This window comes from Equus quagga, chromosome 20 (genome assembly GCF_021613505.1).
Source record: "Equus quagga isolate Etosha38 chromosome 20, UCLA_HA_Equagga_1.0, whole genome shotgun sequence".
Taxonomy (NCBI): Eukaryota; Metazoa; Chordata; class Mammalia; order Perissodactyla; family Equidae; genus Equus; species Equus quagga.
In genome coordinates this window covers 20,814,551-20,884,685 of record NC_060286.1, presented here as the reverse complement: position 1 = coordinate 20,884,685, position 70,135 = coordinate 20,814,551, and the positions used below count along the sequence as shown (strand labels likewise).

Here is a 70,135-nt window from a genome sequence, read left to right as displayed (position 1 = left end):
GCACCTCCAACCTCTTCCTCCTGCACAGAGAAGAACAGAGAGGACCACCATTCGTGCAGAAACTGTGGGTCATCCTTCCAGCCTGCTTCCTTTCCCTAACCTCCACATCTCATCGACGCTGCATCTTAAATATGGCACATGTCCATCCACTTCTTCTCATTGCCACTAGCACCTCCTGCCTGATCTCCCACGTCCGGCCTTGCCCTCCAGCTCCATTCTCTGTGCTTGTCACTCTGAGTTAAGACCCATCAATGGCACCCCATCACCCTCAGGACAGAATCCAAATGGCTTAGCAGGCTTTCAAGGTCCTTTTGGATCTGGCCTCTTCCTGCCTTTGGGGACCCCTGCTCCTTGCACCACCCCCTACTCTGTGGGCTCCAGTCAGCCTCGCCAAAGATGGCACCACTCACAGGCTGTTCCCTTGGCCTAAAAAGACTATTTCCTTTCTTATCCTAGCTAATGGCCAACTCCCAGTCATCCCTCAGGCCTCCGTGGAGTCTCTTCTCCCTGCAGAGAGCTCTCCCCGGCTGCCCGGGGCTGGCTTAGCTGCCCCTCTCCATGTGCCTCTCCAGCACCATGCATCAAGCTGTGAAGACTTTGTCCACCGTTTTTAATCGCTTGACTGCCTCTCTGTGTATCACCCAGGCTTCTAGAAGCTGCAATGTGTCAGAACCTTGCTTCCCTTGCTATCACTGCATGCTTGAAACCTGGAACAGAATGTGTTGCATAAATATGTTGACTGTCACTGGATCAAGACCTGACTAATTGGGTGCGGCCCAGGGCTTCAGCAATGCCCGCACCTTGAGGAAGGGCAAGGGCTCTGAGCTTCAGGGTAAGAAGCTGACAGAAGTGAGAGCAACTAGAAAGTGAAAGTAAAGCTGGGGGCGGGGGGCAGGAAAGAACCCCAGAGGGTGCAGTCTGGGGAGGAGAGGCCGGGCCAAGAGTTCATTCAACCCAGTCTAGCAAGGGAGCTGGCGGCTGGTGCAGGACGTTAGGGTAGGCGGGGAGCTGTGGGCAGGGAGAGCGAATGAAAAAGAGAGAAAATGTGTTTTGTAATTAGTCATTGCCCCCTGGGGTGAGGCTGGGAGTTTTCACCGGAGGTGGGTAGACCAGATTTGCAAAATGACAAACAGGGGCTAACCACCGGCTGGGGCCACAGTGGGGCTTCCGGCCCTGGTGGTAGAAGCTGAGCTTTCTAGTTTTTTCTCTGTCCCGCCCCACTGCATTCAAGATTCTGCCAAATAGTGGAAATGGGAGGGGAAGGCCTCTGAGGAAGGCCTTCCCCAGGGGCCAAAGCTGCTTTTCCTGACTTCTCAGCTGGCTTCTGCCTCTCCCTGTGTTCTTAGCATGGGGAATGGGGACACGGTGGCGCTTGCCCCTTGGAAGGCTCAGCAAATGATCTTCTCTCCAAAATTTTGACGGATTTGCCCCGTGGAGGTTTTTGGGAAACATGAAAACATTGCAGAGATGGGGATCTGGACAGAAGTCAGCATCCCTGCCCTCCTGCTAAAGAAAGTCGCAAAGGGATTGGAGACATTTCCGTGTCAAGGGGATGCCTCATTCCGCACTCAGGAAAGTGGACATCAACTGTTTCCCCACAGACACTCCTGGAGATACTGGAATCATGTTAGTACAATGAGACCCCTGCCCCACATATACACTTTGGGCTCCACTCCTTTGTTTTCTAGAGCAGTGGCTTTCAAACTTTTAAAACCATGACCCATCTCAACCCATTACTCAGACGAGCGTTTACGTACATACACTGAAACAAAAGCTTTACAAAACTCTATGTTCTTTTGTACCGTATATAACCTATGCTTATATTTTCATTCCATTTCTTTTTTAAAAAAAATTCTGGGCACATCCACTAAATTGATTTCATGACCCACTAATGGGTCTCACCCACAATTGGAAAGAACACTGTCCTGGGGGAGTTGATTCTTCACTGCTGGGTCTTCAACTCCTGACAGCTGGAATTTGGCCCCAATTTTCCTGATAAGTTCCTCCCTCTACGTTGTCCCTACTAATGTGCCATACACCAGACCTATAGTCCTAAACGTCACCATCATCATCAGGTTAACACATCTGTTCCGATCCGACTTCCTCTGATCCCCCTGGACCCTCGGGGATCTCCAGGACAGGTACAAGGACCCTCTTACTGGCAGACTGTCTGAGAGAAAGACAACATCCCAGGAGGCCCACCAGCTTCATATCCGGTGGCTGCTTTGGACTTTGGGAATACCACAAGAATCAAATACTTAACTGAAGCAACTTAAACAATAAGGGGTTAATAAAATCACACAGCAGGAAGCCCAGAGCTAGGCGCTTCCGGAGTTGGTTAATTAAATGATCACATGGCCTTCTGTTTATTTCCCGGTTGCCGTCCGCCAACCTTTGGAAATGTCTTTCTCTACCTTAGTCTCAGTGTGACAAGAGCGCTATGTGGAGGGGCTCTGTGGGTAGCAGGAGAAGGGAAGGGTGGGGCCCACATTTCAGCTGGCTGGGTAAGTGAGTGAGTCACTGGGTGGCTGGGCCCCTTCAGCCCCATGTAAGGACAGGCTGCAGCCGCCCACTGCCCGCCCGTATTGCGTCTGGACAGAAATGGGCATGTCTGCTTTGCAGTGGGCCCCACCTCATGCTCGGATAACCCTGTGAATCAGGAAGGCCAGAGATGCTTATCATCCCTTCTCTCCCCAAGAGTCACAGGCCCCAAAACGGGAAATGACTTCTGGCCTCACCTACAGATCCAGGCCCCAGCTGAGCAGAGAAGCCAGCGTCCTGTCTCCAGCTTGGTCCTGGATTCCCTGGAGCTGGAAGGGCCAATCAGGAGTGAAAGAAGCTCTCCAGTTCCGCCTTGTACTTTGGGCTTTTTCTGGGTCCCATCTCCAGACACCCAGACCCCTCCTGCTGGTTCCTTCTGCCCACACTGCCCCGTTGTCTGCTGTTTTCCCAGGGAGAGCTGGGAGGCAGGGCTGGGGCAGGTGCAGCAGTGGTGGAGTTACCCCCCCCCCCCCCGGTGTCTAGGCCTTTGGTAGCATCTGATACCCTAGACCTGGCCATGATGGACGTCTTGTAGCATCTGGGACTGTGTGTGAGCTGGAAGGAACCTGGAAGCAACCTCTGTTTCATGGATGTGGACACTCAGGCCCAAGACGGGTAGTGACTTGCCCAAGTCCACATAGCTAGTTAGCAGCAGAGGGGTCTCCTGCCCTCCAAGCCCACTCTGGCTGGTTCCACCCCCTACCCTGTGAACCCCGGCCCAGGCCTAGGCAGCAATGCTGCAGTGTGGCACTGCCGGCCCCAGGCTCCCTGCCAGTGGGGGAAGTGCCCTGTGTCCCCACCCCAAGCTGGTCTGCCTGTCTCCTGCTAGACATAGCAAAAGGATGGAGTGGGTATCCACACCGCGGGCCCTAAGATGATAAATACTAACCCTTCGGAAGGAAGTCTTCCCTTCAGCAAAGGGGAGCAGGGCTTGGCTGGCCCTGGGAAGAATTTGCTACAGGAGCTGGTGCTAGGGAGGGTGTCTTGCCGGTGTGTATGGGAGCTCTGCCTGTGACAGGGAGGGAGGGCCCCCTGGGGATGTGCTGGTGCACGTGTGCAGGAAGAGGACGGGTGGTGTAGACATCCAGGGAGTACTGGACTGAGAGTTGGAATACAGGGTTCTCTCTGCCTGTGTCAGCCCTGTGACCTTGGAACTTAACCTCCCAGAACCTCAGTTTTCCCAGTTACAAAATGGGGATGCTAAGAATCTCCTTCACAGGGTTGTTTAGGAAATCCAAACTAATATGTGTGAGTGTCTCCCAGGATAAAGCAGGAGGGCTGCTCTGGGGTGGGGGAGGGAGGAGGTGTGCTGTCACTGGGAGTGTCAGCAGCGAGGGGTCTGGCAAAGGGCAGGGCTGGCAGAGCCGCTCTGAGCCCCTTACCTGCGACTTCCTTCCTTGTTTCCTTGGCTGCCCAAGGCGGCACTGAATCAGGTCACCACTTGTGTTCCCTTGCAGTAGCTGTCATGCAAACAGCTCCTGCCCGGCTCCCAATCCAGGTCACTGGCTCCCACACCCCCTCCCCCGCCGCCAAGGAGAAGGCCTTGCAGTGCTTTTGCCTTGAGTGCTGTTCCTTAGCCCCTGGCCGCATGCCTGACACTGCGCCGACCGCTTTAAGGAGAAATAACAGGCCGCCTTCGCAGCGTGCAACAGGCAGCCTGCCTCACGAGGTTCTCTCTGTCAGGGAGACACGGTCACTCCCACTTTCTAAGTGAGGAAACTGAGGCTCGGAAGAGGCAGGTGTCCTCAATCAAGGTCACTCAGCTGTAGTGCAGAGCCAAGGTGGTGAGCTAGATCTGTCTGATTCCAGAGCCCGTGCTCTCATCCCCGAGGCCCTGGGTTTAGAGGACAGAGGGCGTGGGCGGGAGCTGGGGCTACCAGGGGAGGGAAGGTGAGGGGGAGGGGAGGGGAGGGGCTGCGACTGTGGGAGAGGGGAGGGGAAAGGCCTGCAGTGTGATGGGGAAGCACACGCATACACACACAACACATACACAGATAGACAACACACATAGATATACACCTAGGCACACACACAGATAGAACACAGACACATACAACACACACACAGCACGCACAGAGATATACAACACAAACACAGACAACACACAGATACGCAACACACACAGAGATACACAACACATGGATACACAACACACACAGGGAAAGACAACACACACAGATGTACAACACACACACATAGATAACATTCACACATATATCCAATACCTAGACAAACACACACACAGATAGACAACACCCAGACACACACAGATATACAACACACATGACACAGGCTGACACTGACAGACATATACAGACCCACAGGACAGGTAGACACATAAAAGACACACACACACAAACTCAGCCACACACGAAAGACATACACAGACCCAGTGACACTCAGACTCATATGCACAGACACTCACACGACAGCACTCACTCAGGCACGAACACACACTCAGACACAGAGACACAGATAGATCCCCTTGCCCGCAGACACCCACACAAACATCCTGGAGGGAAGGCAAGGGGAAGCCACGGCTGCCTCATTTCCCGGCCTCCTCCTCTGAGGCGGAGGGAAAAGCCTTCCCCAGAAGTGCTGAGTCAGCAGTGGGTGACAAATGAGCCTCCGGGGCGGCCAGCTCAGGCACGAGCACTTAGCATGCGGAGGGCGTCCCTGCCAGCGCCAGCCCGGCCGCCGGCGAGGGGGCGGGGAGCTGCCAAAGCTGCCCGCTCAGGGGGAGGCCCCGGGGAGGAAGTGACTCACTTTGACTTTGCAAACGCTGGACTTTGTGGCCCAAGGTCACGCAGCAGCCACTGCCAGCCAGCTTCCTGCAGGGAGGAGGGTGGGCTCGGCCATGCTGGGCTAGCGGGCCAGGCCTGGGAGGGGCTGAATGCAGGTGGGACAGAGGCAGGGGGCTGGCCCATCCCACTGTGTCTGGGCTCTGAAGACAGACAGTGGGAACGTGAGCTCTGAGGGTCGTCTCAGAAATGCCCGGGCTGGCTGAGTCCAGGTGGGCGGGTGGGGTGATCCTTGAGGCCCTTCATAACCCCTCTCCTCCACTCTTTAACTCCTCCACTGGAATCTAGGGAAAGGGGACATCACAGCACGCCTGGGTGGCCGCAGCCCCTGGCTTGGCTCTGCTGCCCTCCTGTCCCTCTCAGTTATTCTTCAGGAAGCAGCCAGCGAGATCCTTTCAAGACATCAATCACCATTTCCTCTAATGGCTTCCCGCAGCACTTAGAATAAATTCAGTGCCTTATTGTGTGTCATATCTTCCAAATGGGCCGCTCTTGACCGTGAAAGGAGGAACTATACAAGAATGACACCAGGACAACATGCGTGAGCTGGGGCTGTCCCGGGCACACGGCCCTACTTTGGGCTTGTCCCCACCCCCATCTTTGCATGGCTGCCCTAATATCAGTGTAAATGTCACCTCCTCCGAGAGGGCGTCCCTGAGACCATTCTGCTGCCAGCCATTCTCCATGCAGTTGCTGTGCTTTCATTCCTTCTTGGCATTTACCGCTATCTGGGTTTATCTTTTATATCTGTTTAATTCTTTTTTGTCTGTCCACCCCCTTCCCTCCTTCTTGACAGCAAAGATGTCCTCTGTTGTGTGTGACCCTGCTGTGTCCCCAGTACCTAGGATAGCATCTGAGACCTAGAGGTGCTCAGTTAATGTGTGGGTGCACGGACCAGGGGCAGGCCTGGGGGGGAACACACGGCTTCAAAAACACCTCTCCTCGGGGAGACAGGGGCAAGGAGAGGGACACGCGTGCGTGGCAGTGTTTGTGTGCAGGCCCTTGGACAGCAGCTACAGAAGTGGCCACCGCCCCTGAAACCAGGCGGAAGGCTTTGGAGGAATCCAGACCTGGCCGAGAATTCCCGATCCCTTGGTCGCTAGTTCTGCGTCTTTAGGCCAGTGATTTACTGTCTAGAAAATGGGAAGGAACCCAACCTCTCTCCCAGGGTCACTGACGGCTCTGGGTCCCCTCCCAGATGTCTCTTCCTTTCTAGACCAGCTCCTAAGGCACCCTTGCCTCTGCCGGGGAGTCCAGAGGTGCAGAATCCTTTCTCTAGGAGAATCTCGGAGGTGCCAGCCACGTTTCCACTCCAGTCCTGCTAGACCCCGTGCCTCAGTTTCCTGCCAGGTAGAGAGGGATTGAGCTGGGCTTCCCTAGTCCAAAGGTGACCTCTGGGAACATCTGGCAAAATAGAAATACTATAAAGTGTTTGTCTCCTGGCCCTGTGGCTTAGGTGGCCTCTGAGCCTGGAGGACATTTTTTGCTTTTGTTTTTCACTCCTGTGCTGCCCCAGAGTGAGGCCAGCGAGATAACCATCATGATGGTGCTTCGGAAAGTCACCCTGCCAGAGGAATAAGGGTTTACTTATGGGGCTGTGGGGCACAGAAAGCTGCCCAGTCCCCTTTCTCCCAACGCCCAGAAGCCCCCAGGGGCCAGTCTTTCTGACCACCCAACCCCGCTCCATCTCTGTGAGCTGGTGCTGCAGCCCCTGGCCCGGCTGTTCCTGCTTTGGTGGAGAAAACAGAAAGTGAAAGTGGCCCCATGGAGGAGGCAGCCCTGGGGAGCACGCGGCCTGCTGGCTGCCTGCAGAGGGACCCCGGTAAGGAAGGGCGGCCTCTCACCCGCCAGGCCTCCTGCCCTGAGCTGCCCTGTGCCTGGGGCTCCTTCCTGCCGCAGCCCTGGGCAGAGCCTGCTGACCAGGGAGCGAGAGGGTGACCTGAGGCCACTGTTCCCCAGTCTTCTGTCCTGACTCAACCTCCCGTGTGGGCGAGCGGAGGGGAGGGATGGCCTGGCAGCTAGGGGTTGTCCCTGTGGGCTGGGTCAGAAGCCAGAGTAGCTGGCTCCCAGGTCAAGATGCTCCCTCAGCCAAGGCTTCCCTCTGCGGGCTCTCAGCGGGGCTTCCCAAGGGCGTCACTGGGAGGCCCAAGGTAGGGGTGTGGGCGGAGAAAAGTGAAAGGAACAAGACAATAGCATCATCAACCTCAAGTGCTAACCACGGGCCAGGCCCCATGCCAGGTGCCTCAGCCACTTGGTAGAACTCCGGGTGCCTCAGAATCACAGCCTGTGAAAAATACCCATGTCACTGGCCCGTCCCTATCCATCCATTTATTCAACAAATATTTTCTGAGTGCCCTCTGTGCACCAGGCACTGTTCTACACACAGGGGACGCAGCCACGGAAACAGATCTAAAAACATCCCAGTCCTCGTGGGGCTTGTATTCTAGAGGAGGAAAAGCAGTCAACAACCCAAAGAAATGAGTGAAATAGTTTGTAAAATGGTGTTTTGTGCTATGGGGAAAAATAAAGAAGGCAAGGAGAATGGGGGTGCTGGGGTGGGGATGGGTTTGTAATTTTAAGTAGAGAGGGTGGGGAAAGCCTTGCTAAGAAGGTGGCACTGATTCTGATTAGTAAATGTCTTTAATCCGCACCAAGTCAGCGATGCAGGTACAATTCTTATCATTCCTGTGAAGGACAAGGAAGTCAAGCTCCAAGGACAAGTCCAAGGTCAGACGGCTGGGAGTGCAAGAACTGAAACTTGAGCTCAGGCTCTGTCTGTGCTTGTCACCACCACATGATCGCGGGCAGGGAGAGAAAGAGACGGTAGACTGGAAGGGGAAAAGGAAATAAGGGCGTACGGGGGCCTCACAATGGTGGCCATCTGTTTTCCAAACTGAAAATCAGGACACGATCTGAAAAGATTTTCCTGTTGCTCGTAATGAGAGTGGCTGTCTGGGAGAAGCGGGTTGGACGCTGGCCTGAAGGGTGGGATTTCTGAGACATTCCAGTGGCTTGTGGGGCCCATGAGGCAGTCCAGGGGTAGGGCATTACCATGGCAACCCCAGCCTGGCCTCAGGGCCAAGAGCCTGGTGCAGGGCCACATGGCAGAGAAGCTGTGCTGGACATGGACCCGAGACTCTGCGGGCCAAGGAGGCAGAGGAGACGGTGGAAAGGCAGAGGGGTGTGGCCTGCAGCCCTTGTTCTGGGCCAACTGGGAGGGTGGGCTGGCGGGTCCCAGGAAGCCCCCTGGCAGGAGTCTGAGAGGCGTGTGTGGGTGAGCACCCAGGCTTTCCTGTTAGACAAGTGTGGGTTTGAATCCTCCTGCTCTCTGGCCCTGGGCAATCACACGACTGTGAGGAGCTCGTTTCTCCACGTGTGGAACGGGGATAACTCATCTCATAGGACAGTAGCAAAGATGGTCACATACTGACATAACGCATGAATTGGGCTCGGCAGACTGCAGACTCAGTACATCATGACTGCTGTTTCCCTCCACCCAGTAGGGCCTTGGGGGCGTGCCAGGGTGGTGAGCCGGGTGGAATGGGAAGAAGTGGGAAGCCTGGGAAACGGATGACCCAGTCAGCCAGGGCAGTTGCAGGTTCCCAGCCAAGCCCTGCACGTGGGCTGGGGCTTGGTCAGCAACAATAGAACAATACCTTCCCAGACAGCCCAGCCCATGGCGCGAGCCCTTCCCGCGGCTCCCACCGCTCTGCAGCAGCCGGGCCTTTCCACTCACGCACCCCTGCCCTGGCATCCTGGGGGCTCCGGGACCCACAGCACCCTCTGCTTAGGTGGGCAGCAAGGTGCCCCCAAGGTGGAACAGAGGTACTCCTATTGCTACCGTCGGGAGACACAGGTCTTTCTGCCCAGCTGCCTGAGCCTTTGAGTCAACTCATCGCTGCCCCCATTGTTGCTTCTGGAAGATTGAACTTAAAGAACGGAAAGAACCAGAAGGAAATTCAAAGGTTTTTGCATCTCCTACTCCCCTCCTTTCATGGGCTGAGCTGCACCCCACTGGCCATGGCCATGGCAGAGTCAAGGACGGCTGGAGTCCACCCAGCTTTTACCCATAGTTCACTGTGTGACCTTAGGCATCCTCTCTGGGCCTCCTTTCCTTCATTTGCACAGTGAGGGGTTTCGACTAGATCATCTCTAAAGTCTAGCCATGACGTCTGAATGACTGCCCTCATCGATTCTTTCATCCATGCGTTCATTCATTCTCAGCACCTCTCACTTCCAAACACGGTGCATTTTCTGTCGGGTTGCTCATTGTCCGTCTCCCTCCGCGCCAGCCCCACGAGGGCAGGGATTTTGTCTGCTTAGTTCACTTCTGTCTCCCTGCCACCTACAAGAGGGCAGGAACTTGCGTCTGACTGTGTCGTGGAAGGGAGCAGAAGACTGCACGCTCAGACAGGGCGACGGGGGAGCCCCGTGAGAGCACTGTTTCTAAAGATGTAACAAGGTGAGGAGAACTAACCAGGGATGGCGAAGCAGCCCAGGGCTCACGACAGGGGAGGGGTGGGCCTGAGAGAGTGTGGCCGAGCTGAGCTGTAGGAGAGGACGGTAGGACGGGGGCTGTGGCCTTCGGTAGAGGGAAGCAGCCACTGCCAACCCATGGTCCAGCAGGGAAGGGAGTGGAGGATAAAGACCCGCATCACTTTCTCCTCCCACCTCTACCTCTTGCTGCATCATCCGCTTGGCTGCATCCAACCAGAAGCCAGAGAGCAAGAGAGCTCTGTGACACAGTCCTTAGAGGTCAGGCTCCGGGGCACAGAAAGGGTGGAAAAGGGTGGACCGTGCATCTGGCAGGGGAGATGTGGCACATTCAGCACATCACGCAGTAGGCATCTGCTGAGCACTGGCTGTGCGTCAGAGTGTGTACACTGGAGACAAACACGTGACATGAAAGTCTGTAGAGCAAAGTCTCTGCCCTCCAGGCAGCACCAACAACCTCGGCTGGACCTTGAAGGGCTTTATCTGGGGGTCTCCCATCTATAGCTCATCTGGGGGCAGCAAGTGGATAAATCAGTCTGATTTGCAAAATTACACTGAAAAATGGAAATAAAGGAGAGCTATTGAGAGGAGGCTGGGGTGAGGCGAGGGGCCGTGTCGGCGGAGGGTCTGGAGGGTCTGGCTGATGGGAACTGGTTGCAGAACCATCAACCAGCCCTCAGGAAGGTGACCTTGAACTTGTGGTCCAGGCTTCAGAGTTTATGGGTTCACATTCTGCTCCTTCACTCATTTGCTGTGTAATCTTGGGCCTGTTCCTTGATACCCCGATTCTGTCTCATCTCTAAATATGGAGGGGTAAATAGGACATAGGAATTTTGTGAGGATTAAACAAGAATCTGTGCGAAGGGTTTGGCACGGAGTCTGGGCACATGGCGAACACTATTATTATAATCAGAGACCAGGCCCCCCCATTCCATTTCTCACCAAGGAGGGATCTCCACCCCCTCTCCGGCTCCATTTAGTTCCGAATGTTTTAGTCATTCTATGCCTGGCGTTCTGCCAAGGCTCTGACAAAGACAGGGTTTCTGCTCATTCATCCTAATGCAAGTTCCTGCGTTTATGATAATAGGGAAAAAATGTATGAAAGGGCTCGCTGCCTGTGGAGGGGAAATCTGCTTAGAATTGAAAATCTGAGTCCTTCCTTGGCCCAGCTCTCCCTCCCGGCGCTTTGGCAAAGGCTGCAGGAGGGAGGGCGGCTGGGAGGAAGAGGAGGGGGAGGAAGGGGTGGGGGAGGAAGAGCTGGCCAAAGAGGACAGAAGGGCGGTGGGGGGCAGGGGCGAGGCCCTGGCTCGCCTGGGTGAACCGGCTTCGGGGTGGCTGGGCAAGCCTGCCAAAAAGGCAGAGTGAAAAGGCCAGGCCCCGTGTGGCGCTGCCCACGGTTGCCATGGCGACACCAGCTGCTGCCTGCGCCCGGCGGCGCTTGCTGGCTCTTTCCGCGGGGCCTCGTCTGCCACCACATGGTTACCCAGCTTGCTGAGGAGGAAAAATCTGACGGGTCGCCTTGGCCCAGCGTGTCACCAGCCAGGGCCACCGTGTTCTAGGCACCGTGCTGTGCTCTGCAGGGGCACAGGGTCCAGGGAGGCGCGCTGGAACCTCTGGAACCACACGCTACATCCAGTCCAGCGTGGAGGGAGGGGCTGCCAGGAGGCCAGATAGGCCTGGCCTCGGATGGGACAGGTTGTCGGAGGCCTGTGGGCCTTTGGGGGGTATTGGCGAGACGAGATTGGTTTGTTAAAGATGGCTGTGCCTACAGAGGGCCAGTGGAGGGTGGATGAGGTGGTGGGACCGAGGGGCTAGGGGGAGGGTTAGGCAGCAGGCCAGGAGAGGGACAATGGGCTGACCCAGGGCACCGGTAGGAGGTGGGGAGGAGATCAACGCTATTAAAGAGGTAGAAGTGACTGCATCTGGTGCTTTGTTGGAAGAAGCTGGCGCACTGGAGGCGTCTAAGACGCCTCCCAGGGCAGCAGGTAGGTGGCGCTGTGCTCCCCAAGGCAGAAAATAGCGACTTGACCATCTGAGAAGAGGACTCCCCTGTACCATTCTTGTCCAGCTTCTCCCCAGCCCAGAGCCTACCACGGACTTGGATCATGGTGGGGATGCCCAAGTTTGATGAATGAATAAGTGAAAAGGGGAGAGATAAGAAAGCGTGTGAAACAAATAAGAGAGAGAGCTGTGCTCTACCCAAATACATACCATCCCCTAGAAGAACCCCACCGAGGAGCCCCTTGCCAGACAAAGCCACTCGCAGACATGCCTCTTACTGAACTTTGCCACCTAGAAGCATGATTGTTTTGTTTTTTCGGTCATCTTAGCATCTAAATCGGGTATCACAAATTTACCGCAGTTCTATTTTGCTTTTACTCACTGCAGAGTTCCTTTGACAAACCGTGTCAGGGTGGAGCCCTGTTAACTGCACCATAAAACACTTGTACCCGTGAGGGTGTGGGTTTGCAGGCGCCCCCTCCTTTGAAGTCAGTGGATCCACCGGATGGGTATTTAATGCGGAGAATGCGGAAGTGCTGACCTCATGCAGGAATCTGCAGCTCTCCTCTATGGGGCTGACTGCCCGGGGCTTCTCAAGGGCTCAGTGGACCCAGAGCTTCACAGGGACTCAGCTGCCTGTGTCATTTCTCTGGGGAACTAGTCGGCCAAGGGTACCCTTCACTGGCTCCTTCCACCTTCCTTCCAGAACATCTTGATACCTGGTGATAAGATGGAGGTGGGGGTGAGGGGAGCTGGTGCAGGTGGAGGCCTGCCCTGTGCTCACGATCCACAGACCGCCCCCCACCTCCTTCTCTAAAGACCACCTCACTCGAACTCTGCTCCCAAGACCCAGCTTTAGTTTTGGCCGCACCCTTTCCACCAGCTGTAGCTGTTTTGTTGTTTCCTTGTTTATGATCCAATGTTAGTTGTGCGCGTGTAAGGTCCTTGAAGTGGGGAATTCGGCCGTATTGTTCACTACTAAAGTTTCAGTCCCTGGGAGAGTTTCTGGCTATCGAGAAGCACTGGGTTTTTGCTAAAGGAATTAATAGGTGAATGAGCGAGCAGATAAACCTTGAGAACTGGTCAGTTTTTCTTAAATGCATCCCTCCTCTGATGGGGTTCAGGAGGCCTGGGGGTGGTTCTCATGTCCATCTCTCTCTCCAGCCCCGAGGAGGGCTGGATTCCATATACCCGTGTAGATGGGACAAGGGCAAGAGTGTTATTTATCATCCGACAAATATTCCCTGTGGTGCCAGGCCCAGTGTGGGACGCAACAGGTACAGCAGCGGGCAAGACAAACTGGGTCCCCATTGTCATGGAGCTTACCTGTTAGTGTAGTAGACGACAGTAACATAAATGAATAGAATGAGTGAGTAAATACACGATAAGTGATATACATGAAATGAAAACAAAGGCCTATAACAGACAGTAAAAAAAGGAATCTAATTTCGATAGGGCAGTCAGGGGAGGCCTTTCTGAGAAAGTGACATTCTAGCTGAAGCCTGAAGGTTGAGAAGGAGCCAGGCATGTAAAGAGCTAATGGAATGATGCTCCAGGGAGAAGGACCAGCAAGTGCAAAGGCCCTGAGGCAGAGAAAAGCTTGGCATGCTCCTGGGAGGTCAGTGATCAGGGAGGTGGGGCAGAACCCTGTGTTGAAGGGCCTTGTAGCCCATGGTGAGAAGTTTGTTTTTGATTCGAAGTGCTTTGACAACCATCGTAAGATCTCCACGGGTGAATGACAGGATCTGACCCATGACCCCGCTTTTGGGTGGAGAGTGAATTGGGGGTGGGGTGGAAAGCAGGATCCGGAAGTAGAGGGCACAGTTAGGAGGTGGGAGGTAAGGGGCACTTACGCAGGTTAGGGTGGTAGCCATAAGGATGGAGAACTGTGGGTGGAAATGAGGCCTGGCTGGGGGTGGGGCTGAGAGACCTGTTGGGGTGGGGAGGCAGTGGGGCGAGTCTCTGGGCCGCCCAGGTTTCTGGCCTGAGGAATCCAATAAACCTGGTAAACAATGCGATGTCCAGCCGCTGTCCAAGACAGACCTGGTATTTATTGGCCAAGTGAGGACCTTTCCTCCAGAGCCTGCAGGGCTGGCCCGTAAAGGGTTCCTCTCCTGCTCATTAAATGAAGAGCCCTGTGTGAATGGCGCCCCTCCTGCAGGGGTCTTTGGGACGTGATGTCCCAGGAGCAGAGCTTGGGAGGCATTACTGTCCACCAGGGCAGCATGGTTTTCAATCATCTGGTTCCTTCCGTGGCTGTCCTCCAATTCTCGTATTGGAAAGTGCACCTGGACCCAGTCGTCCACAAGACAGGGCTCTGCCTTTGAAAGGCCTTCCTGCAGAAAGGGCCCACGAGGGCAGAACCAGGTGATGACAGGCACAGGTATGGAGGGCCCAGCTCAACACAAGGAAGAGCTTGCTAATCATCAGAGCTTTCTCACAGAGATGAGCCTCCCATCACTAGATGTATTCAAGCAGAGGCTGGCAGGAGGCTGGGGCATCCCCGACCTGGGAGCCAGTGGACATAGAGACTGAACTCCTGTGGTTGTGAAGACCCCATCCTCGGCTTCCCTGCCTCTCAGGAGGACAGCAGCGGCCTCCCATGGCCTGCACAAAAACCCCTCTGCTGGCCGGCTGAAGACAGCGGCTCAGTCACAGCTAAGCCTGCCCTGCTTGCTCTGGGTTTAACAGCCTGTTTCCTCCCACCCATGGCCAGGGGAAGAGCAAACCCCGGCGTGGGCGGGGCAGCGAGGCGGATGCTGCGCAGGCCTGTCCAAGGGCTCTCGGCTTTTCAGGAAAGGGCGTCCTCCAGTCTGTGGGGCTGCTGGAGCCGGCTGAGCTCCCCGACACTCCTCCACTCGCAGGCTGGCCTCTTGTAGGGACTCCTCGAGGGCGTCCTGGGTGTGAGGAAGGGCTCTCCTGACCAAGCCATCCGGGCAGCCCCAGCTCCTGCCCCTCCTCCCCGCAGCCTCAGCAGAAGAGCAGCAGTGCCCCTAGATGGAGAGAAATCGCCACCTGGGAGTCTTCGGGGACAGGGGCCCACAGAGGCCAAGACACAGGCTGCTTGGCCCCGGCTGTGGCTGCTTCCAGAAGGCATTGAACTCTGGCAGGCAAGATTGCTTTGCTCCAGAGCTGGTCTCAGCTGCTGCAGTGACCCCCCAACCCCACCCCAACCCAGGTGCTGGCCGGGGGAGAGCTGGCCTCTAGTGCAACTCTGGGACCGGAGAACCCAGCCCCTAGGGGAGGCAGCCCCGGGTGATGGGGCCGCCACTCCTATCTGGGGGACCTCTGATGACTTTAGTTCTTACTTTGCAGCTCTGGAAAATAGGGATATAAGAATACCTACTTCCTGTGAGGATGGAATGGAATGAGATGATGGACAGGACAGGCCTAGCACAGTCCTAACACATAGTAGGTGCTTGATACTGAGTTTTCTCCTGGAATTGTCTTTTTCCTCCGTGCTCCCACTCCCTTATCATCTGTAGGAGTAGAACTGCTCCCCAGTGAGGGAGGTGTGCCTGTCGGGAGAACAAGATCCTTCTTGGTGTGAAGGAGCCCTGCCTTTGCTGATAAGACTGCAAAATTCTATTTTGTCCAAAAAAATAATAATAGAGAAGGCAGGAGGGAGGGTCAGCGGTTGAGCTGTGGGCCCACTGGAGCTGCCCAGAGGGTGCCATGGAGCGGGAGGGCCTGGGGGGGGGGTGGGCTCCCTACCTCCCTTGGCTGTGGCCCCACCCCTGGGCACAGGGTCTGGGAAGGGGACCCTGGGTGTGGATTCGCATTCCAGACTTCCCGGATTAGAGGTCCAGTTGAGAGCTGGGGGTGGGGAGGGGGGCGGGGGGGGGGGGGTCACCCTGGGGTGGGGGGGGGGGTGAGGAGGGGCTGGAGGCTGGCTTGCTCTTCCAGCCAGCTGACCCTGTTATTTTTAGCTCTGGAATGCTCCTCCCAAGCCCCCTTCAGTTCTGTTTATCCTGCTTTTGTGTCCCCATTCCTCTCCAGGAAACTCTGCTGCTGGAGAGGATAAGTGAGGGGAGGGAGAGGAGATTAGGGGTGCCAAGAAGAAGGGGAGAAATTGGCTGGGAGCTGCTGCCTTCCCCACCCCCACTCTAGCTGGGCGGAGGCTGCATTTCCTGGGTTTGGGGCCACTGATGAGACCTCCACTGTGCTTGTCAGCACTCCTGCCCCAGCCCAGGCCTTGGGTAGCCCCATCCTCTTGCCTTCCCTTTACTGACCTCAGGTGAGGTCGCACCTAGGATGAGGTGGGCAGGAATGGTCAGTTTCAGGGCTGACTCTTGTTTCAGGGGTGTATCACTCACTGGCTCGTCTCTCTTCCCCCCGCCCCTAAAATGCAGGGTTGCTGGTCTGCACTGATGCTGGGGAGTGGGGACACCTTTAGTGCTAGGCCAGCCTGCTGGCTGCCTGAGGAGGGGAGCTTCCAGACTACGCACCTCCTGCCAGCCTCCTAGTCACAGACCCCAGACGTCAGGGCAGGTAGAGGGGAGGGGTAGCAGCTGGAGGTGGGGAGGAGGGAGAGAAGAGGGGAGTGGAATCCTGAAGCTTATGGTGATGGCTTCCTATCTAAGGTGGGCGTGCTGTCTCTTCTGGTCCTTTCCTTTAAGCCTTCCAGTAGGAAAAGCCCATGAGCCCCCGTGGAGGTCCTGGGCATCGCCTGGAGGTGGCACTCAGGGAGAGAGGCCTCAGTGGTCAGCAGTGAGCCTTCGTAGTCCTGGTGCTGAGGAGTGTCAGGAACATTCTGGCCACTGGCTACGGTCAGTGAGTCAGTCAACAAATGGCTACGCTCTGGGCCTAGCAGCAGCCTTGGAGAAGCATCTGTAGAAGTAGGGGTGAGCATGTCCCGGCCAGTCCTGGGCAAAGGCGGTTGGGGGGGGGGGCGGCCATCTAGGGCAACCACTGTCCCCTGGGCATGGGACTAATACCACTTAGGGGCGGAGAAGAGGCAGCTGCCTTATCCCAGGAAAGGCACTGACCTTTAGAGCAGGAGACAGAAATAGCCCAGGAAAGGACAGAACCCATGAGGGAGAGGTGTCCAGGCTGGGCAGGGGCAGGCCCAGACAGGAGGAGCGAGAAGGGTCCTGCCAGCACCAACAGCACCAGACACTGTGTCGGGCAGTTTTCAGGCTTTCTCTCACTTATTTCCCATCTCCAGCCTGTGGGGTATGTATTAACATCCCCATTTCACGGATGAAGAAACTGAGGCTCAAACAGGCATGGCCAAGCTTGTAATCTGCTGAGCTGGGTCTGAGCAGGTCTAGCTGGTCTGACAGCCCACTCCCCACCGTGCCTGCATCCCCCCTCCTCAGCTGCCATCATGGGGCGGGGCTGGGGGCTTTCAGCTGAACCTGTCGGCATGGCTGGCCCAATGTAGGAGAAGAGGAAAACCTCTCAGTGAGGCCTGGAGGCCCCGAAAGGTGAACCTCAACTACTTCTGTTTATTAAATGACCCCAGGGCCCCAGCACCTTGCAGCCTGTGACCAACTTCCCCTCCTTGCTCACAGAAAGAGGGAGGGTCATCAGCTGTTTTCCAGCTACTTCCCCCAAACTGTGCCGGGCTCAGGGCGGGGGAGAGCCCCAGGAGACCCCTCCCCTGCGGCAGTGGCAAGGACAAGCTTGGGGGAAAAGCCCTAACTCAAGCCGAGGTCTGGGAAGACGAGAATAACAGGCTCAAAATACCACCGACTGGCTGGCTGGCTCCCCCAGTCTCCCTCCCCACTGACAGCTTCCCGGCCTAGGCAGCTCCCAGCTGTTCCTGCTTATCTGAAGCCAGGGAGGCTGGTTGCCTGGATACCAGTGCTTCTGATTTGCAGTTGGGTCCTTCTGGGGCAGGCGAGCTACCAGTCCCCAGCCAGCTGGGCGTGGCATCCCCACGCCTTCCTAGACCAGATCTTGGAAAGGTGGCAAGGGAGGACCGGGGGCAGCCTGGGGCACGCCTATGAAAAGACCCCCTTGCCAGGAGTTGGCTCAAAGGGGTGCTTTGGAGCCCCAGAATCTGGGCCCTGGTATCTGCTGGCTGGGTAACTTCGGTTACATTAACTTCTCTGAGCCTGTTTCTTTATCTATGAAGAGGGATATATGTGCCCTGCCTCAGAGAGTTGCTTAAGGGTAAATGTGATAATTACTCAAGTGTTTGGAGCACAGTTACTTGATGATATTGACCCTCTGCCCCACCTACCATGACTGGGCCCCTCTGGACCCTGCTGTCTGTGCCTGTGTCCTCCAGGGAAGCCACGTGGAGCAGACAGCTGGGACCCTCGGAGGAGGTGGCACTTCTCCTGCCTCCTTGCTCCAGGAGGGCCTGCCACACCTGCCTGGTGCCCCAGTGCTGCGCTGGGGCTGGGGAGGCGGGTCCAGGGATGGATTAGGGAAGACTGGACAAGAACAGGTACAGGGAGTGAGGCAAACCCAGCCCAGCAGAGTGAGCAGCCCATCCCGGGGTGGCCTCTCCCTAGCCCTGGGGGTAGGGGCAGGAACAGGACCAAGAGGACCTGTTCTTCTGGTCTCCTCAGGCCCAGTGGTCCCCAAGGGACCTTCTTCATTTGGAAGGCAGCCCCTAGGGCTGTGGGCGGGAGGGGACACCTGAGTCCACTCTGCAGAAAGGGCTACTCAAGCTCATCTCTCAGCCCTCCCCAACCCTCTGCAGGGCCAGGGCCACGGAGCAGGCAGCTGGTCTGGATGAGACGCAGCAGATGCCTAAAGGGTCCCAGTGACCCCACAGGGCATGTGTGGCCATCACAGAACCTCTTCTTGACCCTCTTGACTTAAGAGACGGGCAGAGAAGAAAAGGGATGGTGGCAGGGACAGGGAGGGGGCAGCATGTCATCAGGGCCTTACTTTTTAGTCTCTGAATGGAGCATGAGATCAGCCTGTGCCTGTCGGTAGCAGAGTCGAGCTCATGAATAATGCAGAGAGGAGGAGCACGGGGCAGCTAGAAAATGGTTACTGTTTCATCAAAGCAGTGAATGGGCCTTGAAAACAAAGCGGAGGGGAGACTGGGGGCAGAAGCGTGAAGGGAGAATTGGGTGCCCACCAGGGGGTGCAGGCTGGGGGACTCGCTGTCCCTCCGTTGGGCCCAGGTCCCGACATGGGCCTCCCCGTGGCGTCTGCAGCAGCCCTGGGCTTGCAGACCAGGCCCGATTGCTGGGCCTACCTCCAGACCCTTGTTTCCAGTCGGTCAGGGCAACAGGAGGCAGTGGCCACTGTCACTACCTTCCCAGAGGGGCCGGCGCTGCTGAGCAGGTGGGAGGAAGGTTGGAGAGGAATTTTCTCAGGGAAACTGGGCGAGATCCAGGGATGTCCCAGGTGGGAGGCACTTCCAGCTGCTTGGGAATCTGGGGACTTCTAAAGGAGGGGTGTTGCCGAAGAGTCAAAAGAAGAAAGTAAACCCCAGCAGGAGGGATCTCGAGCAGGTCTGGCTGGGAAGTCCCCCACCTTTCTTCATGCGCAGAGAGCCGTCTTGCCCCGGAGGCCTCAAAGGTGCACCTCTGGACTTTTCTTTCTGAGTTCAGGGGGAGCCTTGGGAGGACTGTAACAGGACAGAGATGAGATCAGATTTGAGTGTGAGCGAATTCACTCAGGCTGCTAGGGAGAGACTGCAGCGAGGCCAGGAAATCTGGAAAGATCGATATCATTGCTGTATCCTGTCTTGTCATGTGAGAGCAACAGACCTTTATTCTGTACTCGCCTCTGCTTCCAGACGCGGTGGCCACCCTGTGATCTGGGAAAGAGGGAATGCAGGGGCGCATTAAGGGACTGTCACAGCAGTCCAGTGCCAGAGGCTGTGCGGCAGAGGGCCTGGGAGGCAGCTGAGGGTGGGAACCGTGTTCCGAAGGTAGAGATGACCACTCTTGGTGACTAGCTCGATGTGGGTGGGTGAGAACGGCATCAAAGGAGACTCCCTGGTTTCTGGCTCAGGTAACTGGGTGCTGGGTGGATGGGGGTGCCTTTTATCTAGAAGAGAACACTGAAGCTTTGGAGCTGGCAGGTGGAAGGAAGATGCTGAGTTTGAGATCCCTGTGGGACGACCAGCTGGCAATTGGAAATCAGGTCCGGAGCTTGAGGCTGCACCTTCCTGCGGCGCTGGGCCCTGTGAGGGCAGACAGGTGGCTCTGCTCCTGCCTCCCCCAGCCCACAAGGAAAAGGGGCCAGGCAGGGCTCTGCTGAAGCCCTTCCCACAGGGCCTGGGGCTGTGGGCAATGCTGTCACCCAGCGCCCCTCTCTGCCAGGAGGGGACCCTCTGTCACCTTTGCTCCTCGACCTCTGACGCCCAGGGCACGAGAGGCCTTTCTTCTCTCTGTCTGCAGTGGGCCGTGGAGCAGCCTCAGGAGGCTCTGTCCCACGGGCAACACCACAGGAGAATGGCTGCCTCCTCCCACACCCCCTTCTCTGCCAGCAAAAAGCCCCAAGGGTCTCGGGTGCCCTGCCAGCACCGAGGGGAACCCTGGGGTGTTACCCTGGGGTGATGGGGGCTGAGCACAAGCCGTTCTCTCAGGGCGAGTGTTTATTGCTCTCTGTTGCCTCCCAGCCCCCAGGGGCTTTCTGGCCGCTCACCCTCTGGCACCCAACTCCACACAACTGCACCACGGAAAGGGTTTCCCACAAACGCATCTCCAAAAGGCATGTGCATGAATGCAATTACAGGAGCAACAGCAGCCTGGAGAGAGGGACAGCCCTGTGGTGACCCCAGCGAGGGAAGAAAGGAAACAAGTTCAGTGGAGATTAGCAGCGTGAGGAGAAAGCAGGCTGTTTGGAGAGGCCCAGAAGGCAGGAGAAGGCCGCAGGGTAGCAGGGACTTGGAAGGGAGGTGGCTCTGGGGCTGGCAGGAGACAGAGGGTCCCAGGGACCTGGTGAAGACAGGTAGGTGTTAAGTTGAATGGGAAATAGAGAAATACGGATCACAGGAATCTCTGCAGGGTGTAGACAATAAAGTGTCATTTATTCAGCCATGCTTCATTCGTGTCCACACCTGCTGGGCTCCAAGGAATGTTCTGAAGATGCAGAGAGAGGACACAGTCCTGGTCCTGGAGTAGCTCACAGCTGTGAGGGACGGAGACAGGGCAGGGCCCCAGAAGACAGAGCCCTGACCCAGGCTGGAAGGTTGTGGGGGTGGGGGGCCAGTGTCCTGGAGGTGGTGGACCCAGCTGACTCTGTCTTGAGGAAGAGAGAGCCGTTGTCCTGGGAGAGGAGGAGCAGGGAGTTCCGGGAGAGGAGTGCTGTGCAAAGGCCGAGGGGCGGGGAGAGCTACGGTTGGGTCACGGGGAGACTGGAGAACGGTTTGCATGTTTGTGTGTGTGTACACGTGTGTATGTGTGTGTACCTGCACGCACAGGAGAGCAAGAAATGAGATAAGGCTGCGCAAGTAGGTAAGAGCCACCTTGCCAGAGGTCCTGTGTTCTCTGCTGCAAATTTTTGGACCTTAACTTGAACGCAGTGGGACACGTTTAGACGACACGGAGTGATATGGTAAGATCTGAGGACAGACTGGGATGCTGGAGACGGAGCTGGGAAGCGGCCGGTTAGGAAGCCGTTGCAGTAATCCGTGCTTGAAACTGTGAAGGCTTGAAATGCTACTTGACACGTCTAGGGCCTTGTCCCAGCCAGATATTGTTCTTCTCTTGACAAAGAGTGACTTACTTCATCATCACAACAATCCATAAGGAGGTACCACAGTTATCCCCACTTTGCAGGCCAGGCAACTGAGGCCCAGAGGAGCGAAGGGACATTCTTGAGTCCCCACATCTAAGCAGGGAAGCCAGGACCTGGTCTGGCCCCAGAGTCTGTGCTGAACTGAAAGCCCTGGCTGTCAGGATGGCAGAGACAGGACAGACTGGCAGGATGTCAAGGAGGAAGAAGCAGGCTAATGTGAAAGGGGGTATGGGAGAGAAAGAAATCGAAGATGAGGGTGACGGAGTATACTGGGTCAAATAATGTCCCCCCGAAATTCATGTTTACCAGGAACCTGTCAATGTGACCTTATTTGGAAATAGGGTCTTTGCAGATGTAATCAAGTCAAGATGAGGTCATACTGGAGTAGGGTGGGCCCTAAGTCCAAAGACTCGTATCCTTATAAGAAGAAGGAAATGTGGGCACAGGCCAAAGACTCGTATCCTTATAAGAAGAAGGAAATGTGGGCACAGGCACAGAGAGGCACACAGGGGGATGGCCGTGGGACGATGGAGGCAGAGATTGGGGTAATCAGCCTACAAGACAAGGGGCGCCAAGGGTTGCTGGCAGACGTCAGGAGCTGGCAGAGGCAAGGAAGCCTCCTTTCCTAGAACCTGCAGAGGGAGTGGGGCCCTCTGATGCCTTGATATCAGGCTGCTCACCTCCAGAACTGCGAGAGAATGAACGTCTGTTGTTTTCAACCACCCCCACTTTGTAGTAATTTGTTAAGGCAGCTTAAGGACGCTCATACACTCTCCCCACTTCAAAGCAAGCCAGCCTCAGAGAGAAGGACAGTAGCGTTTCTAACTTGGTCAGGGAACGTTCAAAACACAGCAGGAAAAGGCAGGCACGATCCTATAGGTGGGCCTGAAAAGAAGAATGTTGAGCTGGTCCGGGAGGCCCTCAAAAAGGACATTCTGGCCGTGTAATCATGAAAGGGCTTGATGAGAAGGAGAAGGGGAGGAGCCTAAGAGATGAAGTGCCTCATCGCAGAGCTGGCAGCTGATTTCAGACTGGAGAAGGACACATTCAAAGCTGGAGGAAGGGCACAGAACCAAGGGCAAGAAGAAAGGAACCACGGAGACGGCAAGAATAGAACCCGGCCCGCTGGGTCCCACGGGGAGCTGCGGCTCGCAGAAAGGGCCAAGAGCAAAACAAGTTTTTGGAAGGTGGGGGAAGGGAAAGTAGGAAGTTTTTAAAGTTTTGCTAGAATCAAGGAGACCTGCTTGGGGCGAGGGCTAATTTATTGTTCATGGATGATAGATGTACCCAGATACTATTTGTCATTGATCTTCTCTGTAAAGATAATGGAATGAGAAGCAAAATAATTCTTCTTCTTCTTCTTCTTTTTTTGATGGGAAGGGTAGCACAAATATTAGCAAGTGAGAATTAAAACCCAGGATTGGAGGGATGAGGTCCCTGGAAGGGGATGAGATCCTTGTCTCAGGATGCATTCAAGGCACAGAGGATGGAGGAACCTCTCATCAGGGGTGTTGGAGAGGTGGTCCCTCTAAGACTTCATAGTGGACACTACCCATTACTCATTGCCAGGCCCTCTGACCCTTGATTCCCCTCCACCATAGGGAAGAGACGAAGCCAGATGGTACCCTGGAGGCACTCGTGCTTTGCTTTGGTGAGGAGGCAGTAGAAACACAGCATCACTTCAGGGCGTCCGCTCAGACTGGGTGGTACCGGGCAAATGAGAACCTTGTGATGTGGTGGTTTTCTTGCTGTGAGGGTTTTGTGACCTTAAAAGTACAAACCTAACTTTTCAACTTTTTTTGTTATCAAGCACTGAATGCAGCACCCCGTCACCAAATCTCCTGACCCCGCCCTACCTCCCTTTTCATGCCCACCTACCCATCTTTGGCCTCCCCCTCATCCCTGACCTTCAGCGCCTCCCTGTCTCTTCGCGGTGCCCGGCAGCCTCACTGAGCTAGGCAAGTCCTCCCTCTCCAGGCCGGGTGGCAGTGGCAGTGGTGGTAGGGAGAGTGGTTTCCCTCTTCCTCCTCCTTTCCGCCCCTCCTCTGCCTCTCCTCTTTGTTCTCCTCCCGTCCCTCTCTCTGCTTCACGGGCTGGCAGGATTAGCTGGTTGAGGATGAGCCAGGGCGAGCCCTCTCCCCCTGTCGTCTGTCTGCCCATCAAACGGGGGGGGGATGGTGGGAACATTAGCATGATCCCTCAGGCCTCTGCACCCCCGAAATCCGGGATGCTCGGGTTTCCGAGGTGCCTGGGTCCACGGCCGGTGTGTTGACTGCAGGTAAGCGGAAGGAAACAGAGAAATGCGCCCTTGGCTGAGGACGAGAATGTGCTGGCTTTTTCTTTGACCTTGAGAATGGCTTCTGCCGCCCGCCCTGCCTCTCGGGAGACGGGAAGCTGGAACTCGCCCCTTTGGCACTGTCAGCCGCAGGCAGCTTTCATGTGTTCTCCTGCAGATTGAGCCAAATTCCCAGTCTGAGGCCCGAGAGACGGGATGGAGTGGGGGAGTGGGGAAGGCGACACCTTCGGGGGGATTGGGCTGAAGTACAAGGAAGGGAGAGGCCTGCCCGGCTGGCTGCCGGTGTGTGTCCCCTCGGCACCGTGGCTGTCACCTCAGTATGCGGCAGATGCCAGAGTCTCGCTCTTGGCCTGCCTTACCTGGACTGACAGGCTTTCTCTCCTGTCCTCCTGATTTAAGATCCCTGGCGCCTCTGTCACGCCACAGTCACCTCACCTCTCTGGGCCCCAGCGTGTGACAGGAGAGGCTGGTCAGATTGTCATGCCTGCTCCAGCGTTTGGGGAGAAACTGGCTCCACTCTCGGGCCTCTTTCAATTTCTCTTCCCCTTTTTCTCTAAGATCAAACAAATAAACATGTCGTTTCTTCTTTTTTATACGTTTAGTACGTGTTCGCTGAGGACAGGAGCAAAAGGCTGTAATAAGAATCACCACCTAAAAAGCCATCACTGTCAACATCCGGGTGTCTATTATTTCCCATCCCCCCCCCATACACTGCGGATCCATCAGGGACGAGACAGGCAGGGTTCCTACCCTTGAGGTGCTAACACGTCAGTGGGAAAAATGATCCGTAATCTGAATACCAGCCTCTGACAATCAAGATGTACTCTGCACGTATGTTCCCTCTGCCCTCTGTCCCCATCTCTGTTGCCATGGATTCCCCCACCCAAGATCCTTCCTTTCATTTCGCACATCTACAGTGTGGCACAGAAAAGCATGTGCAATATAAGGTGCCCGGGCACACGTCTGGGTCGGCTTTGTGCTGGTGGCAGCAAAGACAGCCCCCACCCCTGTCAGAGGTAGGATTCCCTTGTCTAGAGCGCTCAAGGCTGCTTGTGCCCCATGTCTTGTATCAGAAAAGCTGCATCCCAGTGTTTGGAAGGAAGGGCCGCTGCAGAAGTGCACCCGGGCAGGGAGAAAGGACCAGTCACACGGGTTGGCCCACGTGGAGACGGCTCAGCCAGGGGCGAGGACCTAATTTGCTGGGGGTGCCTCTTGTTGCCCTTTCTTGCATCCCAAGTGGTGTGAAGGAGGAGGGGTGGTGAGGAGGTGAGGTGATGAGGAAGGAAGGGAAAGTGAGAGGGGAGGGGAGGGAGAGGAAGAGAACCAGCCTCGTTTCCATAGCAACCACACATGTGAGCCAGCTGCTGTCTCCATGGAAACAAGGAGAGCCTGCTCAGAGGCTGCACTGTCTCAGGGGAGACACAATTTTTGACAAAAAATACCCTTTGATAAAAATAAAGAAAGAATAATGAAAGCCACCCTCTCTGGGATTCAGGGGCACTGCTGAGTGAGGTGACAACGGAGAGGAGGGGCTGGGCTGTGAGCGAGGAGGCTGTGTGGCCAGCTCTTCTGTCTGCTGCAGAGAATTGCTGAGTCAGTGTTTTAGAGCCATGAGGGGGCCTGGAGATCACCCCCACTCGATGGATGAGGGAGGGAGGCCCAGGGAAGGAGGCGGGAGGCTCGCACTGGCTCCCCGGGCAGGAGGGAGCAGCTCAGGGAGACCCAGGGGCTCTCGGGAGAAGGGGAGTGACGGGCTGGTTCTCTGGGGTAGCTGAGCGCAGTTCGGGGGGTTCTTCATGAGCCAGCGTGTGGAGGTGGAGAAGGAAGAGAGACACAAATGGCCAATTTCAAGCCCCTTTAGCTGGGTAGCTGGGTAGGTGGGGTAAAAGGAGAGGAGCTCCCTTTACCCCGTCCCTTTACCCCACCCCTCTGTTAAGCTGGCTTCCCAGGGTTTTGGCTGTTTCTCAGGGGACCAAGCACAGAGGAGATGCCAATCAGCTGGAGAGAAACTGTCTGCTGGAGACCTCCAGGGAGCCTCCCAGTCTACAGACAGGAGAGGGGGAAAGGGTGACGGATGCGCGGAGAAGCTGTGCTGTCTTCTCCAGGGATGCCTCACCGCCTAAAAGATGAGCGTGGTGCGGGCGGGATAGCAAGGCACATGCACGTGTCACCCCCCCCCCCCCCCCCCCCCCCCCCCCCCCCCCACCCCGGGCACCTGGTTCTAGGCTAGAGATTTGGCCAGAAGGAGACACTCTTGGTAGGCGTCAAGTCTAGGGGAGAGCAATCAAGACAAAGATGGTACAAGAAGGTAGGGGCTTAAAAAAAAGTCAGGGTTTTAATCCAAGGGTTTCTGAATGGCAGGGTTGCATGTAGTCTGGCTGGGCCCCTGGCCAGAGACAGGAGGCCCTTGGTGGGCTGTGTCCTCCCATTTCGCCAGGAGCGTCTCTGCTTTTATCTCTTTTCTGTTTTTCCTTTCCCAAAGCACTTTCCCAAATTCCATCCCGTTTGCTCCCCTCTGACAACACGTAGAAGCAGATGTGCCCATCGCCATTGTAAAGATGAAGGCACAGTCTCAGAGAGGTTCAGCTCCTTGCCCCAGATCACACAGCTCACAGCAGCTAAGCAAGAATTCAAACCCTGGCTCCAGAACAGAATGCCAACCCCCTTTCAAAAGAAGGGAAGATGAGGCATAATCAAAGCCCTCTTTCCTGCTCAGGATCTCCCTTGGCCTCTCCTTGAAGAGCCCAGAAGCATGACAAGATGCTGCCCCAGAGCCCACGGCAGTGGCATAGAATGGCGCAAGTCAAGGGCACGTTTTAGGGGAGGTGATCTTGCTGCCTCTCTGTCCTGGAGCTCCATCTCCTTTTTCCTTGGGGGCGCTGTGCGGCCTCAGCCGGGGGTCTGGAGGTGAAGGTGAACAACAGGGGGCTGGGAGGGCGGGACTCTGCCCTCACCTTCCACGAGGCCTCCTGCCTCCCCTCAGCTGCCCTTCACCGCTCCCTGCTTCAGCTTCCAAGGCAGAGACCACGTGGGTGAGTTGCCATGGAAACTGCGGAGCTCTATTTGAAAGCAGCCAGGAGTAATTGGAGCTGGCGGGGGAAGGGCGCTGCGGCTGGGACGCAGAGGTGGAGCGGCTACACCTGTTCAGGTCTGCCCGGCTCACCTCTTCCCAGCAGAAACCACCGCTTTTAAGGCCTCATCACTCTTGTTCCCATGACACACCGCCTCCCACAGCCCCACTGCCCTCTTCCCTGATGCCCGTTTGTCATCTCAGGCAGCCGGCCTGTCCCCGCAGGCCCTGTCCTGATTCCCCAGAGAAGGAGCGATTCTCTCTGTTATATAACACAGGGTGGCAAAAAACCAAGAGAGATCATTTTTGCCATTCATGGGGCGGGACGGAACCTCGGGGATTATCTGGATTACAGGGTGTGTGTGTGGGAAGGAAGGGGGAGTGTCGGGGACGAGGTGCTCCAGAGATGGGAGCCTGGACCCCGCCCTTTTTCTCCCCACCGTGGTTCCACAGCAAGAATGTGGGCAGGCTGGCCAGGGGCTGAGCACTGACACAGGAGACAGGCAGGCTCTGGGTCTGACCGAGGGTGACGGAGGGGTTCGCATTGGCCTCCATCAGAATTTCCCCATTGCTACACCCTGACTCTCACTGAGCCCTGCTCACACCTGGTTTAGGGGCTGCTCTTGGTCTTGCCTGCTGTCACTCTTGCTGTGTCCGATACCCGCATCCCAGCTGATTGCAGAGGAATTAAGAATTTTGCTTCTCCACGTTGCTGTGTGACTTGGGGCAAATTGCCTAGCCTTGCTGAGCTGCAACTGCTTCTTCTATGAAACAGGGATAAGAAAATAACTGCCTCTTATGTTGCTGGGGATTCAAGGAGACAATGCATTCACAGTGCTTAGCATAGCACTTGCTGTCAACAAAAACAGAAGTGTGATGACTATTATTATCCATCCCGCAACACCCAGAACAAGCCCCATCTCCTCCGCGAAGGCTTCCTTTCTCTCAAGAGGGAGGAACTGGTGCTGAGGAGCAGCCACCACAGGCCAGTGCCATGTGCTTCTCCTGCACAAAAGCCCTGGGAGGGCGGTGCTCTTCATATCATCCCCGTTCCACAGAGGTGGACACTGAGGTGCCGCCAGTCTCTTGCTCAAGGTCATTGGCTAATAGGAAGCAGGGTCAAGATTCAAGGTCAGCCTGTCTGCCTTGCATTTTTTCTCCCACAGCGTGCACTTCATATATGGTGCAACCCTCCCTTAGCCATTGTCCTTCCAGTTCAAAGCAGGTTATTATCGTTTTGATCTCTTTCTTGCCTTCTTCTCGCGTGGACTCCATGCACCAGGGCAGAGAGTGAGGGGGTAAGCGGAACAAGGGAGGTCAGGACTCAGATGGTCCCGGCTCCACCCGAGCTGGTGCAGCAGGCAGCTGGAAGCCTGGCAGGGTGTTTGTAGGAAGGAGGGGACCTGGCAGAGCAGGTGGCCAGGTAAGGAGAGGGTTCCAGGTGCCGGTACGAATTGTCTGGACTCCAAGACAAACTCTCCCCAACCCACTCTGATTTTCTGCTCAGCTCTGACCTTGGTCTCTGGACCCCAATCTCCCAGACAAGGGCTGGTGAGGGCTTGATGGATGACCTTGACCTTGCTTTGTCTGTCTAGGGACTCGAAGTGTCTCCTTGAGGTGAAGGGGAGACAGAGAGGTGGGGCGAAGGTGGAAAAGAGAAGGGAGAAACAGAAGGGAAAGAGCAGGAGGGAGGAAATGAGGGGGGCAGGGAAAGAGACCGCTGGAGGAGAGGGTGGAGGGAAGGACTCAGAGCAGGGAGCCGGGAGGAGGCTGCCAAGTGTGATTCTGAGCTCTGAGGAAGAAGAAAGGATGAGAAAGCAAGAAATAAGCTTCAAGGGAAGGATGAAAGGGGGAGGGTACTGAGGTTGGTGGGAGAATGAGAGAAAGAGGAGGATGTGAGAAAGTGAACGAGGGAGAGTGCAAGCTGGGGAGAGGAAATGAAAGGATGGGGAGAGGCCCAGCGGGGAGAGAAAGAGGAACAAAGAGGAAGACTGAGCAGCTGCCCGGCCTCCCTCCCGCCAAGCGAAGGCCTCGGAGGGCCGCAAGTGCTGAATGAACTGGGAGCCAGCCATGACTCAGTCTCGGCGCTCCTGCCCGCTGCCAAATCCCTTCTGGCTCAGCAGTTTGCATGGGGGAGGGGTCACCATCCTCCACCGTCCACCCCTTGTCTGGTGCAGCATCTTCTCTGAGACCTTTGTGGCTGGTGCCTGCCCTCAGAGTTCTCCCAGGTGCGCTGTCCTGGACAACCCTTCTAGAACCTTCCAAAGAGGCAGAAAGCAGTGCTGGGGGACTGGGGAGCAGGTGTGCACACAGCCCAAGGAAGTCCCCCTCCTCTCGCTGCTGAAGCCTGGCCCCTTTCTAAGGAGGAAGTGCCCAGGAACTGGCTCCACCTTAATAAAAGAACTAAAATGTATCGAGAGCTTAGCAGGAGCTCAGCAGGTTGTATGTTTTATCTCATTCAGTCCTCACAGCATCCTGAGAGGTCTGTACTATTATTGTTTCCATTTTCCAGAAGCAGAATCAGAACTAAGGAGGTCTGGTTATTTGCCCAGTTCGCATGGCTAGTTAGAGGGGGGACCTGGGCTTCCAGCTGGTGAGGACAGAGGTCGTGGTCCTCCTGAGGTTTAAACTCAGGGCAGGGGCTGAGGCTGGAGGGGACAGGTAGGGGATTGGCAGTTCTGAGGAAGCCATGGGGAAGCTAATGGTCTGTGACGGTTTGGGCAGTTCTCGGAAGTCTCTGTGCCTCAGTTTCCCCATCTGACGTGTCTTGCTGTAGGAATGTGCCAGAGGAGGAGATGGCCAGAGGAGTCAGGACAAAAATCAGTGAGGCACTCTTTGAGGATGGTGTCCATTGGCAGGGAGGAATACCTGGGTGTGAGGAAAGACAGCTGTAAGTAGTGTCCCCTCCCACCAGCCTCACTGGCATCTCCAGGGAAGGCCGGATGGGTGGTAATAAGGCCCTGCTTTCATGGGGCTCCCATGAACCTTTCTCTGAAATGCTTTCATATATGGCTGCACACACACACACACACACACACACACACACACACACACACTATTCTTAGCTTCACAGCCACCTTCCATGGCACGTAAAGTTTGCCTGGCTTCATTTTATAAGGCTGGAGGAAGCCAAGGTCACACAGCTGGCCCCAGGGAGAGGGGATGCCACCTGGATGCGTGGGCAGTGACATAAAGTTTCTGCCCTCAAGGCGCCTCGTGGGCTCTCAGGGAAACTGCAGGCCCTCAGCACCCACTCTGTACCCAGGCCCCCCCACCCCCACCCCATACCTGGGGTCTCCTGTAGACCCTGTGATGCCATTGCTCCCTTTGCATCACCTGGCAGCCTCTCCACGCCCCTCTCCAGCCTGAATGAGGAGCTGTGCCTGCTCCACGCCCACCCCGGGACCCTGGTGGATTCCACTGTCACCTTCAGTGAGGGTCCCCAGTAGAGTGTGGGTTTGGAAAAGGGCTTCCCCACCACCCCCATGGCAGCTCCCCTTCCCCAGGGACCAGGGATGCAGCCGCTCTGGTAGCCTGCAGTTGCCATGGCAACGGCCCTGCTTGGGTTTCCGTGGGGGCGGTGGGGGATGTCGGGGAGGCTGTGTGTTCATTTTCGGCCCCAGGTGAGGGAGGCTCAAGGAGGGGGATGCCATCCTCCTAGGATGGAGTCAGCCCATCTTCCCAGCTCCCTCTCAGCCCGCTCAGCTGCATCCCAGTGGCAGGGAAGATTGCAAGACAGACAGAGGGACGCTGGCCTGAAGAAAGATGCCCCAGAAGGAAAACTGGAGAGAGAGTGGTGGAGATGGGCATTGGCACAGTTGTCAAAGGAAGAAGGCCCGGATGTGGGGTGGGAGCTGCAGGAAGGAGGGAGCGGAGCCAGGGCAGCAGAGCGGGCACATCGAAGGATCCAGAGCCGCCTAGGGGGAGACCCGGGAAGAGATGGGTCCCTTATTTCTGCCATCCCACCACCCCCCCCCCCCCCCCCCCCCCGACAACTGTGCCGGTGCCCCTGCTGTGCTTCCCCAGCCAAGAGAAGGCCCCTCTGCTCCTCCGACATGATCTGTAATTTCCGGCAGACATTTGAGGTCCCTGACATCTGCATAATGCGGGCCAGTCTCTTAGCAACGGGGAACAGCTGTCTGGCATCTCCAAGATTAAACTGTAACTATACACGGTCCTTGCCAGGGGGAGGGGGTGGGGGAAGGGGCTAAACACTGCCTCCTGGCATTTTCAAACTCATTTAGCTTTTATTCATTTCCTGCCTCCAGTAAAGAGGCCAGGGATTCGGGCTGGGCCAGGCTGTTACTGCCCCTGCCACTACCACCACTGCCGCTGCTGCTGCTGCTGAGGCTGCAGATGGCTCTTCACCCAGATCTGTTTGCTTGCGGGAGGGGAGACGGATAGGGACCACACTAGCCTTTTTCGGTTTTATTTTCTTTATTTTTTGTAGGCGCAGGGATCCTGGCACACACAGTGTAGGTGCTGCCCAGGAAGAAAGGCCGGGTGGCCCAGTGGTTAAAGCCCCACCCCCATGGCGGCTCCAGCCTGGTTTAATTCCTTACAGCTCGCTCCGTTGCTAATAGCTGTGTGACCTTGGGCTAAATCCCTTTACCTGTCTACACCTCCATCACCTCATCTGTAAAAGGAGATAATTCTACCGACCCCGAGGGTTGCTGTGAAGATGAAATGAGCATGCACTCAGGCCGTGGAGCCCGATTGATAACTGTGCTTCTCTGTTCCTCTGGTCACCCTCCCACCCCTTCCTCTGTGTTAGCGACCTCAGGCTCTGCCCCTGGAGCAGAGGCAGACACATCTGTTTTCCTGGGAGCCTACACCTTGCCCTCCTGTTCCCTGTAGGACTTCAGCAGAGCTCCGCAGTGCCCAGCGGGGCCCTCTCAGTGTCCTCGTCCCTCGTCCCCTGGCCTGCTTGGGCCTAAGCAGCTCCTGTGTCCTAACCCCTCCGCCACTGGCTCCTGCCATTTGGCTGCAGCTCCTGAACTCGTGAATGCGGTGTTTTGGTTTTGCAGCAAGAAGGAAAAATAAAAGGGCGGGTGTGGGGCGGGACAAGAGGGAAGAGGCAGAGGGAGGAGGAGGGAAAAACCCTTTAGCCGCCTGTGCTGGCCAGTTCCAGGAATGTGTTCTCGGTCATCAGTGCCAAAGCGGTGACCCAGGCGCGGCGGCCAGGCCGGGAGAAGGGAGAGGCCGGCTCCAGGGTGAGAGCTCTCCTCCTCCCACGGCCCCTCTGCTGACTCATCGCCGCTCCAGCTGGCAGAAGCCTTTTCTGGGGATGGCTGTTGCTAAGATTCCTCGGAGATGACTGATTGCTTCTCCTTGAGCTTGGTGAAAACATGTTTGTAGACGGCATGCAAATACACGCATACCCTCCTGTGGGCTCGCACGCCTAGCCCGGACACCTGCACATGCGTGTTTGTGTGCCCAAATGTGTGCATGCACAGTGTGCACAGAGCACCAAAACGTGCTTACTGTTCCCATTGCCTTCGTGACACTCAGGTACTAATCCGTGTACACGGGTGTGGGCCAGCATCAGCTCCCCCAAGAGGGGCGGCGGCCTGCCAGGTTTCCGCAGGCCCTGTAACTCAGGCGGAGGGGAAGCCGCCCATGTCTGGGCCTGCTTTAATCAGACGGAGTTTTCAGGTTGCCTTGAAACATTCTTGGCCTCTGTCCCTCCTGCCCTCCCTCGGTGTCTTGGTTTCTTTCCTTCTGGTGCAATGATCTCATCTTCCCTTCTCCCTCAGCCTGCCACGGTTTTGATGTTTGCTGTTCCAGGCACTCAGCTGGGAGCTGGAATCCTCTAGAGCTGGATTCCTGGCCTGGACCTGACACCCCGAGGAGGCTCCTGGGGAGCCTCAGTTTCTCCTGGAGAGAGGGGACCACTGTGAGGACTTGCGGATGGAAAGCACTGGGCCTTTCTCGGGGCTCTGCTGCTGACGCGAATCCGGGATATGTTTGCTCCTCCTCTGTGCCGGTCCAGAGCCTTGGCTGGGTGGCCTGGTGCTCAGGGCTTAGCATGCAGCCCTGGACGCCCGGCCCCTGGCTGCCAGCGCTGTGTGTGACCTCAGTCACATTGGGCTCTTGCTGCCTTGGTTTCCCCACCCGCTGGGCTGAAATTGGACTCCTTGCCGAGTCTGCCAGGGTTTTCCTGTGACAGGGCTTGGCAGGCGCTTGGTCACCAGGCAAGGTTGTTTGTCACGGGTTCTTGAAGGGGCGGAGGGGTGGGGAGCCGGTGCCAGCACGGAGCCCACGCTCCTTCTCTCGCCAGCTCTGCCGCCGGGCTCAGGCTCAAGTGTGGCTTCTTTACATGGACCCACCCCGGGGGCCAGATCCCGCGAGCGTTCTCCGCTGTGATTCAGCGGCGGTTGCTAAGGAAGGCCTGGTCCCCGGCCTCTAGGGACGAGCTGTGGCCAGCCCGGATTCAGCAGGCTCGGCAAGGCTCACGCTAGCCACAAGAAAAACATTCGTCTGTGCTCAGGGTCCTCAGTCCTAAAATGAAGACAAGGCCGGCTCCACGGTTCCTGCTGGTTTTGACATGCAATGATGTGGGGCGGGGGTGGAAATGCAGAGAGTAAAACAAATGACAAAAATCAAAGTGAGCTGTGTAAAGAGACAACTCTGAGCCGATGTCAACAGCCTAATGTAAGCTCTGGATGCATGAACTCTACTGATGCCTAATTTGTATAGCGCCACAGGAGTCCAGGAAAGAGTAAACAGTCCCAGAGGCCACCAGCCTCCCCACCTGGGAAGCATCAGTCTGTTGCCCAACCCTCCCCGCCCAGCCATGCCCCCAACTCCAGCCACAGGACAAAGCCCGCCCTGAGCACCTTGCCTGCCATCCTTACGTTCACCAGGAGGTGGCTGGAGCTTCTGTGAGTTGCCTGCCGCTCAGGTTTGGGAATTACAAGGTAACTCAGTAAAAAAAAGGAAGCCTGTGAGCTGGGCAGTCCAGAGGGGTGAGCTCTGGATCCCAGCAGCGGTCTCGGGGCTGAGGTGGGCTTGCTGGAATCCTGCTGGCCAGCGTGCAAGCAGAGAATAATCATAAGCATGCATTCCCATCCAGCTTTTCCTGCATGCCAGGCACATTGCTAAACTTGTTGTGTTTATCCATCCATCTCATCTTCACAACAGTCCCATGAGGGAGATAGCGTCATTGTCCCTATTTTCCGGATGGGGAAACTGAGGCGCAGAGATGCTAAGAAGCATGTACTAAGTAGGAGGGCCAGGGTTCCAGCCTTAGTTCTCCGGAGCCCAGCCCTTAACCACTTCCTGTCATTGTCTTCCACTGATTGTCATGCTCCAGGTTGGCACAGCTGACACCAGGTGCCACCACCTTCCCCACTGTTGTCACAGACAGAAGAGAAAACATGGGTTCCAATATTCCATTTCCAATGCTGCTTCCAGCTCTGACCTCCAGGGAGCTCCCTTATCAGCCAAAAAGCCTGGTGGCCACTTGTATTAACTTGTTCAGTGCTGAGTGACCCCAGGCTTATGATTCAACCCCTTGGACCTTTCCTTCTCCCCTTCTGCACAGTGACAGCCCTGTGGGACCCCTTGGTCCATCTACTGCTCAACAGGCAACAATTCTCAGAAACTCCTTTCTTCCAGGGCTCCCAAGCACAAAGTTGCAGATGCTACCGACATGCCTGGTCATGCACACACTTGTGCACACACATGTGCACACACACATATGGTGCAAAATCTTGAACAGAGTCGCAGACACTATGGAAATTGGGCAGAGCTTCGGGAGTCTTGCATGGTGGTTGTATTTTTTATGTTAGGAATGCTCAGGGAGCAGCCGGGGCAAACATTTAACACTTGGGGTCTCACACACTTGCACAGTGGTCAACGGGCTTTCACAGTCAGTGTTGTGTGCAATGCACACGCATGTGTGTTCTTGTTCACACATCTTGTCTTCCTGCCTCGACCTAGGCTGTAACGCCTTGCGGAACGGGATGTTTTCTGGTGTCTCCCTGTATCACCCGGCGTGATGCCGCCTCTAGCAGGTGGTGGGTCTGTATCTGTGCACTGAGGGATAAAGGAAAGACACTGGGGCTGTACGCTAACGGAATTTTTCTGTTAGATGCGTCCACCATCCCCATGATACCTTCAGTAGCCATCATCCAGACCAAACGCCAAAGCAACTTAACTCAGCAGTCTCTCCCCCACCTCCCTGTGAAGGGGGCACCCACATCCCCTGCTTTTCTTGAGTCCTCGTCTGTCCCCCACCGTCCTTTTCCATCTCACATGTGGGGCCTTGCATCTACTCACTGCACTACTGTCTTTCTTCTCCCCTCGGCCCCTGTTGATTTTCCTTGCCCAGGAAGAGCCAGATGGAGTCCTCTGAGCAGCTGTTGGAGAGAGAAGGACTTGGAGCTGGAGGGGCTGGACCCCGGGCCTGGGGAGACCCCCAGCCCCTCGTCATTTGGACCTTCCTTCCTCTGAGGCCCAACTGGGGCACGCGAACTGCCAGATCTGTCCCTGAGCCTCTGGGAGCTGCAGGGGGAGCCCTCTGCAGCTGAGGGGAGTAAAGTGCTCCAGGCCCTTCCCCTGCCATGTCCAGGGTCTCCTGTGTGCGGAGCTGGATGGGACAGAAACCAGTGTTTGGGGCCTTCTGGTTTCTAGGCGATGTGCCTTCAGGACTCAGTTAGGCTGGAAATGCCCAGTCTGAGCCTCCTAGCCCTGCCTGACTTTGAACCAGCTCCTCGTGAGGGGTGGGGCTCTGCTGTCTGGAATTGATGAGATGCCTCTCCCATTACTGTAGGTCTACACGGCCCACTGACGCTCTCTGAGGGGTTGGGGGTGGGGGTAGCCCCAGGCAGGGCCCTGGAAAGCTGAGCTGAACTCCTGGAGAGGGGTGTGATGAGGGTGGAGGGAGCCTCCAGTCCCACCCAGTGGCTTGCTGGGATGAGAAGGCGTGGCCCCGTAGACAGGTCAGGAGTTGTTCTTTCACCTCACCCTCATCGCGTTTCAGCCCTTGGATGGAGACCTCTGCTGTCCCCAGGCTCGTGGCTTCTGCTGGCCTCGAGGCTAAGGGGACAGGGCCACTTCTCTGCTCCACCCAGGCCTCCCGCTGGCCGGCCCTTGCTCCCCAGTCCCTAGGGCCTTGCTGGAGAAAAACCCTCCCGCCAGCACCCATCATCTCGCTGGCTACACAGTGACACCTGGTGGGTCTCGGGCATCATCACAAGGAAATGCCGGAGGCCCCTTGCAGACCAAACCCATGGTTCCCATATCCTAGAGGGCATCTGAGCCCGGAGCCCAGGCTCTGGGGCGACTGTCTCAGTCTGTTCCCCCCGGGGGCTAAAACGCACCATTTGCCCCAGCCCAGAGTCCTGGGTAATGGGGACCACTGGAGACAAGGAGATGAGGCTTGGAAGGACTCAACGTCCCATCACACAAGGACTTGCGTGGGCCTGGCCACGTGGTGATGTAGCACTTGGCCACTGGGATCGGATGACAAAGATCTGGGAGAGACTGGGCTGGGGTGAGCCCTCAGCTCCTGCGCCTGGGGATGTTTGGCGCAAAGCACATTCTGCTGCCGTCCTGGGGGCGAGTTGGAATCCGTGCCAGACCCTGATCTGGGCTTCCACACCCCAATGGGGACACGCTGGGCGAACTGATTACTCAGTCCCCCTGGCAGCACCACCCACACTGAGGTCCTGTGCCTACGTGTTTTTAGAACCACGGAATGAACAGGAAGGGTTTCGAGCAGGCTTGTCGTCCACTTCTTCTTTCTCATGCCGTGACTTAGGCAAAGTCAGGCAGCAACTGAATGGGAGCCAGCCTTCAGGGGCACCTCCTGAGGGCACACGGTGACAGGTCACTTCCTTTGGACTGTGCGGAGCCAGGGACCCAGTTCATTGCACAGCACGGCGTGGCCAGGTGTCTAAATGCCGGGCTGAAGCCCTCGGCCTCCATTCCTGCGGATCTCGCAGGCCGTCGTGAGCAGTCTCGTCTTCATCTCCTGTCTCCGTTTCTTAGTGTCGAGGGGTGCTAGGTTTAGACTGCTGGGATTGGAATCCAGTTTTACAGTATTGTGGTGTGACCTTGGTTCCTTCACCTCTCTGTGCCTCAGTTGCTCATCTGTATAATGGTTATAATGCTGCCTGCCTTCTGGGGTTGTTATGAGGATTCAGGAGCTAAGGCATGGACGTGCTTAGAACAGTGCCCGGCACCTGGGAACTGCTGAGAGCTCTTGGCGGAGAATTATTTCCCCACCCCACAGAAGGGAGCACATGGGGCCTTCCTGTGGGGGTGGCGGGGAGTGCATCTTGCTCCGCTTGGGCTGTCATAACAAAACACTGTGGATTTGAGTCTGAGGGGCCACGAGTCTGAGATCGGGGTGCCGGCATGGCTGGGTTCTGGTGAGGGCCCTCGTCTGGGTGTGCGGACGGCCGCCTTGTCGGTGCGAGCTCACCTGGCCTTTCATACGATGCATCTACTGGAGAGAGAGACTTCTCTCTTCTCTTATTATAGGGACAACAAGCCTATTGGTTAGGATTCCACCCTGGTGACCTCATTTAACCTTAATTACCTCCTAAAGGCCCTGTCTCCAAATACAGTCACAGTGGGGTTAGGACTTCAACCTCTGAATTTTGGGGGACACAATTCAGTCCGTAGGGGAGTGGAGCACTCCTCCAAGAACCCAGATGCTGCGGGCATACCAACCAGTGACACGAAGACCCAGGCTCTTCTTGGCCCTGTGGCTGGGCTGATTTCCCCAGTCAGAGGCTTGAGGCAGTGGGAAGGATGAGTCTGACCTGCCGGGCATCAACCTGGCCCGGGGGCTATTCTAAGCTCCTGGTCCCTGCAGTGCCAGGGCCGGAGGAGCAGACCTCCCATGACGGGGGCCAGCAGTGAGTGCAGAGCCCATGCTGATGTGTACCACACCCCTAAGAATGCCTGCTCCCCATTTTTCCAGTCTGGGGAAAGCTTGCTGCAGACTGTGCATTACAGATTTCACTTCCCTGTTTCCTGGTTTGCTATGTGGCTGGGGGCAAGGACATCCTTTCTCAAGGCTGCTATCAAAGTTCAGCTTGAAAAATGTGCCTGGTGGCACTGGGCCATGGGTTAGGTGAGTGGAGCTCCCCTCCATGGGCTGAAGCTAAGAGATGGTCAAAGGTCAAAGCACGTGGCAGGAGAGAGGTGCAGGGGTTTCTGGGGTTCACTGGCTCAGGCTGGAGGTATAAGCCGGCAGATTCTACCCCTCTATGTGCTCAGCATCCCCTCTCACAGCCCTGTTGCTGAAGGGTTGTATTTGTTAGGACTGTTTCAGTTGTAAGTTACAGAAACCCGAGTCAAACAAGCATAAGCAAAAAGGGAGTTTATTAACCCACAACTGGGTATCACTTTCAGGCACAGTTTGATCCAGGGTTTCAAACAGTGTCATCAGGGCTTTCTCTCACTCTTGGGCTCTCAGCTTTGTCTCACTCTTTGTACCGGCTCTCTGCTGCAGATAGGCCTTCTTCCAGGGTCAGGAAGATGACAACTGGAAGCCTTAGATTTGCATCTTTCCAGACTAATATGTCCCTGGAAACATCATTTCTGACTTTCATATCCCAGGGAGGACTCCTAACTGGCTTGCTTGGAAGCATGTCCATTAGTGAACCCATCAACACAGGGAGGGTCCTCTGGGCGGCCTGGGACACTTGCCCACCCCTACATTCTTGGAAGGGGGTAGGGCACCGTAATTGACAGCAGCATCAGTACTACCCAGAGAGGGAGAGAAGCTCTTCCAGAGGAAGGGGGAGGGGAAGTGAGTTGGGTGTGCAAAGCCCGTATGTACGGCCAGACTCCTCTCAGATGAGCTGGCCCCGGAGGACTTTCGGCTTCAAACCAGAACGTCAGTGCAGGAAAGTTAAAATTTGATAAACGAGAGAGCTGAGGCCAAGGTAAGCGCCTTGCTCAAGGTCATCCTGGGTTCTCCTGCAGAGGCATGACATCATTCCTGGCTCCGTCTCTAATTATTCCAGTCGAGGGCCAAGTGCAGTGGCCAAAGGGTTGTCTGAGATCCCCTCTTCGCCCACAGGGGCTCGGCAGAGAGCCAGGAGGGGAGGAGGGCGTTGCAGGAGGCGCCTTACTGCTCGGCCCAAAGGCGTTTGTCTCCCCTGCTCCTCGCCCTTCTCAGGATTAATAGGCAGGAGCCCTGCGCTGCCTGCTGAGGCCAAGGAGACTGCAAGTGGCTGTCAGGCCCCAAGAAGGTGTAGCTGGGAGCCTGGCTAAGAATGAGGGGTGATTGCACAACGGAGGTGGGCCTGCACGTGTGGTCTGTGTGATTCCTGGGAGGGTCTGAAAGTAAGGCTCGCCTCCTCAAGGTGGGGGTGGAGTGGGCTTGGAAAAACCTGGTAAATCCTGATCAACATGCGATCCTCAACCCAAATCATTTTCAGGCTCTATCTTCATCAGGGGTCCTCCTCCAGGGCAGGACATTAAGCCAGGAGAGGAACCAGGAAGGGAGGCAGCTTCTCCCGCCTTCTGTGTCAGGTGACCTCCGCCTTTTCCTTTGTCCCTGTGCGCACAGCCGACCGGCCCCCACTTCCACTTGTCCTCCGTGTGACTGATCACCCACTTCCTGCTGTCCCGTCATTCAAGCCCCCGCCCCCTGGAGCGCTGCCCTGCTTTTCTCTAGCTCCAGAAATCCTACCCGTACCGCCAGACCTGGCTCAGGTTGTGCCTGCGCTGGTATTCCGCGTGGATGCCTCTAACCCAGTGGCTCTCAGCTTCAGTTTTGCCCCCTAGGGGACATCTGACAATGTCTGAAGACGTTTTGGTTGTCACAGATAGAGGGGGTGCTACTGGCCTTTAATGGCTGGAAGGTAAACATCTTGCACGGCACAGGACGGCACCCCCAACAACTAGGAATTGTCCGGCCCATAATGTGAATAGTTTCTGAGAAACACTGCAGGTTCCAGGGGCGGGCAGAGCTCCTCAGCTCTGATCCAGCTCTCTTAGGCTGAGCCTCCTCCCCAGAGAAAGCCAGTTTGCCTTGGTTCAAATCCCGGCACCCCTGCTCACTAGCTGGGTGACCTTGGGCAAGCAACTCAACCTCTCTGGGCCTGTGTTTCTCATCTGTAAAACAGGGCTGATAAACTTCACAGGGCTGTGACGAGTAGGTGACTTAACATGTCTATAAAGAGTTTGGCACAGTGCGGCTCAGAGAGGGCACTCACTGAAGGCCAGCTATCGTTCCTCTAATGAGTGGTTCTCAGGATTGAGTCTCCCCGAGGGAGAGTTTTGAAAATTTGTGTGTGCCTTTAGAGGAGGGGATGTTGTCTTCCACGGCAGTCATACCTGAGCTTTTACGTATTGAAATACATGTTATTTTATTCTAAACTATTTTTTTCCTTTATAATACAGTTAGGGCATTAGATCGATGAAAAATATTATAGCTGGAGGTAGGTTATATTATCAACAACTTTACTTTCAGATTGTTAAGTTATTAGAAAATATTTTAAAATAGGTTTTGAAATGAGCGTTGTTGAGTCTCATGGGGTTGCAAACCAGAGTTCTGGATGACTGAACTCATACTGCCCCCCTCTCTCTCTCTTTTTTTTCTTGAGGAAGACTGGCCCTGAGCTAACATCCGTGCCCATCTTCCTCTACTTTATATGTGAGACACCTGCCACAGCATGGCTTCACAAGTGGTGCGTAGGCTCACACCCGGGATCTGAACTGGCAAACCCTGGGCTGCTGAAGCGGAACGTGCGAACTTAACCACTGCGCCACTGGGCCGGCCCCTGCCCCTCTCTTTTTGAGCTAAGGCACCCTGCCCCCCTCAACTGGACACTTGACACAAAGGCCCTCCTTCAAGCCACCCTCTCCAGCTCTTCCTGCCCCTCCATGCACCCCAGGATAAACCTAGACCAACTCCGCCCTCCCCGACCCCTGCCTGTTCCTAGCTGGCTGGAGCCCCAAGCTCTGCCAGGACAGGCTCAAAAGGGTGGAACTCAATGGAGTGTGTGCACAGAGCCAGGCTTGGGGTCCCCACAGCTGGGGCAGGTACCAGCCTCACTTGCCTGCTGCCTGATCCAGAAAAAAGTCCAAGGTGTTGCGAGGAAAGGCATTGCTTCCCAACGCACCGCGCGGCTTTGGGATGCTGCATCTCGAGGTGCCGGTCTTGACTCCAACTCCTCCCCTTCTACCCGAGAAACACAGCCTGGCCTCTTCGTGTCAGATGTGTCCTTGTCACAAAACGATACTGTAAGAAAAAATGGACAAACTCACAGAACAGAAATCACCCCCACTCCTGTGGAGAAAGCCTGTGTGAATATTTTGCCTTTTTTTCTTGGAAATCATACCTCTGTATTTTATTTTATTTTTTAACAATCCATCAGCATGTGCTATTTTGTAACCTTCTTTTTTCCATCCAACTCTATATCTTAAACATCTTTCCAGGTTATTAAATATTCTAACAGGAGATGTCAATGGCTGCCCAGTATTCCATAAATAAACCATTATTTATTTAACCAGTTTATTGATTGCTGGACACTTTATCCCTCATTCTTGACCTTGTTTGAATCCTGGCTCTCTGCTTAAAAGCTATGTGACATCAGGAAAGTCACCTGTTCTTTCTGCGCCTCGGTTTGCTCATCTGTCCATTGAGGCGTCTGATGTGCCCATGCCCTTAGGCATTGCTTTGAAGAGCCCCAAGCTGGTGTATGACAAAGCATGTGGCACAGTGCCTGGGACGCGGCCCCCAAGGAGTTTTCTCAATGTGCATCTTCATCCCTTTCTCTGCTGCCCCTTCTTCTGCTTATTCAAGGGCTCTCCGTGCCTCTTGGCCACCCTGAAAAATTGCCCCAGGTTCTTCCCATGACTGTCATTCTCAGTGTGCGAATCTGTCTCCTGGCTGCAGGAACGAGAGCTTGTCATGGACTCTAGACTGGAAACCAGCACCCAGTGGGGACTGGACTGATGACCAGGCCAACTCCTTCCCTGGCTGCGTTTGGACTTCCAATTGGATCTCTCAGGGCAGGGCCTTTGGGAATTCCCATGAAGTATATTTCCCGGCTCGCAGGAATGACCGCCCATCCCCCTCTCCCAAGGTGAGTGCAAAGGTCTGCTGTGTGCTCCCACCTTGACGTCCAGAGAGGGACCCTCCTGGACAGCGGCCGAGGTCCAGGAGCCTGGCAAACCCACCACAGGCCGTTCTTTCAGGGGATGACTGTGCCTGCCCTGGGGCAGCTCGGGGAGCCTTGCTTCTCCAGCCAGGCTTCCCCACTGCCCAGCCACTGGCGTGCCTCCTCAAACACCATTTCTGCTGCAAAAGGGATACCCAGGCCATGTCCCTGAGTACAGCAGAGGACCCCAGTCGAGGGATCTGCTTCCGACAACTGGGATGCAGGCTCTAATGAACCCCAAGTGGGAAAGTCATGCACAGGCCCTGTGTGTGCGTGCACAAACAGTTTACCCCATTGCTCCCACACTCACAGCACTAACACGTTCTCACACACATGTGTGCACGCACAACCGCCCCAGGCAGGTGCCAGACGGCAGTTGACCTAACTCAGCTTAGGTTTTTGGTCGTGATGTCCTGAGGAAAAAGCGAGGAGAATGTGCTCTGAGAGCCCCGGATGCCAGACCACAGTCCTTCTTTTCTGATTAGGACTCATAGGTCGGCTCAGTTTTCCGTGCCCTTGAGGCGGGAGGGGAAGGGGGCCTTGGGAAGGAAGTAGGATGGCAGATGGGCCTGGGGCACTGAGAGGACCTCATCAGAAAACAAGTCCAGGGGCTGGCCCGGTGGCACAGTGGTTAAGTTCGCACGTTCCGCTTCGGGGGTTCGGGTCCCAGGTCAAGCCATGCTGTGGCACGTGTCCCACATATAAGGTAGAGGAAGATGAGCACGGATGTTAGCTCAGGGCCAGTCTTCCTCAGCAAAAAGTGGAGGATTGGTGGCAGATGTTAGCTCAGGGCTTATCTTCCTCAAAAAAAAAAAAAAAAGAGAAAAGTCCCAAAACAACACAGAATCACTGTAGAAACCTTTAAAATCGAATTTAACTCAATGAATATTGAGGGAGGGTTTACTGTGTGTCAGCACTGTCAGAGGGTGCTAAAGAGAGGAAAAAAGATCCTGTGTTCCATGTTCCCTGGGGACGCGTGGTCACCCCTTGGGGGTCCATCTCCCACTTTCTTTCTGAGACGGGCCCTTCTTATATGGGCTGGTCAGCACCACTCTGTGGCTCCCTGGGAGCTTCCATCAGGATGGGGGAGGGGAAGAGAGCCGGGCCAGGGAAGCTCGGGGTCAGGGGCAAGACAGTGTGACTGTGGTTCCGGCTCTCTGCATAAAGCACTCACCCTTCATGGCTACACATGAATATTGAGCTCTGCCCGTCAACTAACTGGCCTGGGCTGTTACTAGTCCTGGTTCCTGTGAATGTTTTTTAACTGGTTCTCACTCTCTCTGGAGCACAGTGGTTGTCCACCTGGGGTGATTTTGTCCCCCAGGGACGTGTGGCAGTGAGGGAGATGTGCTTTTTTGTGTTTTTTTTTGTTTTTTTTTAAAGATTTTATTTTTTTCCTTTTTCTCCCCAAAGCCCCCCGGTCCATAGTTGTATATTCTTAGTTGTGGGTCCTTCTAGTTGTGGCATGTGGGACGCTGCCTCAGCGTGGCTCGATGAGTGGTGCCATGTCTGCACCCAGGATTCCAACTGACGAAACACTGGGCTGCCTGCAGCAGAGCGTGCGAACTTAACCACTCGGCCACGGGGCCGGCCCCGAGGGAGATGTTTTTGGTTGACACACATGGCGGGGGTGCCCCTGGCACCCGGTGGGCAGAGGGTGCTGGCAGACATCCTGCAGTGCACAGGACAGCTCCCGGCACGAAGAATTCACTGGCCCCAGCGTCATTTGTGCTGAGGTGGAGAAACCCTGCTGCAGCTTGTCAGTTCTGGCTGCTATTAGTGTCATTCCTTTAATGGCATCTCTTCCCATTTCTAATGTGGGATTTCTAGTCCACTGGGGGCTGGGAAACGAATTCATCAAATTGCTAGGGCTGGTTCCTAAGAGGAAAGCAGTGCAGAATCCAGCCCCGTGTACTACTCAGGAGTCAAGTGCAGGAGCTTAGGGAGCCTGACTTAGGCTGGATTTGGGCTCAGAAACTGAACTTGAGACTCAGTGGCTCTAAGAAAGGCAGGGAAGTACCAGTGACAATGGTCCTGGGCCATCAGGAGGGGTGTCCATATGCACAGAACAGACCAGCCCTGGACTTTCATCAGGGCCTCTCTGGTTCCTGAGGGACGGCTCCTTCCTGCCTGGTTGGGCCCTGGGCTCTGCTTTTCTTTGGTTTCTGCCTGCTCTGTTTGGCCAGCGGATCCTGGCATCTTTGGCTTCTGCTCCCCAATGTTCCCATTCATGTCCACCCCCTGGGCTTCACTTTGCTGCATGATTCGGCTCCTCCTGGCCCCCCTCCTGCAGCCAGGCAGACAGAACAATAGGCCCTCTTTCTTCACTCTGGGTTTTCCAGAGTGTTCTGCATAGGCAAGGGGTCCACTAGGTGGCCTCTGGGTAAATGGGGCTTTACCGTATTTGGTTTGGGAATGTACCATGGATATGATGTGCCAACACTCTCTTCTTGGCTCGGGCTTGCTCATTCCAGATTTTTTAGGACTTCTTTGGTTGCAAGTGATAGAAATGAAATGTGACTGGGCTAAAGCAAAACAGGAACTCTATTGGAAAGACCCCAGAGGTATCTCAAGAATTTCAAGGCAAGCCTGTCTCTGGGCCTCAAGGATGCACTGAAAGCAGAGACAGGGACACCGTGGGAGCACAGAGTCAGTCCTTCCTCCCCTCTCTGCCCTCTGCTTCCTGCCTCTCCCTCCCCATCGGTAGCCCTGCTTTCTGGCATATACAGAACTCGGGGTAGAAAATGTTCAATGAAAACAACAGCAGCTGTCCTCCATTCAAAGGTCAACCAGCCGGGGCTGGAGCCTTTTGGTCCTGATTCAAAATTCCTGGGGAAGGATTTCGATTGTAGGTATGCAAATGAAACCCTAGGTATCCATGGCGACATTTTATGTAGATGGCCAAGACAGAACGCTGAAAGAGAGCTTGTCAAAGATGCAGAGGGCGAGCTCCCATGGAGGGGGATGAGCTGTGAACAGCTGGGCTGGGTAGAAATGAAAGCAGAGACTGTAGCACAAGTCTGGGATGGAGATGGCCGGGCTTAATTCATTGCAGTCCAACACACTTGCAGGAGAAACTGCTATGGCTCCCCGATCCCCAGGGAGCTCCCCGTCTGATGAGGGAGTCAGACACACAGACAGAAAACTGTTGGGATGTCCAGAGCAATGGTACAGACAGAGTGCCCTGAGCATGCCAGGACGAGGGGACAACTACTGCTGCCAGGTCAGGGAAAACGACATGAGGGAAGTGACATTCGAGCTGAGCCTTGAAGAGCAGAGGAAACATCTGGTTGGCAGACCTAGTGAAGAAGGCTATTCCTGAGCCCGTGGAAAGCCCCGGCGTCCTGGGTGACTTCAAATGCAACATCCTTGGGAGCACTTCTTCTTCCCCTTTCCCACACTGTCCTCTCTTTTCAGCGCCTGTGGGGGTTTCCTCTGGCCGCTGTGACAAACTGCCACCAACTTAGTGGTTTAAAACAACACAAATTTACTCTCTTACAGTTTGGAGGCCGGAAGTCCAAAATGAATCTGATAAGGATAAAATCAAGGAAGAGAACCCGTTTGGCCAAGGGAGAATCCATTTGCTTGCCTTTCCAGCTTTCAGAGGCTGCCTGCATTCCTTGGCTTGTGGCCCCCTTTCTCCATCTTCAAAGTACATCCCTCCAACCTCTGCTCCCATCATCCCATCTCCTTCTGCCTTTGACCTTCTTATCTCCCTTTTGTAAGGACCCTTGTGATTACATAGGGCCCATCTGGATTATCCAGGATAATCTTCTCATCTCAAGAGCCTTAATCACATCAGCAAAGTCCCTTTTGCCACATAAGGTAACATACTCATAGGTTCTGAGGATGAGGACATACACATGCTAGGGGACCATTACATGGGGATGCTACCACAGCATCCTTTACCACCCTTCTCACTTTCCTCCCTGCTGGAGGCAAAGCCACGAATCTGGTTGGAGAGCCTGGGGAGGGCATGGCACTCTTGGAATGGGCGTGGCTCCGCTGTGATGGGCGAGCAGCTCGTGCCCCACTTCTGGCTGCCCTGGAGGAAGCAGACTGAGCAGGCCTTCTCCACAGCCAGGTCCAGCCAGACTTGCTCCCTGGGGTCCAGTTTCTCCGGCTGTGATTGGAGGGGCCGTCAGGGCTGTGCAGGGTCTAGAGTTGAGGAGGGAAGCTGGAGGCCCTGCCAATTCTGCCTCGAGCTCTGCGTTAGTAAAGCTGACCCTGTGTGCAGGTCTCTGTTTAGCTCCTTCTGGTCTGTTCTCCATGTGCCAAGAGCTCAAGGGGAGAAACAAGCGTGGAGGTCCCTGTACCTGCCACAATCGTGGACTCACGCGACCCCCAAAGGGGGTTAGGTGGCGTGAGAAGGAGGTGAGGTGCCCAGAGCTGGAGAGGTAAGCGGCCCCATGTGCTCCGTGCTGCGGGACACAGTGGAGGTTTGTGTTCCATCCTGGAGCCACACAGAGCAGATCCTGGGAGCACGTCCAGGAGGAAAGGATTAGAAACGTGTCACATGATGAGCAGTTACAGGAAGTTAAGAGAAAAATTAGCATGTGTTGAGTGTCTAAACGTTAAGGTGCCTTATGTGGAGGTTGTCTAATCACCCCAGAAGCCCTTGAGAACAGCACATCTATCCCCTTAAACAAACGAGCGAACGGGAGCTCAAAGAGCCTAAGATTATGTCCAAAGTCACCCGGGTAAGGAAGTGGTGGGGCTGGACTTGGGGATGGGGCTCCATCTGACCGCCCGCCCGAGTCAAGGCTACAGCGTCACTCCAATTCTGCTTCTCCATCAAAGAATTTTGTCTGGAGAAAGCTTCTAGAGCAACTGCTAGTTGCCTACCCAACGCCCATTCCCCTGTCTTCTTTACCAACAGCACCATCATTTTATTGGATGCAACAGGGAGTCCAGATTTAAACAAATAAACAAAAGATGTCCTATACTTCTTTGCAACTAGTAGAGGCCACACAACACAATTCTGGCTCATGTGGCAGCAACAGAAGTCTGCTGGGTATTTCTTGGAAAGTTTTGTTTTCTGGTCGCTTTTCTTTTTTTCTTCCTGCTTGGAATGTGGATTGGAGTCTGGAGGTGGAGCAGCCATTTTGCAACTATGAGGCAACCATGAGGGTAAAAGTTACCTATTAAGGGTGGTGAGGCAGAAAGATAGAAAGGAACGGGGACCTTGAGGACCTCTTTGAGTTGTGACACCAGCTCTGGGCTGCCCCGCCCGGCCCTGTTGTAATGTGAAGAAATCTCTCTCTGCCTTTGGTTAAGCTGCTGTAGTCTGGTTTCTGGTTCATGCGGCTGAACTCAATCTTTATTAGTAAAAAGGGACATGACAGCTCTCCTTAAGTGCCCGAGGACTGTCTTTGGAAGTGGGTTTGGACTTTTCCTGTGTTGCTAGGAACTGTGGAAGGTACAGAGAAAACAGAAATGCGCTCAGTCAGATGGAGAAAGAAACTTCAAACTGTCCTCTTGGTTCTTGGCTCAATGGAAAAGCTGACCAGGAGTCAGGGCAGTCCTCACCCACAGGAGAGTTTGAGCAGAAACTGGACAGCCCTAAGTAAGGCCAGATGAGGAGACCATGTTTGGATCAGATCTGGTGCCTGTGGGGCAGCTCCCTCCCACCTGCTTGGACCCTGGCCGCTTCTTTTCTTTGGTTTCTGCCTATTCTGTTTGGCCCATGGATCCTGGCATCTTTGGCTTCTGCTCCCCGCCAATTCACAGCCACCTCCCGGCCTTCAATTTGCTCCATGGTTTGCAGTCATCTTGACTGCAACCTCAAGAGAGACCCTGGCCCAGAACCATCCAGACTCTAAGGAACCATGTCAGATAAGGAACGTTCATTGTTTTAAGCTGCTGAGTTTGGGGGTAATATGTTATACAGCCATAAAACGAATATCCGATCAAGTAATTTTCCTTCTAAAATCCTTGTGTGGCTACCCACAGCTTTCCAGGTAAAGTCCTAACCCCTTTTTAGTGCTCAAGGCCGTCCCTGTCACACGCGGTCCTTCTGCCTGGCTCTTAAGCTTCCCATCCAGCAATGCTGTTCACATTCCTTCATCCAGAGCTCCTGGGCCTTCCTGAACCAGGCCGTGCTCTCTTTGGCTCTTGTCGAAGTTGTTCTCTCTGCCTGGGTTGCCCCAAATTTTCCCTTTCCTTTAACTAACTAGCTAACTAAGTAACCAACCAACCAATTAACTAACAAGCATGGCTTAGGGACTGGTGGATCCTGAGTCCTGCTAGCCCTTGGGGTCTGTGGCAGGCAGACTCTAGCTGGCCCCGTTGACCCTTGTCTCCTGAGTCTAGCCAAGAGAATATGGCCAAGGAGGGGGGATGGGTAGTGAGGGTACCTAGAAATGAATTCCTACTCAGAAACCCTTTGTGACTTGTTCCCGAGATGAGCAAGAGACGCTGGTTGGTTTGGGCATGCTGACATGTCGCTCTGTAATTGCTCTCAAGTCGGCTCATGTCTGTGCATCTTATTTCCATAATACAGCTCCATGGTGACGTCTGTTTATTTTTCCCTTCCTCCTCTGCCACGCCCACTCCACCCTCTCCTCCCAGTGGCCAAGGTGTGCTCACCCAATGAGCACAGAGGGAGGGCTGAGTGACGAGGCGGGCTGAGCGGTTTGCTGACTCAGGAAGGAGAGCCACCCTCTCTGTTCCCCCACCTGTCACGCTCGGCCTCGCTCTCCCACTATTTGAGGTCGATTGCTTCAGAGTCTGAGGCAGGGATGCTTGTGCAAGTGAGTTCTCGAGGGCGAGCTTGGGTGCAATTGTCAGGGAGCGTGGGAAGCAGGAGGGGGCAGGGAAGGTGCTTGGCAAACAGGAGGGTTCAGGTGGGGTCTAGCCTCAGCTGGTCCTACGGGGAGCTCTGGAGTTGATGGAGATGGTAACACAAGGTTTGCCCCTTCCTGAGGCAAGGAGACTGGCCTTTTGAACCCCAGTATCATTCAGTCATCACCTCTGTCTGCAGACAACCAGCAGTTCAGGCCAGGCAGCTCCAGGAGGAAGGAGTCAGTGTGAGCAGCTTACACTCACAGCACCTGGGGGTGGGAGCCGGCCTGGCACAGGTGGTCTGGGTCCCTGGGCCCAACAATGCAGACGTGCAGCTCCTGGCCTGAAGCTGCCCCTCTGGGTCCGCAGGGTTGAAGGCTGCCAGGAACCTCTGAGGCTGGGAGCCTCAAAACAGGCCTCGAGTCTGCCCATGGGAGCTGTTTATGGAGAAAGGCTCTGCAGTGGGTGGAATAATGCCTCCACCCCTCATGTCCACCTGGAACCTCAGGTGTGAACTTGTTTGGACATAGTGTCTTTGCCAATGTAGTAAGTTAAGGATCTTGACGTAAAATCATCTTCGATTTAGGGCGGGTTCTAAATCCAATGACTGGTGTCCTTATAACAAGAGGAGAGGACACAAGAGACACAGGGAAGAAGGCCAAGTGATGGGGAGGCAGAGATCCGAGGGATGAAATCTACGAGAGACTGGTGGCCACCAGCAGCTGGAAGACGAAAGGAAGGCTTCTCCCCTGGAGGCTTCAGAGGGAACGTGACCTTGGTTTTGGATTCTGGCCTCCTGACCTGCAGGAGAATAAGTTTCTGTGGTCCTAAGCGCCCCCGTCTGTGGAAATTAGCTCTGGCAGTCCTAGGAAATGAACACAGCCCCTCAGCCATGCAGCGGCTAAGGTTCCAGGCTGGACCTCTCCCTGCGCTGACTTCCTGTGTGACCCAGGCAATCCTTTCCACCCTGAGCCTCAGCTTCCTCGCTGGTGACTAGATGGGAGTAGATAACCTGCCAGCCCCAAATCTGGCAGGGCATGAGGCTCACCTGAGATTCCCTAGGTGGGACGATTTAAAGAAATACTGCCCCCAGGTGCCCGCCACTAACCCCTGGTTGGGGGTGTGGCCCCCGATCTGTCTCAGGTCACTGACACAGCAGGCAGGCGCCCGCATCTGGGGCCCCATTTGGGCATCATTGGAACAGCAGGTTTCTGAGGAAGCTTCCAGCTCCAGATCTGTGAAAAAGAAGGTTCTGGGAGGAGCGCCAGAGAACAGGCAGCTGGCTGCAAGATCTACCATGAGAGCAGAACAGGCTACAGGCAGAAGGGGCGTTTGGCGCCTCCTCAGTTCTGTGAAAACAATGGGATAGGTCTGCACGAAAGTGCCGGTAGATGCATAGAACGTCTCCGAAGGGAAGGCGGGAGGTGTCTTCCCTGCAGGGGGCTCCCGGGGCTGGTGGGCTGCACCCTCCCTTTCTGTTGTCTGCTCTCTGTAGCTTTTGAATTCTTTACCTTGTGCATGCATGACTTGAAAAAAAAATCAATATCTTTTAAAACCAAAAGAACAAAGCCCGTGGTACTTGGAAACAAACATGCAAGGAAGAGGAAGGAATGTCTTTCTCTGCTCCTCCCCTTTCCCACCCGCTGCCAGCCCCCTCCCCCTCCGGCGGTTCTGCTGCTGGGTCTAGTCTGTGTCTATTTGTCTGTCTGCCTCCTGCAGTGCCCCGAGCCCGCAGGGTTGGGGAGCCGAGAAGGGTGGGCAGTGGACTTGGCCCCTCGGAGCCTCGAAGGTCGGAGTGCCGGATTCCACACACACAAGCAGTCCTGGGTCGGCAGCAAAGGCTGAATGAACAGTCGCCACAAGAGGCCACACGGCAGAGACCTGCTCGAGGAGTTGCTTGTCTAGCTCCATAGCACAGAGACTTGCACTCAATTATTATTAGTTTTTTATTAGCTAAATTGCCAAATGAGTGGTGGAGACAGGAAGTGGAGGAGAGAGGGCTGTGAGCTGGATGGCAGGCAGGGCTTGGTGGAGGAGGCAGGCTCCCAGCCGGACAGCTGGGGTGGGGGAGATGACCAGGGTGAGGCGCGTTGCTGAGGTCCGGGGAATGGGGCGTTTTGCACCTCCTGTGCACGTTTTAATGCAATATGTTGCCACGAAGGTTGCTGAGACCAAGATGGAAAGACATCTGGGGCAGAGCTTCTCCCACTCTCTGTGGTTGAGGGCCAGTTGTTTTCTTTTTAATTCCTAATCAATGACGGGCCATTTCTGTTGTAAAATATAACACAGAAGAACGGCTGGGGAAAAAAATGAAATAAACAAGAGACATCCAAAATACAAACCCCGATTTTTTATTAGATTCAACTGACATACAGTGACCGTCGAATTGCTTTGAAAGTGTCTAAATGCTTGCTGACAGTTTCTGTGCTATCTCGTCCTGGATCTGAGCAAGCCGTTTGCAGAGGGCTCCAGGCCGTGCTCTGAGAAGCCTTGCTCCAGAGAGAGCCTGAGAGAGCAAGACAGGAACATTCAGAGAAGATGGCCAAAGGGTGGGGCCTTGAAAACATTGTCCCCCACTCCCTGCCCCTACCCACTTCGGGGTCCTAAGAGAAGCCCTTGGGGAGGCAGGAGGGCCAGGCTGGGATATGGGGGGGCCCTGGCATGTTCGTAATTCAGAATGCCTTCACATTGTGTTTCTTAAGTCCTTGTTCAACATTTGCTTGAAGGAGAGCCCTGCCTGAGGGACACAGGGAAGAAGAGGAGGGCAGGCCGGCAGCTGCCTCCGTGTGTCCTTTACTCTCCTGGGCGATTGGGCCCTGCCCCAAGTTCCTGAGCCCTCTCCCCAGACGCCCCGCCTGTGCCCACACCATCCTCCTTGGAAGGCACTTCAGTAAACGGCTCTTGTACTGCTCATCTTCCTTGGCGAGGGTCTCTCCCCACCCCCAAGCAGCTTGTCCAAGCGGGTCGTCCTGGGGAGCTGTGGAGAACACAGCTTTCTCAGTCCCCTTACAGGACCCGTGATGTTGTAGCCCCCCGCGTTTGAGCCTCCTCCTGGGTTAGCGCCTGGACAGCTTTCCCTGCTGTGAAGGGGACAATGATAATAATAAAAGTAACTACCGGCTCTTGACTCTGAGTCAGGCCCTGTGCTCAGCGCTTCATGCACCTTATCTCATCTAATTCTCACAACCTTAAGAGGAAAGTGTGGGCACTGCTCCCATTTGACAGACAAGCAAACTGCAGCTCAGCTTTAAGCAACCTGTCGAGGTCACCCAGGGGGTCAGTGGCAGAGGCATGTAAAGCCACGTCTGTCCGACTCTAACCTCGTGATCTGGACCAGGGTGCCGGGGGCTCCAGTGCGTGGTGTGGAAGAGTCCAGAGCAGAATCCAGGCGAGTTTCTCTGAAATGAGCTGGGCAGGGACGGTGCAGAAGGCGGGCTGCAGGGCAGCCCTTTCTGGTCACCAGGCAGCGGGTGGAGCTGCAAGACCATTGTCTCTTCATCACCTTGGAAGAGGAAGGAGGCAGCCCTCAGGCTCCCCCTCCATGCGGTCACACTTAGGCTCTGGCCCAAACTCGCTGCGGGGGCCACTGGCAGGTTCCGACTGCTCCGCACTGGCCCCTGCAGGCAGATTTGCGCTCAGCTCTCTTGCTGGGGTTGTGAGCTGGACTCGCTGATGATTTAACCTCAGGACACGGCTCAGCCATGGAGCTGCAAGATGATGAATGAAGATGTCAGACTTGGGGCTTTTACTTTTTTTTGTAAGGTGAAAGATGCAATGATTTGGGAGATAGGATCAGGCAAGACTAATTCCTCCCTCCTTTGCCCCTTTTATCCAACCCCATAGATAGAAGTCTTCAGTTGAGGGAGGGAGAAGGCTGGGTATAGGGTGCGGAACCATGCCTGGACCTTCTCATCTCCCCAACAGCTGGGCTGAATCATTGAGGGGCAGACACTTGAAGCCCCAGTTATGCTTGGATAACCAAGAGTATGGGGACCAATGTCCTGCTGTCTGGCTGTAGCTCTGGGAGGCAGGCCAGTCCCAGAGATTTAGTGACGGCTGCTTGGGGTCCTGGGCAGCCCCACTGGGAGTCCCCCCGCCCCGACCCAGGGATGCTCTCCAAGGTCTTTCTGCAGGAACAAGGATGACCCTAAGGGAGGCTGAGGGCTGGAGGGTCCTGAGGAAGGAAGCAGGCCAGGGCACGGAGCATGAACCCACACAGGGTTGATCAAGACTGAGCCGTGGGCCCCAACACACCAACCCAGGGGAACCGCCTGGACCACCAAAGTTAGAATCAGCCTCAGAGAGGAGGAGGAGAAGGAGGCAAATCCTGATTTTAATGGAGTTAAGCATAAAACAACTTGGAAATCATTGCAGTGACTAAGTTTATCTGGAAGTCATCAGGTTCAGTTTGATGTTATCTGAGATAATAGAGACGTAAATGTGGCGTATGATCAAAATTAAGCTTAGTAACGGGAAAAAGAAAAGTTACATGTTTACACGTCAGAGTGTAAGGAATGTAGAACAATGTCCCCGGAAAACTGAGTCCAGACTTTTCCAGGAATTTCTGCCCTGGGAATCCCAGGAGCATGAGCCTTCCTGCCCATCCCAGGATGACCACGCAGGGACTCCCGTGGGTCTGTTGAAACAAAGGGACCCTATGAGCTGTCAAGCTAAGATTCACCCCCACGGTTCTTCCCTGGAAAGGGTGGGGGGTTCTTTCTGGTTCCTTCTGGGGGAAGGAGAAAGTGACAAGCCCACGGGGGATGCTGCAATAATACATTCCTCAGTAATACATATATAATAATGTATATGTCATATGTATAATCATACACACCATGTGACACCCCAGTGGAGAGAAACCTAGCACGTCCCGAACACCCGCTGTGTTTCAGAGCTTTGTTAATTTGGATCATAAGCCACATCGGCTCCACATGCACAGAGAATCTCTGTCAAGTTTGTGTAAACATTAGGAAGCATAATTGACAAATGATCTCGCATGACCCGCCATCCCGCTTGAGGACCAGACACGCCATTCACTCCTCACCATAACCTGTGAGGTCAGTATCACTGTTCCCATTTTACACATGAAGAAACGGAGACTCAGCGAGGTTAAGGTGAGTGGCTGAATCAGGGTTTGGACCCGGCTGGATGGACGACAAAGCCCGTGCCATCTCTCTTTCCTCAGCTCATTCATTCGGGGTCAAATTCCCTGCCCAGTCCCTCTGTGGGACTCACCCCTCTCTGAGGTGCCTGCACTGGGTGGAATGACAGAGCCTGAGGGACCTTCAGACGCTCGGCTGGTGCCCCCCTCGCCCCAGCCCATGGGCACCCTACAGGCTGGGGTGAGCTGGTGCCCCCCGTTGCCCCAGCCCATGGGCACCCTATAGGCTGGGGTGAGCTGGTGCCCCCTCAGCGCAGCCCCCGGGCACCCTACAGACCGGGGTGAGCTGGTGCCCCCTCAGCCCAGCCCCCGGGCACCCTACAGACTGGGGAAGCGGAGGAGCCAGCACGGTCTCACTCTGCACCTGCCAGCAGCCAAATGTGACTGCCAAGGGGATGACGACGCCCATTTTATCAGCTGTTTCCAAGCTTAACACGCAAAGCCGCTACCTCTGGCCACAGGGAAAGCAGGCTGGGGCTGTGGATCGCCCATTATTTGGTGATCTGGCCAGGTGTCCAGCGGCTAAAGGCGGACCCTGCTATTTGGTTTTCACTGAGTCCTATGTCCCCTCCCTGACCCTGTGTACACAGGTGCCAACTTTACCCGGCAAGCCAGAGGCTTAGTGTTCACAGAGAGGGAGGCAGGTCCAGTGCTCACCCTCCCAGGAGACCTGTCCTAAAGGGGAGGAGGGCTCTCTGACCCTTGGCTGCCCTGGCGAGGGAATTCCTGACTGACGTTTAACTGGTACAGCATTATTGGGATATTCAAATACTTGTGTTCCAGTGGGTAAATAGTTGTCCCAAATCCCCCAAACACCACCCCCCCACTGTCCCAGCCTGCTCTCCCCAGGACCCCAGGACCTCTCCCAGATCCAGCAACTAAAGGGATTTCTTTGGGGGCCTCCAGGACCCTGAGCCAGCGCCAAGGCCAATGTCCATTCTGATTGCGGAGGCCGTGCTGTTCAGGTTGTTAAAATATTTGAATGTCACCCCTGGCAAGACCCACTGTCTCAGGGCCGAGGAAAGACCATCTAGGGAGAAATTAGGGGCTCTGGGTTCAAGTTCTATCACCAGCAGGCCGTGTGACCTTGGGCACAGCCTTCTCCTCTTCGGGCCTCAGTTCCTTCATCTGCAGAACGAGGGCGCTGGGCTGGGTGAGCTCCACAGGCGTTGACAGAACCCGTGATTCCATCCTCTCTCTCCAAAGCAGGTGTGTGTGCGTGCGTGCGTGTGTGTCGTGTGCACGTGTGCATATTTGTGTTTGTGCATGTGTGGGGTGTGTGTGTGTGTGGCAGATCCTCCGTTTCTTTGCCACTGAGCTGCATCTCCAGGAGTGACAAGACCTGCTGCCTCCCAGGACTTCAGGTTGCACAAGAAGGTGACCTCTGGCCCAGGGCAAATGCCTGATGGTCTCTGAACAGGTGGGGCCTGGAGCCTGTGCCCTGAGCCTCTTCTGTGTCCCCTTCTCACTTCAGCCTAGGCAGTTCACAACAGCAGGACCTCAGACCCTCTGTCAGCCCAGCCGGCTCCTCAGGCGGAGCTGGGCAAGGCTGCTTCGCTCTGAGCCTCTCCCCTTCCTCATTGTCATCTACCTCCTCCTCCCGACCCCAGGCCAGGGCTCAGCCCAGCCAGAGCCCAGCTTGGGAGCCCCCCGTGAGCACCAGAACTGGATGTTCTGAAAGTGCAGGCTTAGACGAGGGTAGGACTGGAGTGGGCATGACCCACGTGTCAGGGCTGGTCTGTCAGAGCTGGAGGGGGAAGAGGCTGCGGGGGTTGCTCAGCTCTGAGGAGTGGGCTGTTCCTGCAGTGTGGGCTGCTCTGGGGGGCCAGCAGAGAAGGAGCTCCTGGCTCCCCCGTTCCCTGAGTGCAGGGCAAGCTGGGCCTCCTGTCCTCACCTTTCCATGCAGAGCCCCACGTCCCACAGGCCTGGCGGTGATGGGCTCTCCCACAGGGAGAGGTGGTGAGATTATGTCTGTGCCACGTCAGGATAGGGGCTCCGTGATTTGCTCCCAGGGAGAAGGGGAACCCAGACAGATGAAGTCCTCCGGCTGTGGGAGCTTTTCCCCCACTCGACGGCCGTACACGTGTGATCTGCAGATTAGCTGCATCACTTGGGCTGCTGTAAAATGCAGAGTCCTGGGCCCTAGGCTGGGGGGGAAGGGCTTGTTTCTACACTTTTAACAGGGCTCCCTCCCCTGCACTTCTGCCACACTGAAGCTTGAGAACTTTGGATAAAGCTAACAGATGCTCTAATAAGCTTTCCCGCCTTCCCACCAGTGACATCCAGAGAGTGATGTCTTTGTTTGCAGCTACAATCTGGAATTCTCTGGGCTGGCCGAGTCTTTGGGGGCTGTTACCTGCTGCTTCTCTAGCTTGGGGGGACCTCAGATGTGCAGCCACACTGCACCCCAGCTGCGGGCCTTTCCCCCTCAGTGTGAGCCCTGCAGGGCCAGCCCGTTCCAGCTCCTCCAAGGGGAGCTCCCTACTCCTGCTGATGGAGAGTTACTGCTCCGTCCACTGCAATCCCACAGCACTTCGTGGCTTGTTATTGTAGGACTGCCTTCATTTCCACGTTCCTTTGAAATTGCCGATCTGGTGTTTTTCCGTGGATGATTGTATGCTTCCTTGAGGAAGGATTTCTAAGCCTGAGTCCATGGCCCCTTAGGAAGTCCGTGGATGGGCTGCAGAGGGTCAACAAACCCCCCTGAAACTGTGCGCAGAACTGGATGCGTGTGTGTGCGCTGCATTTTCCTGGGGCAAGTTCATGGCTTTCACCAGATTCTGAAGAGTCTTTGACCTGAAACATTAAGAGACGGTTTAAGGACAGGGACTTTATCTTAAACATCTTTGTGTCCCCTGAGTTGACACCCACCATGGGGTTTTGCAGAGGACACGTGTAAATGTGACGTTCAGTAGGTTTGTTCCTATGAGAAGTGACCATCTTCCCCTTTGGCATGTGCCAACATGGGAAGTGCCATCTCCATGGCAAGAAGAGAATAGGACTTTTTCTTTTCAAAACATCTTTAAGTCCTCTGGGGGAGTAAAGCCCCACAGCGGGGCTTGGCAGTAGCGTGCTCCTCTCCCCCATGACAGGAGGGGGAGTGGGGCGGATGGCTGAGAAGAGACCATACCCCGCCCCTGGGCAGATGGCACGTTTAATTCACCACCAGGAGCAGGAAAGAGACCAGCCGCCACAGGCTTTCTGCACGAGCTTTTCACACTGCACAGGAAGGGATGCTATTCTCACCTTATTTCCAGAAGCTGCGGATGTGGAAGAAAATCATATGGGACGGACAGAAAGATGGGCAGAAAGGGCAAAGGGGAGTGCTGGGAGGTGTGCAGGATCTGTCACGTGGGTTTCCAGATCTGGGTCGTGTGTGAGATGGGCAGGAATCTGCACTGTCTCAGACACTGAAGAATCAAGGCCTGGAGCACTTGTGGGAAGGGACGGATGGAGAGGGCGTGAGGCCCAGGCAGGCGGAGGAGTTCCGTGAGGGGAGGCACAGCCTTGGAGCCAGGCTGAGCTGATGGGGGTGTACTGGGGTCCCAGTCTAAGTCCAAGATGTGTCTGTGCACAGGAAAGGCCCCATACGCTGGGACCTTGAGGCCCCAAGGGGAGGGGTGATTCTGGGTGCCGCCCGGGAAAGGTCAGCAGACTGCACTCCTGGCTCGGCTCCCGGGGCTCACACTGGAGCCTGTGGAAGCGAGGCAGAAATGGAGGGGATGTGGTAAATTGTCATGGGAGGAACTCTCTCAAAGTTGTCTGTGTCACTAGGAGCACAAGTGGCCCTGTGCTGGGGCCTCTAACAGAGTGACACACAGCCAGGGGAGAGAGATGCTCTCCTCCTGCGATGGGTTACACAAACATCAGCAGGACTGCAACAGTGGGGGGGGCAGTGCCCCTAGGAACGGGGATGGAACAAGTGTGACGGTGCCCACACAGTGAGCAGGAGGAGTTAACCCACAGGTGCCCCATGTGATGGACTGGCCCGGTCTGTGAGTGCATACAAGATGGCCTGAGGTTTCCAGAAGTTCTTGATAAGGCTTTGGGAGCACTTTGCAGGGGCCTTGGGTCCTGCATCAGTCACTAGAGGTGAGTATCAAGGAGACCAGGTGACAGGTGGGAGTGGTCACCAGGTCCCTGTGTGGTCAGACATGCACAGCTCATGGCTGGAGGTCTGGGGCCAAGGGTCAGGCCTCAGGTAGGAACAGGGGTCAAAACAGGAGAGGAGGACAATTAGGAGGAAGCTCTGCTTTGGGGAGACTGAGTCAGGTGGGGTTTCTCAGAAGCAGGTAGTGGTGGGGGTGGTGGAGGTCAGAGGGCCTGGCCGGGGCCTGTTAGTGGAGGATCATCGTCTGGTCTGTGGGAGCAGCTGGCAGAGGTGCCCTCCAGGGCTGGCAGAGAGGATGGGGCTTTGCTTTCTCATCCTCAAAGGCCCTGCGATGCAGAGGCCCATCCGGGGACACTGTTATTCTTAAAGGAGATGACAAATGAGGATTTGTGTCCTGCAGTTTTTGTAGATTTGTTAGACAAGGAGGTGAGTCAAGGTACTTTGGGATTCTTCCAACAGTGGAAGGCAGTTGGAATCAGGTCCATCAGAGCCAGTTCATCTTTCATCTGTGTCTGTGGTGGCTGGACATGGCATGGAGGAAGGGCGGGGGAGGGGAGACAGACATTGGCTCCACTGTGTTGTTGGCCCAAGCTCCAGCTGGGGCCTGGGGAGCTCTTCCAAGGACCTGTCCAGATTCCTTCTAGCTTGTTAACCCCCTGAGTCTGAGAACTGGGCCTGGAATTGCCACTGGGCAGTAGGACTGTGGGGGATGCAGCTCAAGCTAGGGGTGGGTGAGTGACTGCTGATGGAACGGGGCAGTGTCCGCAGAATGACGGTTCCAGGCGCCTCGGAATCCCGAGTGAAGTCTGCACTCACCGGACCTGGGAGGTGGCTGTTTGGTTCCCCCTTTCAGGTGAGAAAGCTGCAGCTGGGAGCTGGCAAGTGTTTGGTCCAAAGTCCTGCAGCCAGTAAGTGACCAGCTAGGATTGATGGCGGCCCTGATATCAGTTCCCCTACATTAAACCCAGCATATGTGGGGTTAAAACCAAAGCACTCTTTCCCTGCTTACTCTCCAGCTCCCTGGCTCCAGAATCCACTATCCACCATGGATACAAACAGCCAAGGTCGCCCACCTGGGTTCCTTATCATCTCCTCCGCCTCCCAAGGTCAAATGCAGGCTGGTGGGAAAGCTCTGAGCAGCAAGGCCACTGACTCCCCCCACCTCTCTACAAGCAGCCACATTCCTCATAAAACCTTTAAAACCCCTCTCCTCCCTTCTTTCCGGGAGAGGAGACAAAATGAGACAAATTTGAGGGCTCACTCTCATCTCCCAGCTGATGTCATGCAAAATAAAAACGCTTTCCTTGCCATAAGCCTGGTGTTCCAGTTTTATTCAGCCCCTCTTGTGTGGGGGGTAGGGAGCCTACACTTGGTAACAGGAGCTGGCTCCAGAACTCTGCTCCGCTCTGTGTCCTTGCCACTCTGCCCAGGGAGGGCCTCCGTGAAGCTGGCGACGGAAGCCTTGCCTTTGGGTTGTGACTCATCACTTAGCTGTTAACCTCACTTAACGTTTCAGAGCCTCCATTTCCCTGTGAAAATGGGAGGATACGTGGAAAGACAGCAGCAACGCAGGAGCAGCCCTGGCAAAACTTTGCAAACCATGAGAGGCCTTAGGAGTGTGAGGGCCCTGGAAGCCACAGGCCGCCTGGGCCTGGGCCTGGAGAAGGCGGCGGGGTGGGGGCATGGAGGCGGAGACTGGCCTGCGGCTGTCACACAGCCGGTGGGGAAGCCTGCCTGGACCCATTCTGAAGCTGGCAAGTTCATCGGCCCCTTTTTGACCCCTTCCTTCCTCCCTTGCAGAAGCAGGTCTTGGCTGTCAGTCCCACTGAATCCTCTCCCTTGCCCTTTTCTCTGGGTTTTACTGGAGGTTGGCTGGCCACAAACTTCCCACAAGTGTGAAGAATGAAAGCCTGACACTCGGCCTGCCCTCTCCCGGCCTCCCGGGAAAATCTGCATTTTAATGGCGAGGGGATTAGCTGCCCCGGAACCTGAGCCACGCAGAGGAGGGAGTCTCCGGTGGCCCAGTTCTCAGCCTCAGGGGCAGGAGGTGGGGGTGTCAAGACGGCCCTGCCGGGGCCTCCTGGCTCCCACCCGGGGTCTCCGTAGGATGGGCAGACTCTGTGGGGCCTGGCTTCTGAGGGCCGGGCCAGGCTCCAGGCTGGGCTCCAGGCAGATCCCCGAGGTCTCTCGCCTCTTCCCCCGCAACACACACAGGGATGGGCCCCCTCTCCACCCTCTTCTGTGGAGCCTGGATCCTCCCCAGTGCTGGCCCAGGACCCAGGGCCACCTCCCCTCCTGCCAGCTCATTTCCCTGCACCGTCTGACCCTGGACCAGCTACGAGGGAGGAGAAGGCCGCAGGAGCAGCTGGCCGGCCTCTGGGAGGTGGAAACAAGGTCCAGGCTGGGGGAGCAGAGCGAGTAGCCCCCGGCAGCATTCTGGAGCAATTTCTGAATTACCTACTGGCTGGAGACCAGAGGCCAGAGCGGGCCTGGGCTGGCCCTGCTGGCTGAGGCCCTCTAGGAGCCTTCCTCTTGGCTCCGAGGCCTCCCTACCTCCTGCCCTCCAGCGTCCGCTCCTCTCTGCAGCCTCCTCCAATGGCAAGTTCCAGCAAAGGGTGTCATCAATGCTCTCCTTTTGTGGAGGAGGCAACCCAGGGCCTCAGGAGGAGGGCATGTCCTCCCCTGACCCCTGCCCTTCCTTTCTTCTGGCCTCACCTGCAACCTGTTGAGCTCAGGGCTGCTCTTTTTCTCTCATCTCTTCCAGAAACACAGATTCCATCTGGCCAAAGTCAAGAGGAGGCCTCTGCAGTTTCTCCACCTTTGTCGGCGGTGCTTCCAGGAGGAGGATGGACTGGCTGCTCCACCACCCTCGCGTTCTGTTTCCCAGATAGGAAGGTCCTTTGTGTATAAACGTGCTCTCCCTCAGGCATGACTGGCTACATAATTTGTGGGGCCATTTGTTAACAAATCGTTAAGAATTTTAAGCCGGTGACAACAGAGCATGACACAAGCCCCAGGCCCTTCTAAGTACAGGGCCCCCCGTGTGACTGCACTGCAGAGGTTGCTCCCAGAAAACCCTTGGCCGTCCTCAGCCTCACCCCCGGTGGGGCCTCTCCTGGACCACAGAATGTCTTGGAGACCCTGGCTGAAAGGCAGGGCTGGGCACTCATCTCCCACGTCGTACACTGTCCTCAGTGGCATGTCTGATGCCCCACCCTGACCTCCCTCCCAGGGAAACTGAGGCAGCAGGGAGGCCTGAGCCTCACGATCCTATGCAGTACCACCCATCCCGGATGACCAAGGGATGCCTGGTGGTGGTGACTGGGTCCAGGGGCTCCCCTCAGCTGCCCATGGTATGCCAACCCCAGTGGTCTGGGGGGTAGAGGGAAGTGGATTGCGGAGAAGTTGCTGCCCTGGCCTTCTGCTCCCCACTAGTGTCACTCTTCCTGAGGGCAGGGTGTGGGGGAGTTCCGGGTTGCTGTGCTGGCTGCAGGCTGGGCCTCAGTGCAGCCAGGCCTGGTTGTTTTGTTCTTTGTCAGCAATACACAGCAGCTGGCTCAGCCGCCACCTGGCAGGGTGACCGCCCTTGGGGCTGTTCAGCCTCCTGAGCCAGGGGGACAGTGGGGGCCGGGGTCCAGGAGTGGACTGACTTGGAAACGCTGCTTGACCCTGGCTGCGATGGCTGGGCCGAGGTCCGGGAGAGCAGGCGGGCCCTGCCTGGGGACTGGAAACCATCCCTCCAGTCGCAGGGAAGTGCCAGGGCCAGAGGGAAGGTGGGCCCGACAGCAACTGGAAAGCGGCCCCTGCTCTGCCCCGGCAGGCTCCCAGCTCCCAGGCCGCAGCCAGCACACACTCCTTTCTGCAGCCTCGTCCCCAGGCTTCCAGGCCTGCCGCCAGCCTCAGCAGGACAACGCCCACCACCTTCATTAGGGAGCACCCAGGCAGGGCCTGGCCGGGGGCCGAGCGAGCAGCCTATGCGCGGTGTCCTGTTTATTCCCACAAAAGCTACGGGAGGTAGGCCCTACGAGGACAATATGAGATTAACTGAGCAACTTGTTCCAGGCCACACGGCTGCCACGTGAGCCCGCGCTGTGCTCTCCCTTCACGGCGTCGCTACAATGGCCACGTCCGGGTGGCTATTTGTGGAACGTGCGCCTCTGGGATCAGCACTCTAAGCTCTAAGCTCTAAGTGCTCTAGGCTCTGCTCGTCAAGCAGAGCTGCCATTTGCCCTCATGTCTGGCTGATGGCCATGTTCACTCCTAGTGCCCCACACAGAGTAGGTCCTCCATAAATAATAAGGGAAAGAAGGAAGGGAAGGAGGGAGGAAGGAGGGAGGAAGGATGGAGGATGGAAGGAGGTGTTTGAGTCAGGATTGCAACACAGGCCAGCCTGACGCCAAGCCTGTGCCCCTAACCACTGGGATATACTACCTCCCTCTCACCAGATGGCTCCGTTGACACACTTCTGCCAGGCGAGTGCAGGTCCTTGTAGCAAACCCAAATGGAGCTCTGCACCCAGCCCAGGCTGGGAAGGGCGCAGGACTGACCTTGGCATCACGGAAGGAGCTTGGGGAGAGGGGTAGGAGACCCTGTCACCCTCTCCACCCCTAGTCAGGAGTCCTTACCACTGAGGCTTCGGGGAGGCCCCTCCTTCATGGGAGACCCACTGGTGCAGCTGGTTCCTGGCTGGCTGATTGCCTCCCTGGCCCCGGGAGGCAGGAGTCTCTGGGTGGGTTGGGTAGCAGGAAGTGCTTCAACAGGGAGATCTTTACTGGAAGAAACACGTGCGTTTATAGCATCCAGTCTTGCCTCGTGGGACAGTTCAGACCTCGGCTTTCCCGGTGCACTTGGACTGTCTGCTTTCATGGTTTTGTTGGAGCCCCAGCCTCTGTCGTCTCAGGCATCCGTGGGTGTAACCCCCAGACATGTTTATCCCGGGCGCTGCCAGGCTGCCGGGCGCTGTGTCTGCTGGAGCAGCGCTCAGGAAACCCCGCAGCTGGGCCGCCGAGGGCAGGGATCTGCTCACTCTCTCTTCCATCCTTTAAGCGTATCCATGAAACATCTCTGAGCCCCCACTCTGTCCCAGGCTTGGTGCTAAGCATGGAGATCCGTGGATGGGAACACAGCCCCAGACCCAAAGGGCTCACAGTCCAGTAGGGCAGGGCCATGTGTCACCAGACAGTGGACACACAGATTGATGGTGTGTGCAGGGAGCACGGGGAGGTGGCCTGTGTCTCCTAGGTGGCTTTGGGTTGCGAGTAACAGAGAGGGGGGGCCCTGCTGTGAGACTGGATGTTTAGCGTACCCCTCCCCTGTCCCTTTCTTCCTCTCTCACCTTTGCCCTCGGCCCACATGCACCTTCCTTGTCCTGCCACCCACCCACACTGTTCTTGGGAAAGGCTTCGGGTGAGTCTTTTTTGCGTGGCCACTTGCCTCAACTGCCTTCCAGAAGCCCACACTCTGGGGTCTCCTCCTGCCCTTCCTGGCTGGGCTCTCCCTCTCAGCCCCCTTGCTGGTTCTTCTTGCAGCCTCCTTAAGAATTCTGGGGTTCCCAGGGCTCAGGCCTTGGTCCCGTCACTTCTCTGTCCACACTCAGACCCTCAGGAACTCGTCTGGTCTTGTGGCATTACATGCCATCTATAGGTCCAGCACTCCTAAACACACACCCCATCTAGACCCCTCCCCCGAAGCCCATTCATGGATTTCTGACGCCTGCTCGACCCCTCTCTGCAATATCTAATAGACACCCCTAAGTTCGTCCTGAGTTTCTTTCTCTCCACCCCCAACGCCCACATCTGCTCCACCAGAGTGTTTCCCATCTCAGTGATGGAGATTTCATTCTTCTAGTTGCTCGGGGCCCAAACCTTGGGCTCATCCTTGACTCCTCTCTTTTTCGCACAGTCCATGTCCTGTCTGTTGGGGAATCTTGTTGGCATCACCTTTAAATATATTCAGGACCCACCCACACCCATCACCCCACTGCTTCCACCTTCAGCTCCAGCCTGGATTCTTGCAATTGCCTCTCAAGGGGTTTCCAGATTCCATCCTTGACTCCCTAAAATCTATGCTCAACACAGCAGCCAGAGTGCCCTTTGAAAAGAGGTCAGAGTATGGCACGCCTCTGCCCCCACCCGTGCAAGGGTGCACAGCACCCAGACCCCCACCTGATCTGGCTTGTTCCCTCTGACCTCCCCTGCCACCACGCTCTCCCTCCTTCAGTGCCCCAGCCCCTCATTGATCCTCGGACACACCAGGCACGTTCCTGTCTGGGGGCCTTTGCTCAGCCTAGAAAACTCTTCCCCCAGATATCCACATGGCTCTTCCTCACCACCTCCAAGTCATTGCTCAAATATCCCTTCCCACCTGTTTCAAATTGCAACCTGTCCCCTTCAAGCCCAGCAATGACCCTCCTGAACCTCCTTTCTCAGCTCTATTTTTTCCCCATAGCACTTACTGTCTTCTGACATACTGTATGATTCACTTATTATAGTTATTAAATTTAACTGAAGTCACTCACGCTTTAGTATAAATATATGTATGTGCTGTCTCCCTGACTTGCATTCTAAATTTCTTTCCCCACTAATTTCAAGAACTTTTTCCTGCATCATAGTGCCCTTGAGAAGGGCATTTTTGGGGGCTGTGAGATTTACAGTCTTGAAGTAAGCCAAGTGGATGGAGGACCCACTGTGGAGCCACGAATCAAGGAAGGAGAAGACCCAAGAACTGACTCCTGCCCTCAGAAAAGGCAGAGGGGGTGGAGGCAGCAGCCCCGGAGCATGAGAGACAGGGAGAGACAGCGCCCCTCACACGTTAGTGGGGCGACTGTGACTGCGGGAGGAGAGAGGCGTGGAGAAATAGACGGGCGGCTGACAAGGGCACAACCCTTGGAGTTAAGTCCTTTCAGCCTGTTTCCGTGGCAGGATGAGCTCAGGAAGCAAATGAGGCTCTGCATTCGGAAGGTGTCCGGTCGCTGTTGGAGGAGATGCTGGCGGACGTGAGTCCCGGAGAAGCTGACGACGCTCTGGCTGTGGGGAGCCTGCCTCCCTGAGGCCCCTTCCGAGGCCCTGGGAGGACTTGATGTTTATGCCATTGTCAGCTTTTAAAAAATGTGTCCTTTGTTGTGATTTTTTTCCCTCCTTCTAAATGAACATCCACTTTCCATACCTAACGTTGCACTTGTAAATTCGTATTTTTTAAAAGAGGCCCCCAAATTGTACAAGCTCAGCCCTCGCCAAACCAGGCAGGTGGAGAGTTCTGGCTCAGGCTCCGCCGGGGTGACCGTGTCGCTGAAGTCAGCGGCATTGCGTTCAAGCACCTAATAAGAATTCGATTTTCCTGCGTCCTTTTCGGGCGCTCTTTTCATTTTCTGTGCTTCCCCCAACCCTGCCTTGGAGAGCTGAAGACGCTGGGCCGAGTGGGAGGACTTGTGAGATTGGGGCGCTCTCTGCTGGGAGAGCCGAGGTATAGCCAGGAGAGATGTAGAGCCTGGAGGGGCGGCAGCAAAGCCCGGCTGGGCTGTTAGGATGCTGGCAGGAAGGCAGGTGGGGCCGGGCCTGGGCACAGAGGCAAGCCCCTCTCGGTGGGCACAGACACCCTCTTGTTGGGCATGGACATATTCGAGCACACATCATGTCTCTATAATTCAAATGTGAGCGTGCTTTTGTGTACGTGTTCCCTTTCCACCACACCTGGGCTGACACCACCTGGAGATACTGCAATTCAGTTCTGACACCAACCCCCCCCCTCCAGAGACAGCGTCAGACTCCACAGGTTAAGGGCTCAGTCCTCCCACAGACTTCCCCCACTTCAGATGCCAGCGGTAAGTGGGGTCCCCAGGACACCTGCACTTCTGAAGCCAGCTACAAAGTAGCGGGGTCCCATGACCCCCTCAGGTTTGATGATTCACTGGAATGACTCACAGAACTCACTCAAAGTGTTGTACTTACAATTACAGTTTCACTATAAAGGATACAACCCGGGAGCAGCCGAATGCACAGACATACAGGGCAAGATCTGGAAGGGAGGGCAGAGCTTCCGCGCCCCCGCCCTGTGGGGTCAGGTGCGTCACCCCCCTGGCACATTGATGTGTTCACCTCCCAGGAAGGGCCACTGAGCCCCAGGGTCTGGAGTTTTCATGAGTGATGAGCACTGGCCATATGATTGAGCTCCGTCTCCAACCCCCTCTCCTTCTGTTGGCTGAAAGTCCCAACCTAGACTCACATGGCTGGTCTTTCTGGTGACCAGCCCCCTCCTGAAGCTCTCTGGGGGCCCAGCCTGAGTCACCCCATTAGCATAACAAAGACACTCCTGTCACTCAGGAAATTCCAAGGGTTTTTGAAGCTGGGTGGCAGGCACTGGGAAAAACACCTGCTTACGTTCTTGATTATTCCACACGGACACATGCACAAGAGGTATGTCTCATTCATCCTGGTCCCCACAGCAGGCAGCAGGGCAGCCCCACTCTAGGTCATCCACAGATGCCCTAAGGTGGTGGCAAATCAACAAACAGCCCTCCAAGGGTCACACCATTGTCCCTCCTTAAAAGACACCACTGAGCCCCAGAGTGCCCCCATCCCACCCCCAGCTGTCCTCGGCTTCCCTTCCTCTCCAGGATGTTTCCTGAAGAAGAACTGTTCCTCCTCTAGTTCAAGGCCACTGGTCGGCAGCCAGGGTTTAGGACGCTGACTTGCCTTGCCAATCATTGTATTCTTTTGTTTAAAACAAAACAAAACCAATCTCAAGTGCCCGCTTGGCAAGGCAGGTCTGGTCCCCTGAGGACACCGCAGCTGCCACCACGGCCACACAGCAGAGGCTGCAGCTTGCACCACTGACCCGCAGGCTCTCACCCTGAGCAGCCCCACCAGCATCGCCACCATCATTGCCCTGAGGACTCCCTCCAGCTGCAGGGCCTCAGCTGCCAGAGGGAATTCTCCGCGGGCCTTGGTTCTTTGGGGTGCCAGCTCCTGCATCCAGCCCAGGGAGTCAGTGTCTGGTGTGGGCATGATCCTATGTCCCTGCCACAAGTCACAGCTGCCCCCCCAGGTCCTGTAAGGTGGGGCTGAGGAAGGGAGTTCAGACCTCAGCAGCCAAGAAAAATGCCAGGTGTCCACTGTGGGCCCTGCATTGCCCACACAGGGCGGCTGCTCCCCGGTCCCTCCACCTCCCTCCAATTCTTAAGATTCAGGACAAATTCTTTGGATTTTATGCAAGCCTTAAGCCAAGCCTGAGGTCAGAATGCTTCCCATGGTGTTTCAAAGGCCCAGTACTTGGATATTTCACATGCATGATCTTAGGAAACTTTCACAGCAACCCTGTGGGGGAGGGTTACCGTTATCTTCTCTATTTACAGATGAGGGAATTGAGATTCAGAGAGGTTGAGAGACTTGCTCAAGGTCACAGAGCTGACAATTAATGAAGCCAGGAAGAATTCAAACCTAGAGCTGTCACATGCCAGAATTTGCTTGCTTAACCGCTCTGCGATTCTGGTACACAGCCGTTCCACGCTCCTTCTCCCACCCCACCTCTCCTGGTGCGGTTCAGCAATGCAGGGGGCAGAGAGAGCATATCAACCTGGCCTGGTGAGATCAGCCACAACGGAGCTCACCTTTGCCTCCCTCCCATGGGCCAGTCCAGCCTGGCCTGGCACTCTTGCTATCAATTGAGTCATTACTTTGTTGCAGAAAGAAAGTAACCAGAGCAGGTGCATTTAAATTCCCCCCTGTTGATACAGAGCTGCCTGGAAGCCACAGAGGGGCAGGGAAGTGCCAGTGGTTAAGACCTCAAGGAGCCAGAGCCACATTGCCAGGGTCTGAACCTCAGCCTTGCCAATTACTAGCAGGAGCCCTTGGGCGAGGTGCTTAACTTCTCCGTGCCTCCATTTCCCCGACTGTGAAGTGGGGGTGATGGCAGACCTCATGGCACAGGGTCACGCTGAGGAGGCTGAGTTAGTGCATTAAGCCAAACTGAGGTGGCATGAAGGAGGGGCATTTGCAGGGGGCTGTTTTCCCGGGGGGCTGCAGCCTGACCCCCTTCAGTGCTGGGCTTGTGGGCTAGCCGCTCTGGGCCATCTTTGCCCTGATGGCCTCTCCTGCTCCTGCAAGGCCATTCCACCTTGGTCTGGCGTCTCCTGACTCGGTGAGCTGACAAAGGGCGAGTCAGCCCACTGTCAGTGGGCAAGTTCCTTGCGCAGCCGCCCCCTCCCCCCCTTTCCCCCCCATGGAGCACATCTCTTGTGGCCTTACCCAGCTCCAGGGTGGGCTGACGGTGGGAGGAGACTGAATGTTTATGGTGCTTTTACTGAGCGCCTGATTTTCTTCCTGGCAGCAAGCGTGTAAGGTGGCTGTTACTAACCCTGATTCTCAATGAGGACACAGAGCCTTGGAGAGGTCTGCCCAGGTGTCAGGCTGCTGGACGCTTCGGGGCTCAGATGTCATGCCAGGCTCCTCATGGCGGAAGTTTGGGAGATCAGAGAAAATGCACGGCAAAGACTGCCCAGCAATCTGTAAGAGCTCGGGGCTCTCACGACGACTTTTGGAGCTGACCTGACACCTGGTGGCCACAAGTGAGAATTACCCCACCGTGGGGAAGGCGTCGGGGCTGCTGCAGGCAGGGTTTGGGGGAGGCGTCCTTCACTTAACTTGCGGGTGGAGATGTCAAGGGGTAGCCCAAAGGGTCAGAGTGGAAGGGGAGATTTTAGCTTTCCCATATCTCCATCATTCCCCCAAAGCTACCCAAACAAAAAATAACATCTGATACGAAAATTGTTGCGTTTTCATTTTTATGCCAAAGATGAATAAAAGCATCTTGAGAATACTTTGCTGTTTTTGTTGATCCATAACCTATATCCCATGACAAATTTTGGTACTTCGTGGCCTCGTTATCTTCAGGGTTCCACGACACCAGCAGCTATTGAATGCTTAGTTACGGTCAGGGGACGTGATGGTCTTTTGGATCATAATAGACTTAGGAGACAACGTTCCTGACTTCAAGGGGGTTCGATTCATTCGGAGAGTTGGAGCAAAGACGTCTACCTACCCTGACGTGTATGAGCGATGTGAGTTTCAGCCCACAGACTGCTCACTGCATTTCTTTTTCTTTTCATCATCCTAATTTTGCCTCTGAGCCCCTAGTCCACCCAATTAACGAAAATTCAACTCCAGGATAGAACCCTGAACAAGGAAGGAAGAGGGGAAAATATGGTGCATGGGAGGGGGGAACATAAATTATTTACAATAATGATTCTGCCACCTGCGCAGAGAGGCCTCAGCATCGCCTCCATCCTCAGTGAAGAAGCCGAGTGAAATCCAAGGGCTGGTGCCTTGACGACCAATGCTGTTCCAGCAGTCCTCTGGGGCGCCAAAGTGTTGGTTCCTGGATGCGCCCCCATCCAGCCCCCACTTTCCCACCACTTGCCCCAAACAATTGCCAGGTGATCATGTCTGTTCATTCCACAGGTATTTATTGAGCACCTACTGTGTGCCAGGTGCTGTGCAGGTGCTACAGAGATGCTTGGGACAATTGCTGGCCTTGTTCGTCCACAAAGACACTGGTGAGGTTAATCTAAACCCTTTAAGGTCCCCATTCCCCCATCTGCTCAGTGCCTGGTCCTCTTGGCTGTTCTTGCTTTTTAGCTAAGCTCCTCATATCTCCCCCGTTTCCCAAGGAGTTTTGAAAAGAAACATAGCACGGTAGATCCCTGGGACAGACTGGGCAGCCTTTATTTCAGCTGTCCCACTTTTCAGGTGGAACCATGAGGCTCCAAGTTCAGGTGGCCAGGTAGTGCCAGGCCACAATTAGATGTCGGGTCTCTCAGTCTCCTGTCCTGAGCTCTCTCCACGTGAGCCCTCTGCACCTGCTCCAGAAGGCGCCTGTTCTCATTTCCTGAGCATCTGTTCCCTCTGCCACTGCCTCCCGCATCTCAGAGATCTCTCCCCTTGACACAGTTTACATTGACTGGAACCACTGCTTTTGTGTGCTGACCTCCCCATTGCTCTTTTCCTGCCTCCTAGCAACCCCGTTGCATTTCCAATTTGTCTTCTAGGCCGCCAAGCACGCGCCCCCTGGTGGTCACTAGAACCAGAGGG

At 55.6% G+C, this 70,135-nt stretch overlaps 1 long non-coding RNA gene across 1 annotated transcript; it reads left to right on the top strand.

Annotated features, from left to right (window-relative positions):
- Positions 1-9,722: 9,722 nt before the first annotated feature.
- Positions 9,723-60,908, top strand: LOC124231113 (uncharacterized). Its single transcript, XR_006886385.1, has 3 exons — positions 9,723-9,804; positions 41,733-41,922; positions 60,817-60,908. It is a non-coding gene; the product is annotated as an uncharacterized LOC124231113 (long non-coding RNA).
- The last annotated feature ends 9,227 nt before the right edge of the window (positions 60,909-70,135 follow it).